General features: G+C 51.6%; 2 protein-coding genes and 1 long non-coding RNA gene across 6 annotated transcripts; 1 reads left to right on the plus strand and 2 right to left on the minus strand.

The window, feature by feature from the left end:
• Positions 1-12893: 12893 nt before the first annotated feature.
• Positions 12894-32539, plus strand: LOC141425629 (uncharacterized). 3 transcript variants are annotated; one of them, XR_012450635.1, is made up of 4 exons: positions 12894-13587; positions 15070-15288; positions 17225-17373; positions 18261-32539. It is a non-coding gene; the product is annotated as an uncharacterized lncRNA (long non-coding RNA). The 3 variants fall into 3 exon arrangements; XR_012450636.1 differs by having other exon boundaries at positions 28906-32539; XR_012450634.1 differs by having other exon boundaries at positions 17225-32539.
• LOC109682127 (vascular endothelial growth factor A) lies at positions 32526-40391 on the minus strand. 2 transcript variants are annotated; one of them, XM_020157195.2, is made up of 5 exons: positions 40032-40391; positions 39698-39727; positions 37902-37973; positions 36627-36758; positions 32526-34441 (listed from the first exon to the last, which is right to left on the minus strand). In XM_020157195.2, the coding sequence occupies exons 1-5, from the start codon at positions 40103-40105 to the stop codon at positions 34420-34422; spliced, it is 330 nt and encodes a 109-aa protein (XP_020012784.2). In that variant the 5' UTR covers positions 40106-40391; the 3' UTR covers positions 32526-34419. The 2 variants fall into 2 exon arrangements, with proteins under 2 accessions (XP_020012784.2, XP_020012787.2); XM_020157198.2 differs by lacking the exon at positions 37902-37973 and having other exon boundaries at positions 40032-40382.
• Positions 40392-40413: 22 nt separating this feature from the next.
• Positions 40414-48608, minus strand: LOC141410473 (vascular endothelial growth factor A, long form-like). The gene is made up of 5 exons (XM_074083072.1): positions 48564-48608; positions 48273-48345; positions 46991-48051; positions 44032-44080; positions 40414-41077 (listed from the first exon to the last, which is right to left on the minus strand). The coding sequence occupies exons 1-5, from the start codon at positions 48606-48608 to the stop codon at positions 40749-40751; spliced, it is 1557 nt and encodes a 518-aa protein (XP_073939173.1). The 3' UTR covers positions 40414-40748.
• Between the last annotated feature and the right edge of the window lie 21378 nt (positions 48609-69986).

Here is a 69986-nt window from a genome sequence, read left to right on the forward strand (position 1 = left end):
CCCCTGTCGCCATTCTTCTGGGACCTGGTTCCCTCAGTGGAGGTTTAGTTTCCTTCCCATGGGACATCCAGGCCCTTTCTCTCACAGGGGAGCCTGGCCCTCCTCCCACACTGGTCAGGGCACCAGCGCTATGGTCAATCCTCAGTCCCCATCCCACTTGGCCTGGTGACACCACTTGTCATCTTGGTCACCCCCTCACTTGGTTTCCAAGTCATCACCTTCTCCTAGGTTTTCTCCACCTCCTTGGCCACTGCTTCTCAGCCTCCCTGGCTGGTTCCTTCTCGGCTCCCCAACTCTTGAACACAGGAAGCTCCCGGGCTAGTCCAGGGACCCCTTCTCTTCCTTATCTTCCCTTCTTCTGTGGGAAAAACACCATTAGCAAAGAGTTAAGGGAACAGACCATCTCAGACATTCAAGATGAAGACAAAAGTGGACACAAAGCCTGTGGAACTTGACAACACGTATCAAAATTAAGCCTGCAGGTGTTCAACAGTTCTATTTATTCTATAGAAACACATACACCTCGCATACATCAAACACACAGGAAGTGACATATATATGCAGGGTTCATTGTGGAAATCTTGATGAGAGAGAGGCTGGAGACTGTTGGGGCTGGTTCGGTAAATGATGGGACAGCTGTCATGGAACCCCACAGGCATTTAAAGCACAGGGCAGTGTCACATGCACTGCTGTGTAAGAATCTCCAAGATGTGTGTTAAAGGAAAAGAGAGTGAGACATAAAAGATACTACAGTTTGTCTTTTGGAAAAAATAGGTAGAGCTGGGCATGGTAGTACATGACTGTAATCCTGGCACTTGGGAGGCAGAGGCAGGAAAATGGAGTTTGAGGCCAGCCTGGGTTACATAATGAGACCCTGTCTCAAAAAAAAATGGAAGGAAGGAAGGGAGGGAGGGAGGGAAAGAGAGGAGAGAGGGGAAGGAGAGGGGAAGGAGAGGGGAGAGAGAGAGGGAAGAAAGGAAAAAGGAAGGAAGGAAGGGAGGGAAGGAAGGAAGGAAGGGAAGGAGGTAGGGAAAAAGAAGAGGGGGGAAGGAGAGGGGAGAGAGAAGGAAGGAAAGAGGAAGAAGGGAAGAAAGGAAGGAGGGAGGAAGGAGAAGGAAAGGAGGGAAGGAGGGAGGGAGGAAAAGAAAGGAAAGGAAGGAAGGAAGGGGCAGAGAAAGGAAGGGAGGGAGGAAGGAAGGGAGGGAGGGAAAAAGGAGAGGGGGAAGAAGAGGGGAGAGAGAAGGAAAGAAAGAGGAAGGAAGGATGAAGGAAAAAAGTAGGGAGGGAGGGAGGAAAAGAAAGGAAAGGAAGGAAGGAAGGACACTCAGTTTCCTTTGAGGAGAGGGACTGGAGGGTGTGCGTTTTGGTACTTTCAGGTTGGATTCCATTGGCGTTTCTTTGTATTTCTCAATTCTTTTATTCTTTAACTGGCCTGACAATACTAGTCATGATGGCTGCACTGGCTCCTGGGTCCCCTCCTTCCTGTGCTCTCTAGCTACTCCTGCGCCAGTCTGAAAGGCCCCTGGCCCAGGACTGCCCTCTGTGGTGCACGTTCCAGGGGTCTCAGTTTGAAACTCCATCTTCCCTCCATCAGGCCCTGGTGCTCCAAGTCTCCTCCACGGGCATCAGAGGACCCAGTAGTCTTGTTCAAAATTTTCTTTGTGCCTGAAATGTCACTTTATAGGGCCAGGTTCCTTGATCACACCAGGCACTGCAGGTAGGGAGGGCTTCTCCCGGGCCACCTGGACTTCCCTGTGCTCTCCTGGTGTGGTCCTGCCCTCCATGTCTGAAGGTCACTCTCCCAGCAGGAGCCCATCTTTCTTTACCCCTCACTGTGTTTGCCCTCAGACCCAACTGCGGCCTCCCTCAGTCTGCAGCGGCCTTGATCACAGCTAAACAAACTTGGGTTGTCCCTAGCCTCCCCAAAACCTCTGCCTGGGTTTGTCACCCAAATACTATCTTTCCAGGCCTGTGACCCATCCATATCTGCCCTCTCCATCTCTGTTCCCACCGTCTTAACCCAGCAGTCTGGCAGAGAGTTCCCTGCCACATTTGGATTTCCTTGGCCACCTCCCCTCTTTCTTCATCACTGGGACACAGATACCCTGTGTGTGTCTGCACAGTATAATGGCCATTTTTTGAGAGCATCCCAGCCCCCTTGAGACATCTGTCCCTCCCAAAGATTCGTGCCATGGAATCTTGCCTATCTTGTCACTGAAATGTTGGCAGACTGACTTCGGAAAGTCTTACTGCAGCCACAGGGAGCCTCCTGTTCGTGCTTCTCACAGTCTCTCCCATCATGCTTTGCATGAGCATTGAGTGATCTGTCTCAAATCACAGGAGCCGCACCCTTCCACTTCTGGAACATTCTTAGGACCCCAAGGGGAAACCCAAGGGTTTCAGCATGACTTTCAAAGCCTGCCACGGGCTCCACCTCTCCTTCCAGATCTCTCTCTCTCTCTCTCTCTCTCTCTCAATTTGTGCATACTTCTCTGGACACATACATTATTTCTTTTTGCTTTGGTTCCTACTGTCCATCCACCTAGAAGGACTTTCTACAATTGGTCTTGTTAGGGCTGCTCAAGACATCACTTGTCATCATTTTTCCCAGGAAACTTTCCCTGACCTGTGAGTCAGGCTAACTCTGGTTTTTTGTTTCCCAGGCCTATCTTAGCTCTCACCACACGTGGCAAGCACCTCTTATGCTACCTAACAGCTATTCTGTCCCACTCTTCCTCCTTGCCACCAGAACCCCTACGTTTTCAGGTGACAGTGTATCCAGACCCAGAGGATGGACGGAATGTCCTCTAAGCTCTTAGTATCCTGTCCCCCGCCCTGTAGGCTCCTCATCTTCCCAGCCTCCCTGCAGCATTTCCTCCCAGTTCTGGTCAATGAGAAGCAATGAGCTTCCCAAGGGGGCTTCTGGGAAACATTTTTTCTTCCCTAATAAAAATAGAGCCCCAGCAGGGTGTGGTGGAGGTGCATGCTTGTAATTCCAGCACGTAGAAGGCCAAGGTAGGAGGATCATGAGTTCAAGGACAGCCTGGGCGACATAGTGAGGCCTTGTCTCAAAACAATGACAACAAAATTGTAGGAGACACTGTGGCAGCCATCTTGAGACCATGAGGCAACAAAAGTCTGTCAACACCAAGCCAACAGTGGAGGATGGCAGAGCAGAAAGAGAGAAAAAGCCCAAGTTTTAACAACAATGATGTTATTTTTTCACCAAATCAGGACCCAGTCATCTCCACACTTCCCACAGTGTAAACTTGCTAGATGTCTTCCTGCTCAAGCAATGAAGTCTGTTGGGTATTCTGTTAGTTGTGACCAAACGTATTCCCAACTGATATAGCAGGTCATATGACAATGATCTTGGAGCTTGTCTCCTTGGATAGACAATATAGCCTGTGGTGGACCATGGCACATACAAACCTGCAACCCCAGCCTCTCAGGAGGCGGAAGTAGGAAGATCAGGGTCTGAGGCTGGCCCAGGCAAAAGCATGAGACCCTATCTTGAAGCAAAACAAATGTTCCTCGAAATCAAAAACTTGGCCTTCAGGCCAGCCCCTGAGTCCAGTCAAGGGCAAACACTTAATGTACAGGGGGCATTTGGTGAACCACTCCACCTGCCCCACCCCTACCTTTCCAGGACTCTGCAGGGAAATGTTAAATTTCAGAATGAACAGTCATTCCTGTATCATTAAAAACCGATTTAAGGTATAAAATGTACTCTTAAACCTAATCAATGCTGAGAGTTTAAACCACTGACAGCATTTCATATTGACTACTGAGTGCTCCAAATATGTGTGCTAAACACTGAATAAAGAACTCCAGAGTACCAGTCAGGAACAGCTTGACCCCCGGGCCACCTTGTCATTGGTAATGACCTTGCCTAGAGACCCTTTAGCCTCCTGTGAAGCCTGCAGATGGAGGGCCACCCCACCTTGCGGGGACTAGAGCCTGCCCTTTTCCAATGCATCAGCCAAGCCAAGTGTGTCCCAAGATTCATTGCATCTGTCCCCCAACCTGCCTGGCAGTTGTGCTTGTTATTGTCATCGTGTAATCGAATATAATATGACACAGAACAATGAGAATAAAATATGTCTGCAAATAGAAAGCATTTCCTTTTTTCATACAAATCCAAGCTGAATGCTATGGAGGAGTTTGGTAACAGCAAACCGCTAAAAAAAATTGAGGGAGACAGAGAAGAGACAGACCGTAAGGAGTGGAGCTGACAGCGGGGTGGGAGGTCTTATCTGATTGGTTCTTTGAAGCCATGAAGTTCTTGCTTTACTTGAAATAAACCAAAAGAAGCCAGAGAGTCACGGGTTGGTTTATGCAAAAGACCATTCAGGGCTCAGGAGGGCCTGTGCCAGTGGGGAGGCCTCTGCTGTATATCAAAAGACTGCAATGGGGCTGGCAGAGTGGTTTAAGCTATAGAGTGCCTGCCTAGTAAGTGTGAGAGGCCCTGAGTTCAAACTCTAGTACCATCAAAAATAAAAAAGCTATAAATGTTCCCACACTCATAGTTCTTGCAAATGTGAAGTCCTGAGTTCAAATTCCATACTGCAAAAAAAGAAAGAAGGGAGGGAGGGAGGGAGGAAGGAAGGAAGAAATGCTTTCACTGTGTAGGCTTTCTTTTTTTTTTTAAGGTTCTCACTTCCCTTTTTTTGCAGTACTACTCGTTGATTAACTCCAAGATATCATGCATGCATAGGAAAGGACTCTACCACTGAGCTACACCCCAGCCCTTACGATCCATCCGTTTTCTAAGTAGCAACTCCAGTCTTGATGGCGTTGGCTGGAGGGCTTTGCTGGATTCACGGTAAAGGTTTGTTGCCACTCTGAGCCTCCATTTCCTGTGGACTGTCCTCTGACCTACCTCAGAGGGCTGTGACTAGGAAGCACTCAATTTCCATGTCCTCAAGCGGGTCCCCATCTAACCTATTAAGCCACCACCAGAAATCTCAGCACCAGGGCTGGTGCAGTGGCTCAAGTGGCCCTGAGTTCAAACCCCAGTACCGCCAAAAAAAAAAAAAAAAGGAATTTAGTTTAAGCCAGGCACCGGTGGCTCATGTCTATAATCCTCAGCAGGCAGATATCAGGAGGATCACGGTTCAAAGCCAGCCCCAGGGCAAATAGACCTTATCTAGAAAATACCCTATGCAAAAAAGGGAGTGGCTCAAGCAGTAGAGAGCATGCCTAGCAAGTGTGAGGCCCTGAGTTCAAACCCCAGTGCCGCCAAAAAAAAAAAAAAAAAATTTCAGCACCATCCCAGTGCCTTCCTCTCCCTCCTCCCAATTCCTTCTACCAGCCTATCACTGAAATTCTGGCTTGTCTACTACCAAAAAGTATCTCCTGTCCTCCTGTCCTCATGCAGCTTCCCTAGACCAGGCCACCAGCCTCTCCCACCTGAGGTCCTCACCTGGTCCTGCTGCCTTCATTCTCTTCCCTACCCCAGAATCCGGCATTCTCTACCAGCAAGAGGGGTGTTTGAAACCCAGGAAACCAATCATGTCACTCCTTTGCTTAAAACTCTTTAAAAACTCTCAAAACTCCTTCAAATATCTGAGAAAGTCCTAAACACACAAAACACACACACACACACACACACACACACACACACACACACACACACACACACACACAGTGCCCCAGCCACCTGTCAGAATGTACTCTGCTCCTTCCTGCATCAGGATCTTTGTACATACTGTCTTTATTGCTTAGAATGGTCCACCCATTCTTGACCGGGTTAATTCCTCTATTTCAGTGCTATTTCATATATATAAAGAACATGGTGGTGCACGACTGGAATCCCAGCTACTCAGGAGGCAGAGGGAAAAGAATCACTAGTTTGAAGCCAGCCCAGAGCAAAAAAAAAAAAAAAAAAGGTAACAAGACCCTGTCTCAAAAACAAAATTAAAAAAGGACCAGGGGTATAGCTCAAGTTGTAAAACAGCTGCCTGGCATGTTCGAGCCCCTTGGTATGAATTCCCGGTACTGCAAAAAAAAAAAAAAAATCAGGACTGTCTACCTGCGAAGAATTATTCTAGGCACTGGGGATATGACGGCAACAAGGCAGATGTGATCCTTGGCCTCGTAACTGCTATAGCCTATGACCTAGGGTGTGGTTCAGTGTAGAGCACTTGTCTACCATCCACAGGCCCTGGGTTCGATCCGCATCACACACACAAAAATAAAAATAATAAAAGATCATTTCCTAGTGAGGAATAAAGGTAATCAATTATTAAATAAATACTCTCTCAGATGCTGGTGTGTAAAGGCATCTGATCAAAATGATTCATCTTGTGAGAAGAAATAAATTATCACAAAAATAATTTATATTTTTAATTGTTTAAGAAAATTGGGTTTTAACTAAATAGCAAAGGCATGTATCTATACTAGTGACTGTTAAAACTTAATTCTAGAATTTTCTGAGTGAGTATGTGTACTTATGTGTGTATGTGTATGTATGTATGTGTTTAGATAGGTAGATACTTTTTGGTGGTGGCGGTGGTACTGGGATTTAGTCTCAATGACTCAAGCTTGCTACACAGGCACTCTGCCACTTGAGCCACCACTTGAGCCCCACCCCAACCCTTGTTTTGCCTTAGTTATTTTTTAGATAGGGTCTTGAGTTTTTACCCAGACTTCAAGTAGCTGGGGTAATAGGCCCACACCGTCATGCTTGGCTAATTGATTGAGATAGGGGCTCTCAAACTTTTGTCCAGGCTGGTCTCGAACCTCAATCCTCCACACCTCTGCCTCCTGAGTAGCTGGGATTGCTAGAATAGTCTCACTGTTCACACACATGCACTTTCTAACACACATATCTCAGCTTGACATGGACAGCCAGGCCTAGCTTCACACAGAAAGACATACCAGACTCAAACATCTCTCTCCTCTCTCTCTCCTCTCCTCTCTCTCTCTCTCTCTCTCTCTCTCTCTCTCTCTCTCTCTCTCTCTCTCACACACACACACACACACACACACACACACACACACACACTGTCAGTCATAAACAGAGACAAGAGGCAAGAGTGTAGCCCCCATCTCTTCTGCAAGCCCCCCACCTGCCAAATCCTGACCCTGCCTGCTAGAGGTAGGTTGCTGCGGAGAGTGACAAGACCCCCTCCTCCCAAGAGGTCATCATTCAGATGATAATCAGCAGCTGGGGTGGCAACCAGAGGCCCTAAATTCTGCCCCCACTCCTAACAGTTACCCAGCAACCTGAGCCCTGGCAAAGGCTGAGGTTAAATTAAAATAAAGAGAGATCAAGGTACATTGTAATTTTGTGGTCACTCTCTACTCTGACCTCTACTCGCCCCCCAAGTCCCAAGCCCAGTGTCGCACTCAAGCCCGCTTCCCTCACAGCCCAGATCAGCCACTCACCCCACTCTCTCGCAAGTGGTGTTCACACTGTGTTGCATCCGGTCCCTGTCCCACGCATAGGCCCCCTCGAGTCTAACACTGACACACTCACTGGACTCAAAGTCACAGGCATACACAAGCTCACACACTCCCCAGCCACACACAGGTCTCATCCTCACAGCCTTACACTCATACCACCAAACCACACACACCCACACAAGCACGTCCCACAGCCATGCAGATGGAGGCCAGCCACCAACTTCTCGGAAGATGGGAGCATCTGGGGTGTGAACCCCAGATCCCATGCCCTCCATGCCCACAAAGGACCGAATCCAGGCCCCACCCTCTCTCGCCACCACTACCCAAAGGCCTGACTCACTACACCTACACCCACAGCTGGCCCTGCAGGCAGAGTGGTTCCCACCCCTGGCATGGGCCAGCTTCCAACTCTCCCCATCATTCACTGCCATCTGCCACCACCTGCCACACTGACTGACAGCATCTAAGGAAAGGCCAAAGTCTTCAAGGACAATGGCCTGCCTGAGTGGGGTGGGGTGAGTCACAGGACCTGAGGTGATGTCAGAGAATTCAGGACATCAGGAACCCAGGGAGGGTTGAGCCCTGGGCAGAGGGCACAGTTGACTGCCTAGATCTGTGTGGGCCTGGCACCCCCAGGGCACAGCTGGCTCTGGCAGCAGTGACTGTGGCTGAAGGGCAGTGGGGCAGTCCGCAGAGTCCTGCCATTGCCATGGGATGCAGGGATGGAGCAGGGGTGTCCTTCTGCCCTCGCTCAGGAACCAATTAAAAGAGTCCTGTCAGAGAGTCTTGAGGAAGACAAGACTGGCGCTCTCCCTGAAGGGCCCAACACCTTCTCTTCTTTCTGACCCTCCCACCCCCAGCCTGGTACCAAAAGTGAACAGCCAGCCCTCTGCAGGGAGAATAGGTCAAGGTCTTCAGTAGGAGCAGGGACAGCCCTGAGATTCTGATCCCAGCAGGTGGGGAGGGGGAATACTGAGGAGAAAGAAAGAGATAGTATTTCACCCCCCATGGCCTGCCACCTCCACCTGAGTTCATCATTGGAGAGGTGACCATTCACATGGACAAGGTGTGGCCGGGTCTGTGTTACGGGCCTGCCACTGCAGCCCGCCCAGTCCCCGTCATAGTCCAGTGCCAGGATTTTTTATGAAGGGCTGAGAACAACAGTTTGCCTTCCTGAAAAGCCTTTGCAGGATGGAGGGAGACAGACCCAGCTGTGCAGCAGGACTTCAGAGAACAGAGCTGAAGTGGTTGGAGCTGCAACAGGAGAAACTCAGGGTAGAGCAAGGAGGAACTGCCTGCCAGACAGAAGACGACGGAATTCAAGCAGCAAGTCCTGACTGGGTGTCAACTCTGCATTGGTCCCTGTGCTAGGTGCTGAGGCCACAGAGATATTGGCAATGTGTCCTCTCCTTAAAAGAACTGTCGTTTATATAACGAAGCCATAACCACAGCCATCGCCAGTGTGGTGTTTATGATGCGCTGAGTCCTGTCCTCAGGGATTTACGAGTCATTTGATCCTTGAGCCAACTAGATCTTATTATCATTCCTATTTCAAAGATGGCAAAGATGTTGAGGCACAGGAGGGTTGAGTAACCGCCCAAGGCTGCACAGCCAGCGAGCAAAGCTTTGAACATAGCGCTCTGGACCTATTGCCCTCATCTCCTGACACAAGAGGCAGGCCGCCACACGCCCATTCTGCGCGGCACCCAGAGTCCCTAAATCATCTGTCTGCTAACTTAGGTTAAAATCGCCAGTTCACCAAATGCACTGAGTACCTTCTGGGCTATGACCCCTAAGTAGCGCTCTGCCTGGAGGGTGATGTCATCCAGGTACACAGATGTCACGCAGAGAGACAGATCTAGAATCAGAGCAGGCACAAGACACACTGGACTCCCAGGTGACTCCCACCCAGACAGCACAAAGGCTGGGGTTGGAAAAGCACTTTCCTAGCATGAACAAGACCTCAGATTCGATCCCAGTGTCGCAAGGCGTTAAAAAAACGAAATGACAAAGCTGTCATTTCTCATCTGGTGACATGACATATAAAAATTAATAAAAGAGCTGATGCTCAGTATGGCGGCCCAACAGTCCAAAACAGCCAGGTTTTGACAAATGAAGCCAGCGTGATAAAAAATGAGGGGACCCTCTGAGAGCAATCATGGAGGTCTCAGGTGCAGATGGTGGAGCTTCCATCAGCGTGGATTCCTGAGTTACCACTTGGAAGGGAGCAGTTTTGCGCAGCCACTAGACCTGCATTAGATTTTGCATAAGCAAGAAATAAATCTGGGGCCAGGCATGGTGGTGCACACCTGTAATCCAAGCTCTAGCGAAGCTGAGGCAGGAGGATTGCAAGCCTAGCCTGGGCTACATGGTGAGACTCTGTCGCAACAAAAGGAAAGCAAGAAAAGAAAAAAAAAAAGGAAACTTACATAAAATCATTGAAATTTTTTAATTATTAAAGAATAAACTAACCTCTCCTGATAAATAGATGTGAGGTAATTCATGGGATCCATAAGAGGAAGGCAGGGTCAGGAAACAGGGGTGGTATGACAAAAAACCTAAGGATGGTGTGACAGCTAAGATGTTAACTGCAGGAATGGTCTGATAAGATGAAAACTTAACACCTGCACTGCACACCTGTACCCTTCTGTCCCTGCCACAAGTGCTGTACTATCAGATTCTTGAGCAATAGTTGCCCTGAAAAATGAATCACTAAATGGTCCTGCAAAAGAAACTTAATAAGAACGAAGGCCATTCATAAAAACGACAAGGTTTGGTGCATCAAAAGACACCACCAACAAAGCAGAAAATGTTTGCAGATCATATTTCTGATTAGGCATTGGCTTCCAGAACACAGAATTCCTAAAACTCAACAAGAAAAAACAAAAACAAAAGAACCCAACCTGATTCAAAAATGGTTAAAATGACCAAGAAGCACGTAAAAATATCCTTGATATTACTAATCATTAAGGAAATGCAAATCAAAACCCACAGAGAGATAAGCATAGTGGGGCATGCCTGTAATCCCAGCACTCCGGAGGCAGAGGCAGGAGGATTACAAGTTCAAGGCCAGTATGGACTGCATACCAAGACCACCTTTCCGAAAAAAATAAGCAACAAAAAAGTAGCCACAATGAGATAAGATGGCTACTACCAAAACACAGAAAATAATAAGGGTCAATCAGAATGTGCGGATATTAGACCCCGTGTGCTGCCAGTGGGAACATGCAATTAATATGCACTGTGGAAAACAGTCTATTGATATGCCCATTTTTGACTATGTACATCCCCAGAAGAACTGAGAGCAGGGTCTCAGCCAGGTGGCGGTGGTTCACGCCTGTAATCCTAGCTACTCAAGAGGCAGAGATCAGGAGGATTGAGGTTCAAAGTCAGCTCCAGGAAAATGGTTCATAAGACTATTTAAAAAAAAAAAACAAAAACCACAAAAAAGGGCTTTTGGAGTAGCTCAAGCAGTAAGAGTGCCTGCCTAGCAAGTTTGAGGCCCTGAGTTCAAACCCTACTGCGGTCAAAAAAAAGAAGCAAGGGTCTCAAAGAGAGATTTGTACACGCAATAGGCAAGTTCCCACAAATGAAAATGTGGTGTACCCACATGATGGACTGTCCCTCAGCCTTAAAAAGCAAGGAACTTCTCACCCAGGCTACAGTGTGGATCACCCTTGAGGACACTGGCTAAGGGAAGTAAGTCCATCACAAAAAGGCAAATACAGGCTCCCGTGGATCCAAGATCGATTCGTCAAAATCACGGAGAGAAGGTCGACTGGAGGTTGCCAGGGGCTGGGAGTTAGTGTTTAATAGTACACTTTTGTACTATTTACACTTTGGTTTAGCAGGATTGAGGGTTCTGGAGATGGATGGCGGTGAGGGTTACACAATAGGAGAGTGTTCGTTAACACTGAACTGCTCACTAAAAAATGGTTAAGATAGCAAATGTTGTCAGGTGTATTTTACCACAATAAAAAGAATTTTTTTTTAAATGAGAAGCAAACTGTAACTCCAGAGGCAGTCAGCTCAGAGGAGACAGCTCCCCGAGACAGGGACAGATCAGAAGCAAGGGAATAGCCAGTCCTGGGAAAAATCTGTGTGTGCGAGGGTAGACCTGGCGTTAGCCACAAAGCCTGGCCCTGGACATGTCACTTCCACCCTTGAGGGCTCGGTTTCCTCATCTGTCTAGAGGGATCAATAAACCTGCTGTGCCAAACCAAAACTGGGAGGACAGGCCAGCCATATGTGCTATGTGGTCTTAGAAGACAGGCGATTACAATTTGGGATGAGATGGAATACCCAAGATTTGAACATCTGAAACGAGGCAGAAGGCTGTGAGCATTCAAGAAAGACTCTGGGGGTCAGAGACATAAAGGGACCCCTAGACTTCAGGGCAGCCACCACCACAGGTAAGACCCAGGATCCCAGTAGCTACCAGTCCAGCCTGGCGAACTTAGGGCCACCAGATTCTCACTAGGAGGAAGAGGAGGGTACATGGGCAGGACATGGAAAACCTCAAAAGCTTTCTGGAGGAGTGGCTGAGCCAGTCGGTGGGACTCATGGCAGGGACGTTGGTCTGTCCATCACTCATGGGCCGAAAGCACAGGATTTTAACAGAGCACGGAGCAGGGAGGAGTCCCCCTCATATCTGTGTGATATCTGTGTGATATCTGTGTGATATCCGAGCAGTTATGTAAGCTTTCAGAGCCTTCTTCCTGCTCTGACAAAAAGGGGGGATGAAATGTGTACCCTTCCCTCAGGATTGCGCTGCTCAATGTACTCTGCCAAGGCCCAGTGAAGGGGGACTCTTGCTGCCATTATTAGTACATGTCACCCTGCTCTCCAAGGCTGGGAGGGTGACAATGATGGAGAAAGGAAGAAAGACTGAGGCTGCTGTAGGATCGAGACAGAAGATGCTGGGGGCACCTTCAAGTCTGGGAAACGTGAACAGGTATAAGCCTATGAGGGGCCCAGGGGCCTGCCCTAGCCAAGGCCTGGCCTCCTGAGGTCCCAAAGTGTAACCCATCCCCTTTCTGCCTAGGAGACCCCCCCACAATGGTGGGGATCCTGAGCCTGGCATCATTTTCTTCTCCCTAACCACGCTCCTGTCAGAGATTGGGGCAGTACCCTAGACTTTACCCTCCCTCTATGCTCACAAGTTCCCTGGCTGTTTGCCATTAAAGATACAGTTTCCTCCTCATGTCTCGAAGCCAACCGGGACAGCTCCAGGAAGGAGAAAGCCCATTTGAGGATGTGCTCAAAGGAAACCTCCAGCCTCCTCTCAGGGCCCGGCCACCCCCTCTGTCACCATCTCGCATCCATCTACCCAATTATCTTCACACACACTAACATCTGGGTATCTTGGTGACCTAACAGGTAATCATTAACCTTGGGAGAAGTGCTGGCCCTTTAAGGCTGCCCTGGGAAGAGATGGCAAAATCACCCCACTGGACTTGGTGCCCTGAAGCCAGTGTGGGTAACCAGGCCTGGGAGCCAGGCTTAGCAGAGCTGCTAAGGCGGGCAGTAGTGGAGGCCCATCCTGAAGGCAAGGGCAGCTGTGTGGGCTCTTCCATCGTCCTGCCTCTGATGGGCTGGCTGCCCAGCCTCTGGGAGCCATGGGTCTCCGCCCCTTACTGTAGATGGTGAGACTGTGTTCACGCCCCACCTCCCTCCAATAAGGCTGTCAGCCTGGGCCGTCCTTTCAACACCCATCTGACAGTGTGTGAGAAGGGAGACCGTGGTAAGGACCATCCCAGCTGTGTCCAGCACCCAGCCCCCAGTCCAAGGTATCGGCACACCAAAGAAGGCTCTGGTCTGGTAAAGACAATGGAGGGGTGGGACGTATGGGCAGGACCGCCCTGAGGGTGAACCAAAGGCCTCAGCAGCATCTTAGCCATCTTGGAGCCCAGAGCATCTGCCTTCAGGCAACAGCCTTGTGACTGCCAGCCGGCGCCTGCGGCTCTGCTGCCCTTGGGTAGCAGTGATGATGCAGGGATGCTGACGTCCCCTCCTCCCTGCAAGCAGGACACAGGCAGGTCTTGCTTAACTGAGATGGGGCAAGCTCTTTAGAACAGTCTGCATCAATTGAAAGACGAAGTGAGGATTTTTCAAAGCCTCAGGTGCCACCACCACTGGTGCCTCAGCCCTTGGCTCCAGTGCTGAGGAGTTGCTCTGGTAAGTCCCCACCTCCCCCAAATGCTCAGTGATCTTCCTGAGGCCAGGAACTCTGTCACCTCCAGGCAAGCACAGTGCCTGCCTGATAAAGGCGCACGGCAAATGGCTTCTGAGAGAATAAATGAATGAACATCAGTGGTTTTACTATTGACCTATCATCTATCTAGCTATTTATTTTGAGACAGGGGCTCACTATGCAGCCCAGACTGGCCTTGAACTCGCCATCCTCATGCCTTAGCTTCCCGATTGCTCAGATTACAGAAATGTAACACCTTCATTGACAATTTTAAACAATCAGCTCTGCACACAGAAGGAAACCTCAGAGCTGAGGCATGAGGTATGGAGATGGCTTTTTCAGCAAAAAGTAGACGACTTTGAGAGACATTCGGCCCACTCTGGCTTCCTTTGGCCTAGGTTCATTGGCTAGTTAGTTAGCGAGCATCAATTAGGGGCCTGCTGTGTACAGGGAGGGTGTCAGAGGGCCACACAGGAGAATTAAAAGGCATGGTCTCTGCCTTTGGTTGTGATTAAATGTAGCTATCCCAGCAGAGCACCAGTGGCTTATGCATGCAATCCTAGTTACTTGGGAGGTTGAAATGGGGAGGATAGTGATTTAAGGCCAGCCCAGGCAAATGGATCTCAAGACTCCATCTCCAAAATAACCAGAGCAAAATGGACTGGAGGTGTGGCTCAAGTGGTAGAGCACCTGCTTTGCAAGCATGGAGCTCTGAGTTCACACCCCAGTCCCACCAAAAAAAAATGCAGCCATCTGAAGAAAGCTGAGAATAACAGTGAAGAAAAATCAGGTGAGGATGGACAGACCAAAGGTGGGAATGAAAAGATTAGAATATGGTGGAAGTAATCTGCAGAGGCTTTCCACAGGAGGTGAGCTCTGGACTACAGACCCAGAACATTACTCCCATCCCCCATTCATCCATCCACCCACCCATCCACCTTTCCATCCATCCATCCATCCATCCACTGTCTTATCCATCCATCCATTCATTCATCTATCCATCCATCCATCCTCCCATCCACCCACCCACCCATCCATCCTTCCATCCATCCATCCATCCATCCATCCACTGTCTTATCCATCCATCCATTCATTCATCTATCTATCCATCCATCCACCCACCCATCCACCCACCCATCCTTCCTCCTACCCACCCATTGCAATCCAGACATTAAAGGCCCAGCCCAGAGAACACAATGGTAAATGAGGTAAATCCTGCCCTTGAATCACTGGGTGCCAGCATCTGAACTTGGGTACGCACGCAGTCTGAGATGCGACCTCAGAGAGCTGGAGTAAAGAGCATCTCAAGGGGTCAATCTTGCAGGACCCCTTCCAGAATCTGCCCAGTGGGCCTGTGCTTCTAAGAAAGTGGGAGACGCAGATAATGAAAGAAGGGGCAGGAGCCTTCAGACAGCAGCAGACACCTTGCAGGTAAACAGGTTAATGGTGACCTGTTGTTTTTCCAGGCTCTTGATGACCTCACCTTTGACCAACAATTTTCTGGCACTGGCTCAGTCTGCCAAGAGGGCAAAGGGGCTAGAAGAGGAAGGTAAACAGGAGGCAAGGCCAAAGGTGGCCCTAGAAGGCAAGGGGCACATTCCAAAAAGTCTCCCCAGCTTGAGGCCTGCGACAGAGCCCAAAGTCCAATAGGAAAGCACACTTGCACTGCAGCCATGGAAAATGCTGTAAGTTCTCCATCATCCAGCAACTACCTGCAGAAAGGATGCTCTGGTTGCTGGGAACACTTCCCTTCCCAAGTCTGCAGTCCAGCGCCTCAAGTGCCCCCTCGTGGGTGCCTCTAGATGAAGGCCTGGGTTGACTGGAAGGCTCTGAGGGTCTCCACCTGGTTACAGCCTTTCTTCCCATCACTGCGTCTTCTCCAATATCATCAGCTGCTCCACGCCCCTCAGCCCTCACTGTCTGGGGGCCGAAGGGTCCTAAAGCCGTGCTGGGTTGCCATCGTGCAGAGCGCCACAAAGGAAGTCCTGAAATTCCTCACAGGCTGTGTGACCTCGAGTGAATCATTAATCCTCAGTTTTACCATCTGTAAAATGGAGGTGCACACAGTAACATTTTCAGAGGACTGATAAAGGAAGACAATATACGTGAAATAAACTTAGGTGTCATTATTCTACATTCTGGGTTTACTAGAGATTGCCATATTTCCAGTTTTATTGATAAGGAAGCTAAGGAAATACAGGAAAACAGTGAGGGGTTGGATGCTCTCTCCTTGCCTTCCTCCTCCTATTACTCATTTTCTCAGGTTAGCCTGGCCCTTTACATAGGAGTTGCTAAGCTTTGAGGGACACAGTTCTCTGAGGGAATCTGAAGTAAGTTAAGGATTTCTCTCCCCAAAATATATTCAGTGCCTACCCCCAAGTCTGTGAAGGACATTTCAGGGGGTTCTTGTGCTCCAGGTCAGGCACCCTGGCCCTATGACAGAGCAGAAAAAAGAGCAGCTGTTACCCTCTTAAGATCCCAGCTCCAAGGAAGCAGGAAATGACAGGACGAAAATCCCAGACTTCAAAGAGCAAACCTCAGTCAAAGACTCCCCCAAAAACCAATCCCCAAGACCGATGTGATCCCCCCATACTCTCCATGACTCAGTCCCCTCCCCCACCCTCCTCTCCCAATCCACGGAAACCCCTCCCACAGCTGTTTCCTGAGTTGGTGAATTCCATTCTGGTTTTTGAAAGTCAAACAGAATCTCGGAGACCATCTGTACAAACGTCTTTATCTTTATAGATGAGAACTATAAGCAACTCAAGGTATGCTGACTTGCTTGAAGTCTGCCAGATAATCAGATCAGGAGCCAGGCAGCAAGAACTGATTCTGCCCCACATCCCACACGAGCACACTGAGGACCTACTGTGGGTCCCGTGCCCTGTGGGAAAAGGAGGGGCGGCCAAGAAGTGGTGAGCTGCAACCGGATTGGCTAAACATGTCTAAAATCCTTGGAATGAAAGTGCAAACAGGGTCACCTAGCGCCTGGTTATGTAAGATAGGTTGTAACATCTCTAGAAGTTCGGCAAAGGCAGAGTTGAACGTTCATTCATTCATTCATTCATTCGCCCAACAAATATTTATTAAACCCCAAGCAAATAGTTAAGACCATCATCCACACAAGGGTTCTCCTCCACTGGAAACCCAGAGAGGAAGAAAGTCGGACTCTAAACAAATAAAGAGAGTTTAGCTAGAGATAAATACCATAAAGAAAATAAAAATGGTGACTTGTGAGCAACTTGGTGATATCACTCTTACATTGTGGGAAAGGGAAGTGCCCAAGGAAGGCCTCTTGGAGGAGCTGACATTTTCACTGAGTTCTGAAAGGTGAGGAGGAGGCATCCATGCAAAGGTGTGGAGGCACCAAGTTCCTGAAGGAACAGCGAGACCAAAGTCCAGACGGCAGACATGAAACGGATTAGTTCAGGGAAGGGAGAGAGAGGGTCACTTGCAGGGGGAGGCCACAGCTGGCCTTGCACATGGAGGGAGGCGAGGAGGGCTGGCTGGCTTTGTGTTGTATGAGGGGAGGGCGAAGTCTCTAGAAGTGCAGCAAAGGCAGCGTTGGAAAGTTCATTCATTCATTCATTCAACAAGTATTCATTGAACCTTAAACCCTAGGAAGTCAAAGCTGGCGGCCTCCTGAAATCCTACAGGGGACACAGACAAGAAGCACAGCAGTGCCGGTGTTTGTCTTGACTGTTGGGAAGAGCAAGAATCAGAGAGGACAGAGGTTAGCTGGGAAGTCACAGAGCCCAGGCCAGACTGTGGTGAGTGGGGAATGGGGATAGAATGGCTGATGGCTTTGCATGGGAGTGACCCAGTAGGAATGCCAGGCCTCAGCCTCAAGCTACTGTATGGATGGCAGGCCCGTGTGTAGGTATGAGAGCTGTGGATTTGCAAGGGAGATCAAGGCTGACCACGAGCATATCCAGGAAAGCTGCTGTAACCTGTTCTGTCTAGTGGATTGCAAAGCGGTGTGTCCACTGGGCAACAGGTAGAGCCTCTGAGAGAATTCAAAGGAGGCCATGATGGTGGGCAGGCTCTCAAGGTGGCCAAAATGACCAGAAGAGGATGGATGGATCGAAGGTGAAATGTCCCCAATGCTTTCATGTGGGTTTTTCACCCTGTGTGCACTCCTCTCCTTGGGGCTGAGGAGGGGTAGTATGGTTGGAGAGAGGACCACAGAGGCAGTGGTCCCCAGTGCGTCCTGGCACTCTGTCTTCATGTCATATGAGTACTAAATGGTCCATACCATTGGATCTGGGCATGATTCTTTTTTATAATCAAGAGCTCCTTTTTATTGGCAAAAGGTCCCAGCTGGAATCACATACAAAGCTGATTCTCGGCACCACTTCCACAGGAGTCACGGGCATTAGATCCTGCAGCTGGGGCTCCCACTGGGTGCCTCCAATTATAGGATGACACTAGCCATCTGTCCTGGCTCTGCCAGCAAGTCCCAGAGGGAGACATGGAAAATTCCTGCCTCTGGGGATTCTGCTTGAACAAAGCCAGCCTCTTGCTCCAGCTCTGCATCCTATGGGATCCCACTGGACCCCAAGCCTTAGCCTAGACCAGCCCCTGGCCTCCACCCCACTCCTCTCCTGTGCCTCCCCTGACCTTGGCCACATCCTCTTTCTGTCTGTCCCTATTCCAGGCCCTTCTTCTTGTTCCTTTACTTCTGACTGGGGATGACCTGAAATCCCAACCCTCATGCTGGTGCAGCAATAGACCACCTCCTCCAGGAAACCCAGTGAGGAAGCCTGATGCCCATGTCTACTGGCAGCACAGCTTCCAGCCCTGCCCTGACCTGGGGTGACAGAGAGAGAGAAAGAGAGAGAGAGAGAGAGAGACTGAGAAGAGCACATCTACTCACACTGGAGAATCCTGGGGACCTTTGGAATGATGGCTGGACACCTTTCCAGTTCCTGCTTTGGGAATTCCTCTTATATGGGCTATTCCTGGTCACCATCCTCTCTTCTCACTCTCCTGACCTCTACTCCGGTGCCTCTCATTCACCCAACAAAGGTCATGCGCCATAAACAACCCATACATAGCCCTGACTCGCAAGGCAGACACAGAAAGCTCACCGTTCAAGACTAGCCCAGGCAGTTAGCCCAAGACCCAATCTCAAAAACAAACTAAAACCAAAAGGGCTGGGTGGCGTGGCTCAAGTGGAGAGCACTGACTAGTAGTGGGGAGACACCTCTAATGTGAGAACATGAAAAAGCGACATGTTTAGGGGAAAAAAAGACAAAGTAGTGTCAGGAAGGGGTTGGAGATCATGGGAAGAATATTGCCAGTTTAAATAGGAGGTCAGGTAGGCTTCGTTGAGAAGTTGTGAGTGAAATCTTGAGAAGTCAAGGGGATGAGTCCTGCAGATATCTGGAGACGGAACATTCCAGGCCCGTGAGAAAGGTCCTGGGGCAGGAGCATGCCAGCTGTGTTTGAAGAACATCCTTGCTGCTCTTAGAAAAAGACTGTGTCCCACCTTGAAAACCACAGTAAGGATTTTGATTTTTCCCTCCAGGAAAGCCAGCAGCCCCTGTGACCCGATCTGACCCTCCCCCCACCGTGAAATATAGCGATTAATAGAAGGTGACTGGAGGGGCAGATTGCTACTTTAGAGAAAGTGGTCAGGGAGGTCTCCCTGGAGCTTCGGGGCAGGGCACAGACACAGTCACTATCCCTTCCCTTCTCACTCTGCCAACAGGGAAATGCCTTCTGTTGTCCAACACCCCCATTCTCCCTCTCTCATCTCCTAGTCCTCCCTCTATCCCTCCTTTCCCATCTCCGTTCCTTCACCTCCCCCTCTCCTTTTGTCTTCAGCCCCACAGAGAAGAGGGCCCTGTCTTTTGGGCACTCTCAGAAGAAGTGGTGACAGGCAGAGAGAAGCTGCAGCAGGCACTAGGCAGGAGGAGAACAGCAGATTACAGTGTCTGGTCCTGGCGAGTCACCCTGTAATCATCACCGATCACCGGGATATAGGTAGACAGGACCCTGGCCATGTCTCTGCTGGGCCAGCCCTTGCCATCTTCAGCCAGCCCCTCCTGACCTCTGTTCTCAGACAAGGGGGAAACAGAGAGCATTTTGGAGGCCTGGCTCTTGACCCAGGCCTGAAGCCCCAGTGAGGAAGAGCTCGAGAGGACCCTGTGGTGCTGAGAAGGACACAGAGGCCCTGAGAGGAAACAGTGTCCCTCCAGGTCACATAGTGAGATTTGAACGCAGGCTGTTGTCCACATCCCGAATACCTCATCTTCCAGGGCAGGCCTTGGGTCAAACAGCAGTTCAAGATTTTGGCAATCCCTGCCTCAGGCAATAAAGATAGGGCTGTCCCTGGACAGACACCATTACAGCAGGGCAGAGGTAGCCTGTTGCAGGGTGCTGGCTTCCAGAAGACTGTGGAAAATGCTTTCCTGTGGCGGTGACCCCAATTTTGCACCTCTGTGAGAGTAAGGATATGTCACGACAGTGCTACCTCACCTCCCCCCCCAGGAAGCCTCAGCCAGGCAGTACATCAAAGGCTCAAGGGGACAGATAAGCTCCTGCCCTCTGTCAGCCCCTATCCTCTAGGAAAGAAGGTTCCTTGTCAGCCTCCAGGTCACCTGTCTGTCCAGGAGCAGATCTGGCTCCTTTTGGCTGTCACATGTCACTTGTAGTTGTGGCCTCCAGCACCTGAGTCATCTGTGACTCACCGCCCTCTGCCCTTGGCACAAGAGGGATGGGCCAGGTGGACTCGGCTCTAAATAGGATAAAGCCAGTCTAATGTCCCTGGTACAAGCCTGTCCCTCCTCCCTGTCACCCACACTGAGGCACAAGACTAGCAGGTCCTTCCTGAAGGACACCCATGTAAACACAACTGCTCACAGAGGACACAGCTGTGCAGGAGACCCTAGCCCATCCGAAGCAAGGAGGCACACGGACCCGCCCTCATGGTGCCTCCACACACATGGGCACTGGGGATCCCACACACCCCAAAGACTCCGTCAGCCCAGAGTGCTAGTATGAGTGAGGTTTAGGCTGTGCAGTTCACTGTGTGACCTCACAGAGGATCCCTATAAGCCCTCTCTGGGCCTCAGTTTCCTCCTTTGATCTGGGACTCACAGGTCTCCAAGATCCCATCCAGCCCTGATTCTGGGCAGGGCCTTAATAAATTGTTACAAGTGACTTTTGAGCAGGAAGGCAGCATGGCAGCGGACAGAGGACGATGTGAGCCTGGCCTCTGAGGTGACGCCACATGCCAACTGCAGTTAGTACTGAGGGAAGAGAGACAGCAGTGCCCTGAAGATGCTCCCCAAACCAGGGCCCCACTGAAGCCACCACCCCAAGGGAAGGACCAAGAACTCTCACAGGGCTCCGTCTCAGACTGAGGCTCCCTGAGGAGGACAGGCCATGTCTCCCTCAGACTGGGGCTCCTGAGGACAGGCCGTGTCTCCCTGTCTCCTCAGGAGTAGAGCTTCCTGAGGACTAGGCAGTAGGTCCACTTCAGACTATCTCAGATCAACAGCTTTTATCCAACTCTTCCCTGCTTGAGTGAGCCTGACCCCACGCTGGGGCCCATTCACTCAGCCTATGGCACAATCTGTTTTGGACCCCAGAATGACAACAACCACAGAGAGAGCAGGTAGTGTCTAAAGCACCTCAACAGTGACCTTTACCAGGTCCTTCCCATTGGGGTCCCTTTCATTTTCAGGTCCATTGAAGTAATATGGGCCACACTCAATCTGATTCCCCAGAGGAAAGATCAGGCACAAAAGTCCTCAGAGCCAGAGATCCTCACAAAGCTGAGGGTCCTCAGCCCCTTACTCTCTCTCCATTGTGGTTCACTCACCCCAACCCCGGAGCCCTTGGTGAGCGCCCCCTCCCAGCCCCAAGGAGGGGTTAAGGCGCCTCCCAGGGCGGAGGGAAGTTGGGAAAGCCAAGAGGAAGCGCATTTCTCCACTTGGCCTCAGCATGGGTTTCCCAATCCTGTGTGATGACTGTGGGGCGAGCCGGGCTGAGGCAACCAGGCAGGCCGGACCTCACCAGGCCATGGATCCCAGAACATTTTCCTGTTGGAGCAGCCTAGGGAATCAGGCTAGCCTCCAAGGGTTGTCACCTGGGATGAGCATGGTCCCTGGAGAGCAGGGCACAGGTTCTGCAGCGGGGAGCAGGAAGGCAGGGAAAGGCCCCAGAGAGGAGGCTGCAAGTGGCCCTGTTACCCCTGATATGGAGAGTAACAGAGACCCACTCACGGTCTCCAACTGTGCCCATCACCCTTTTGTCACTCCCTCTAAGCTATTGTCTTCTGAACTTTATTATTATTATTTGGTGGTATTGAGGTTTGAACTTAGGGTCTCACGTTTGCTAGGCAGGCACACTGCCACTTGAGCCATACCCCAGCCTTTTTCTCTTTTTGCTTTGTTTTTCCAGTAGGGTCTCAAGTTTTTGCCTAGTGCTGGCCTGGAACATGGTCCTCCTGCCTACACTGCCTGTGTAGCTTGGATCACGGCCCAGCTTGTTGCTTGAGATGGGGGAGTCTTGCTAACTTTTTGCCAGGGCTGGCCTTAAATTCTGATCCTCCCAATTTCTGCCTCCAAAGTACGTAGGATTACAGGTGCAGGTCCACTCTTCTGGACTTTTTAATCTTACTACAACCCATGTGAAGAATGCATTCTACGTGTGGTCCAAAGCACCCACACACATGCCTGCCACAAGAGTTTCAAGGAACAACAGTTCTCACTGCATGGAAGGCTCTCTGTGGGCAGCACGGTCCCTTCACCAGCCCCAGCAAGTGGAGAGGAGTGCAAAGCTCTTTCTGAGATTTTTCTACCCTGCTCTTTCTCACGTTTAAGAAAGAGCAATTCTGGTTACAAACTGTTAACTTCCTGACCCCACTGCTAGACCACAACTTGCAATTTTAACATCACTGCTCAAGGTCAGCAGCAAGATATATTGCTGTTGTACAGATGGGGTTATGGTGGCCCAGAGACCAGGTAAGAACTGCCTGAGGTCACAGGGCTGGTGAATGACAGGCCCAACCAGAGCTCAGGGTCTTGGCTCCCAGGGAAGTGGTTCCACTAGGCTTCCAGAGCCTGGGGAGAGGGACTCTCAAGATGGATGTCTGCAGAAAGAGGCATGGGGGAGAGGATTGCCTCCGGTGGGCCATTGGAAAAGGTGGGATGACTGCCCCTGACCTGCAGCTCTCCCAGGGCTCCCAAGGTTCAGCACTAAAGGTCATGGTAAGCCCACAGCCAGGTCAGTGTGGGAGGCTGGCATCCAAGTCTCCATATGGGAGGGAAAGGGGAAGCTGCCAGTCTGAGAGGGAAACACAGACCCAGTGCTAAGGAGGTTCCCAGTCTGAAGGCTGAGGCTCCTAATTTGTCTCAGATCTCTGCTGCAGGCAGAATTGGGAATAAACCCAGAACAGGGAAGCTCCCCACAAAGCAGCCAGAAAGGGCAAAGTGGGGAGGAAGGGAGGAGCATCAAGTAAGTCTCCTCAGAGCAGGGTCCAGGCCCTCCTGCCAGGTAGCGTCACCAGCCAAGGACGAGATGCCATGTACGCTTGTATTGCTGATAACCTGTGAACATTTAACTGGGCACCGTGTGCTTTTATTCGCCATATCTGGCGACCTACATCCAGGATCATCCCTTCCCAGATGCAGAAGGGCCCACATGGCAGGAGGAACTCAAGTCAGACCCAAGGAAGAATTTCTTGATACTCAGTATCGATCCAGGGTGCAGACTGAAGGACTCTGGGCGCCACCCCCCCCCCGCCCCTGCCAATTTCCACTGAACAGTCCTCAAACTATAGACGCCCCCAGCTTGAGCAGCTGTCCCCTCTCTCCAGAGTGAGGAGGAAACATGACCTGGTGGGGGAGACTTTGCACATGTGATGTGGGTGAGAGAGTGAATGGCCATTCGAGATAAGCCAGTCTTCAGGGGGAACTTCCTGTGGGGCTAACACCAACGGCTGGCATGCCCCCAGCATTTGGGGCCTGTGCAGGGAGGGGCGGTTTCTCCACAGCCAAAGATCCTGCAGCATGAGCCAACCCCTCCCTTCACCCCATGCCTCTCCTGCTCGCTCTCCTCTCCCCAATTTGGATTTTTAGTGTGGCTGTTGTAACAGGTAGTACCCAGGATGTGAGTGGAGTGGTCACAGACAGAAGGAAAGGGGGTGAGCCCTGCTGCCTGGCCAAGAGGGCACCCCTGGTGCTCAGATCCTGTGTGGGCAGCACGGTCCCTTCACCAGCCCCAGCAAGTGGAGAGGAGTACAAAGCCAGGATGGGGGTGCAGCCAGGAGCTCAACCTGCTGCTGGGAGGGGACTGTTGTAGAACTGGGACTCTGTGTCCCAGGTCTCACCAGCACCATGCTACAGAGAGGAAAGAAAAAAGTCCTTCCGACTTTTCCTTGTGCGTTTCCTCGTGCGTCTGTGCACTGGCTGTTGCCACGCCAAGGGAATGAACCGAAACATCTAGAAGGCTGAGCCTTTTCTGGTTCTGTAGGTCGGTCTCAAGGGAGAGCTGCACCCTCAGCTCAGGCAGCACACAGTTGGCACATGAGAACTTGCCCTGCCCTGTGGACCTGAGCTCAAAGCAGCCAAGGTCCAGTTATTCACTCACTCCATTTGTTCATTCCTTCACTGATGCTGTGTTTATACTCCCCCACCCGCCACACACACTCTCTCTGCAGTGCTAAGGATGGAACCCAGGGCCTTCACACGTGCCAAGCAAGCACTCTACCACTGAGCTACGCCCCCAGCCCTACTGAACCCCTTTTTGTTTTCTTCTCTTTTCTTTTGAGAAGGTTCTCACTGTGTAGCCCAGATTGGCCTCTAATTCCCAATCCTCCTGCTTCAACCTCCAGAGTGCTGGTATTATAGATGTGCACCACCATGCCTGGCTCTGAGCCCCTCTGTTTTTTGGGGTTTTTTTTTTGGCAATACTGAGGCTTGAACTCAGGGCCTCATGCTTGCTAAGCAGGCAACTGCTCTACCACTTGAGCCAGTCCACCAGCCCTTTTTCATGTTTGGTATTTTCGAGATAGTGTCTCATGAACTATTTCCCTGGGCTGGCTTTGAACCATGATCCTCCTGATCTCTGCCTCCCACATAGCTAGGATTTATAGCATGAGCCACCTGTACCCAGCTTCTGAGCCCCTTCTTAAGTGGCGATCATATTATGTTCATTATCTAATCTAATCCACACCAACACCTGGGTGGTAGGTCGTAACATAGCAATATTACAGATAAAGACAATGAGGCCCAGAGAGGTCAAGTGGCTTTCCCAAGGTCATAAAGCCAGAAAATGTCAAAAGTAGAATTCAGCCCTGTCTGATTTCACTGGCATTTACTGTATGCCAGTCACCTTCCTGGGCCGTCCACATGTCTCTGAGGACTAACATTCCTCTCTAGAATAGGGACACCACTGCCTATGTGTGGTGTTGGGAGAACCATGTGCCCCTGTGTACACAAAACACATATCATGGGGCCTGCTTGACAGATTGCTAGAGATTCAGCAAGGTAATTTTGTCCTAAGGTAGAGTTTTTAGAAGCTGTCAGACTTGGACCTGTGTTTGGGAATTTGGGGCCTCTGGGCCCAGAAATAGCATCCAGGATTTGAACCCAGGCAGTCTGGTGGACAAGGCCAGAGTGGCCCAGTGTTATCAATTCTGTGACTGCCAGATAGAGGGTTATTAATAACCATGAAGTGTTTATTACTGAAGAGTCAGCAGCTCCCAGAGGGCAGTGTGGGGTCAGGGGACCTCAGCCAGGTCAGCCCCCTCCTCCAGCCCCATGGGGCTCATTCAAGAAACTAGCTCCCTGGCTGGGCCTCACCCTATCCCTGGGAACCCTTACCCAACCAGGCAGCCACCCCATGACTGAGAAGAGTGACCCCTGTCACACTTATGTTTGTGAGCCGAGCCCATGTGGATGGGTTTATGTGGAAGATCCATGACCAGGCGTCTTGCTCCAACAGGAGAGTGCATCCAGGGGCATCTTCGGGGGGCAGGCCTTCCCCAGAGGCCTGGCCTTGGGGGCCCAGTAACCTCTTTCTTTCTCAAGCTTACTAAATGAGGAGAGACAGTAAACTAATTGGGAAAGAAACCCTAGGGAGAGAAGAAGGGGACACCTGGGCTGGGGCTGGAGATCCCCTGGGAACCAAACCAAATACAAGCAATGCCATCCCTGAATATTTGCCTGAGAAGACATCCTCCTGCTGACACCCCAGGAGGTGGCAGCTCCCAGCTCTCAAAGCCAGGAAAGCCCTCTCCCTACATTGGTCCCAGAGGCCTTTCACCATCCCTGGTTCACAAACCCTAAAAATCCCCAAAAAGCCAGGTTTTTGTCTTGGGGGAGTTTCTGAAACAGGGACCTCTGAGGGCCTTCACTGTAGGTCCCTGGGTTAAATTGGCCCAGATGCAAAGGTTTCTGCCCAGAATCCAACCATGAGTTAAGGCTTCTGCCATCACACTGGATGCCCCCAATAGGTTTTGGGGACACAGGCAAAAAAGATTGGCCTTGGGTCCTGTCCTGTTCATTAGTTCCACAAATACTCAGGCCAGCCCACCTTGGGCCCAGCATCCATGCTGGGAGGGTCCTCTCAGCAGGAGAGTAAGGCCATATACCATATACTTATGAAGACGGCTGTCCAACCCAGCCAGAGTATTTCAGTTTAACAAACAAGTGAGAAAAACAGCCAAACAGTAATAAAAATGGACCTTAGAGGAGGAAAAATGCATTGTCGTGGGAGCCAGAAAATAGTAACATAATTGTAGTGACCACACACAAGCACACTTCCATGCCAGTCACTGCTCAAGATACTCTCACCTGTCCACATCTCTTCATCTCCTCCGGCACCAACCAGGCAGGTATTACTGTGTCTGTTATAGAAATGAGTAAGCGGAGGCCCAGGGAAGTAAGTTATCTAGAGGCAAACCCAAGATTCCAACCTGGGTCTTCAGAAGTCTCAATGGGACATAGAGTGGCCCAGATTGGGCTCTGCAGAGGCATCAGGCCAGGTAGGGCATCTGAGGATTGGTCCCCAGGGGCCAGGCCTCTCAGACCATTACCATGCCTCCCAGGGGACTTCTAGTGCCAGGATGGCTGTCCCAGCTGCAAAGGTGGGGAGTAGGGACATAGTCTTCCTGCAGGATACTGGGAAGGTGTTGAATGGAGGACCTCAGACCTCAGAGGGGACGGAGGAGTCCCAGGAAATGGGCACGTGTTGGCATCCGCCCCACTTGGAGCCAGACCAAGGGACCATCAGGGGAAGTATGGAGAAATACCAGGGCCAGGCTGGTGAACTGTGCGTGGCTCATGACAGAGGCAGAGCGAGCCCCTTTGGGACAGTAAATGTGAGAGAGAAGGATGGGGATGAAGGCCCCAGATGGTTCATCTCTCACCACATCCGGTGACTCCAGACACCGATGACAGTCAGGTGAAGGCCAGGTGGTGCCTTCCCAAGACTGGTGCCATCCTACTCAATAAAGAAAGTTCTGGTGGCATGGTTTCTCTTCCTTCAGACTAGCATCTGTGTGAGGGCAGGGAACATCCTGAGGGCAAGGGCCATGTCTGCCCTCAGTCTGGGAGCTCCCTGAGGACAGGGACAGGACTTATACTCCCCTCATGAAGAGAGCAACTCTCTAAAGCCTTTGAAAATCTTTCTCAGGTCGCCTCTGTCTGTCACCCTGGGGAGACCCAGGCACAGCCGTGCTCATTGTCTGACACACCTCAGTTCTAACTCTTCCCCTTCAGAGTCCCCTTTCTGTCTGTGACCCTGCGGATGCTCCCCGGAGCCCTGTCCTTGCCTTGCGTTTTCCATTTCCAGGCTGACTGTAAATATTTAGTTTCCTCCCCTGCACTCCCCTGGTCCCCACCTGACAGACAATGTCCTATGGGTGCAGCTGAATTCTCACCCTCCTGGCAGCTCTGAGATCAGACTGATGGGGCCTTCCAAGGGTCATCTCATCCATCCTCCATCTCTAGGCTGGCATAGGCTGAAGCCACCCATGCACGTGAGTGACTGTCCCATACCAAGGCACAGCTGTGTGACTGATGTTCAGTAATTGCTGGATGACAGGAGTGGAAGGGAGGAAAAGGATTCAACGGTATTTTCCTATAAATCCCTGTGCCTAGCTCTTCGGCAGTTTTGTCCTCTGTCCTCTCTCCCTCACTCTGTAGGTGAGGCTCAATTTCCCTTGGAGAGACTTCAGTAGAACTGAATGAGTCTCCTCCTTCTGGAAATTTGGATAATCCTCTGTCTTCCCTGGGTCAGCCCTTGCCCTGAGTCTACCTACCAAACCTACCACCAGTGCAGACCCCTGTCTGTAATTTTCTTCCTAAAAATAGCCTTTCTCTCTCCAAACTCTTGGACCTTCAGACATACCAAGACCTCATGGATGGGATGGCACAAAAGTCCTAATCCTGTGGAAGTGACTGTTTAGTGGGAAGCTCAGTTATTTATTACCACTGAGTAACAACCACTCCAGAATGTCACAGCTTTGAACAATAGCAGTCTGCACAATCTCACAACTCCGATATAGGCAGAGGATGGCCTCACAGTACTTTGCCAATTGTTGGCTACCGTGGCTCATCAGGACTGGAGAATCCCATTGATCTCACTTGCATGACCGGGGGCTCGGTGTGGGGTGGTGGGAACAGTGGAGGGTTGATGAGATCCCCCCTCTCCTGCCCACTCTCTCTCCTCTCCAGTAGTATAGTTGAGCTTCCTTACAGCAAGGCAGCTGCCTCCCAAGAGGGCAAAACGATGAAGCCTACTAAGCCTAAGCCTAGATGTCCCCACAGTCTCTCTTCTTCTGCCACAGTCTTCATCAAAGCAAGTCCTAAGGCCAGCCCAGATTCAAAAGGAGGGAAAACGCTGATGGGAGCAGCACGTGGGCACAGGGATGGGAAGAACTGTCGGCAGCCACATTTGCATACAAGCCACCACAATGGTCCTGAGAAACCAAACAAACCTAGAATCGCCAAGTTCTAGATGGATTCAACCAACCTCCTAGCATGGACTGTGGGAGGGAGGCAAGTGGCCATCAGTTTCCCTGAAGAAGCAGGGACTGTAAAGACTTTTGAGGGCTGTGACCAGGGTGCTCCTTTGAACAAAAGGAAAGAGTCTTAAGCTAGGCACAGTGGAGTTGACGGCAGGGTAGGCCTTGGCCTTGATCAAGTCTTCTCTGGGCCTTGAGGGATCCTTGGAGAGGCTCCAGGGGGTGTCTGTGCTGCTCCTGTACAATTGGGGTACACAGCATTTTCGTTTTCTCCTCCTTTTCTCTGTGGTCTATTTCAAGACTGTTTCTCTTGTCCTAGGCCTCGTGTTGAAATCTCTTCCTTGTATGCTTCGGTTTCCAATCTCCCGCTGACGAGCCCCAGTCCCTGGAGACATCTCTTGCCTTGCCTTGCCTTACCATGCATGGGGAACTTGGATTTCAGCCCTGGGTCTGGCCACCGCTCCATCCTCCCCCTGTCCTACTTTTCTTCTGCCTGTTTGTATTCAGTCTAGACAAATTGTTTTTATTTGTTGATGTCCTGCCCTAGCCTGGGGCGGCTGCGGTGTGCTGGGAAGAGCACTAGAACTGGAGTCGGGAAAGCTGGTTTAAATTCTCCTTGCCTGGCTGTGTAAATCCAAGCAAGTCATTTAACCTCTCTGGTGCTCCTGCTTCACGAGTTTGGAGCGATAATAATGACTCTCATCTCCAGGGCAGCTACAAGGAGACAGTATCTGAACTTTGCTCCCAAATCCTACTGGCTGACTCTGCATTCACTTCTCCTAGCCCCAGCCCTGTCCAAGTCCCCACCTGTCCAGCAAGCCTGCCACCAACCTCTCCAGGCATCTCCATAGAAATTCCATCCCGTCTCCATAGTCCTGGAATGAAATCCTCAGCCTCCAGGCCTCAGTCTCAACAATGTCAGTCGTTTAACAGATGTTCCCTGGGCATGTGCTATAATCCAGGCACTGTTCCAGGAGCTGGAGACATAATAAACAAAACAAACAAAAATCTCTGCCCTCATAGAGCTTGCATCCTAGTGGGGAGAAGAGGACAAAAACGGGAATAAATTTTAGAGCCACACAGTCCTAAACAGCAGCCACTAACAGTTGGGTGCAGGGGTAAGCCTATCATCCCAGCCATGGCCAGCTGGGCAAAAAGGAGATCTCCTCTCCAAATAACCAGAGCAAAAAGGGCCAGAGGTCCAGCTCAAGCGATTCACGCCTTCCTTGCAAACCTGAAGCCATCAGCTCAAACCTGCTGGGAGCCAGTAGCTCACACCTGTAATCCTAGCTACTCAGGAGGCAGAAATAAGAAGGATCATGGTTCAAAGCCAGCCCAGGCAAATAGTTCACAAGACTATTTTGAAAATACCCAACACAAAAAAGGGCTGGTGGAGTGGCTCAAGGTGTAGGCCCTGAGTTCAAGTCCCAGTACCACAAAAAAAAAAAGTTCAAACCCCAGTACCATCAAAGGAAAATTTAAAAAGCAGCTACTAAGCCATGCATGCACATTGAGCTCTTGAAATGTGGCCACCACCAAGTGACATATGCCTTAAGTATAAAATACATACCAGATTTGAAGATCTGGTAAAGTGTAAAATCTAAAAGTCTAAAATCTCTCATTAATAATTCTCATACTGATTAGATGTTGATATGATATTTTAGATAGGTTGGGGTTGAATAAAATATATTAGCAACATTCATTTCACCTGTTTCTCTCACCTTTTAAGATCTTGGCCCCTAGAACATTTTAAATTATGTCTGTATGGACTGGGGTTGTTGCTCAGCGGTGGAACAAAGGTCAAAGCCCTGGCTTTGATCCCTAGCACCAAAACAAGAAGTTACAAATGTGGCCACTACATTTTTACTGACCAGTGCTGTCATAGTGTGTGAGAGGGTGTCATTGCTATAGGACAATGGGTCATGAAAAGAAGGAGCCCTAAGGCTCAGTAGGGTCAGTGGTAAACGCAGTGGTCCAGGGAGGCCTCAGTGAGGAGGGGACAAGACTTGAAGACATGGGAGCCACACGTGCCTTATGTGGGGCTAAATGTGCCAGAAGGGAGACAGCAAGTGCGAAGGTCCTGTGGGGAAGCATGCCTACGAAGTGTGAGGACCAGAGAAGCCTGTGTGAAAGTAGCCAAGTGACCAAGGGGGATCAGAAGCCACTGAGTAATTGGAAAGTAGAGGCAGTTGGATGGTCAGAGCCTTTCAAGGCCGTTTCACGGAGTCTCCAGAGGGTTCTGAGACCAAAGGTAACACGCCTTGACTCCCATTTGGTCAGGTTCACTCTGGCTATGGTGTGAGAAGAGTTGAGGGGAGCTAGTGGAGACCCCAGAAGACTAATTTAGAGGTGCCAGCTAAAATCCAGGTGGGTGACAAAAACATCTACCTCACTGGGCTGTGTGTGAATTCAACATCAACTCCTGTGGCAGCCAGCACGGGCAAGAGAGTAGAAAGGAGGGTGTACCTGGACCAAAGCTCCATCAGGGCAGGACCTTACCTCCTGTCCTCCTCACCATGTGAACCGGAGTCTGCCACACTGCCAGTCAGGCATGTCACCCTACCAGTCTCAAAGCATCTCCCTGAAGGTCTCGACAGCCTCCCATTGCTCCCATGCTGTTGCCAGGCACTGTGGGAAGCATCTCTGACTAGGGACAACCTGCTTCTGCCTTCTCCCCACAGTCACTGCAGCCCCCCAGCTAATCCCTGCCTCTCTCCAGCTTCAACTCCTCACCCACTCCCTGCCTGAGGCCTCTCCAGGCCTTTGCTCACACCACCCCTTCTGCCTGGGGTTCAACCCTCTGTACCCCCACCATCCCTGTCTTCTATCCATTCTTTAGGGTGTGGCATGGAGGTCACGTCAGGAGAAGAAACTCCCCACCCCAATACCCCATCCCCAAGTTAGATCAGATGCCTCCCAAGACATTTCTTTTTTGGTGGGACTGGGATTTGAACTCAGGGCTTCATGCTCACAAAGCAGGTGCTCTATCGCTTGAGCCATACCTCAGTTCATTTTTCTCTGGCTATTTTGGAGATGGGATCTTCAGAACTATTTGCCTGGGCTGGCCTTGAACCATGATCCTTCCAATGTCGGCCTCCCAAGTAGCTAACATTACAGGCGTGTGCCACCGGCTCCTGACTCCCCCAGGACACTTGAAGCATTTTTCCATTAATGGACTTATACTTTGGATTTATACATTTTTCTATTAATGGATGTATCTCCCACCTACTCACCCTCCCCAGATCCTTGCGGGGTATAATTGCCTTATTCATAACAGCATCCTGGGTCACAGCACAATAGCTGGCCCAATATTTACCCAAGCTCTACAATGCATGAGCGACAAAAGGAAGTGGATTTGGACCCACTGCTCATTTGGATCCACTGCCAAAGACACAGGCAAGGTCCACCTTCCCCAAGCCCAGGACAGGAGAGAAGGGCTCATGCAGCACGGCAGGGCAGGGATCCCATCTGTGACAACCAGTGCTGTGGGGCTCTGTCTGAGCTCAAGGAACTGCAACACTCATTAATGACAGCAAATTACACCCTGGGGCCACAGTCCCCCAGCAGCACCCCCTTCCCACTCCTAGCCAACTGTAGCCAGTAAGATTTATAGCCGAGCCTAGCCCTTGCCTGCCTTTTGGGCAGCCAACTGGAACCATGGCTAGTTTCTTCCTTGACAAGGGCCAGGGGCCTGGATCAGCCTTACACATTGCCAGAGCCGTGGCTAAGATGCTCTGACCTTCTATATCAAGACAGGGGTGGACAGCCCAGCCAGACTGGAAGGATTCTGTCCCAGCACAAGGAGGTGGGTCACCCCCATATCCTACACACCAGGGACCCTTTTCTGGAACTGACAAATGTTGTGCTTCCAGAGGGAGGAGAGAAGGGGTGGGGAATCTGTAACAAGAATTCAATGGAGAAGGAGAGACCAAAAGGAACTTTGCGATCAGAATTAAAATCTTTAATACAAAATGCTTTTTTTTTAAGATATATCTGTATTTCTTTGTTGTTGTTTAAAAATAAATATGTACTACGGAATATCTCGAAAAACTGCACTAGAGACAAAGACGTGATGTTAATATCTTTTTCCCCCCACAATTATTACGGATAAACAGTAGCACCAATAAATAAATGATAACAAATATTAAAATTAAAAAAGGAGAGAGATTTAGTATGTAGGATTCTCTATTTTTCTTGTTTTGTTTTTACATATAAAAAACAGAATAGCAATGTCTATTTTATCAGAATCACATATATACATAAACATATATATATATATATATTTATATACAAACACAAGTTGCCAAATATATATATAGTATGTAAATGTATATTGAAACCTTATTTCAAAGGAATGTGTGGTGGGGAGCCAGGGAAAAGGAAGGGCAGAGTTGAGTGTTAGCAAAATTAAACATCTGCTCAGGACAAGCTAGTGACTGTCACCGATCAGGGAGAGAGACTGGAAACACAGATCTCATACACAAAAAACCAGTACAAATAAGAGAGAGTGAGAGAAAGCAAGAGATACATCTCATAAATAGTTGAAATTAAATATTAACCAAGAATACTGAAAAAAAACCCTACTCTTTAATTAAATTAACTGTTTTAATTTCTAATTAAAAAGGGATATTAAATAAGTACCGTATATAAAACACTTTGTCTCTTTTTCTCTGCCTCCATGATGGACAGGTAGGTTCTGCCCATCTCTCTGTGCTTCGGGAAGGACAGGTAGGGGGAAGGTTAACCACTCACACACACAGCCAGGTCTCCTGGGACAGAACTAGTGGTTTCAATGGTCTGAGGACATGAGTGCCACCTGGGCTGCACTCCGGGAAGCAGGGCAGGGAGAGGATGAGCAGGTCCCAGGAAGAGGAGCCATCGCCAGCCTCGGCCACTCTTCTCTTCACCAGGACACCTGCCAGTGGTCTCCCAGGTGACTCAGAAGCAGAGGGAAGCAGGTGAAGGCTGCCCAGACTCCAGACTTTTCCGGGCAGTGCCCCCGGGGGCAAGACGTCCTTGCAGCATGTGGCTGGAGTCCACAAAACACTCCATCTCTTGAGGCTCCCCAAACTCCTGGTGGAGCCAGCGTCCTCGTCCCTGTATCTGTCGTCTGTCTTTCTGTCAATTTGACTTGGGTTAGAGGCTCAGGGCCAGGGCTGGGATTGTCGCTGTTCCCAGAAGTGAGCCAAATTTGCCCCCGTGCCCTGGCCTTGCATTGTTCCCGGGCAGAGGAAAGGACCTTGGCCTCCCTAAGAGGGACAAAAGACCATGCCAGAGTCTCTCGTTCCATGCTCTCTCCTGTCAGGATCTAAGTAGAGATATTCTCCTCCCAACTCAAGTCCACAGCAGTCAGATACATCCAGTGAAGACACCAATAACATTACAAAGTTAATTTAAAAAAAAAGAATATATATATTTTATACATATAAAATATATATATTTATTTTTATATATATGTATATATATATATAAACGTATGTATGTAGGTGGGTGTGTCTACAGGAATCCCAGAAATAAAATTCTCTAATCTTCCGGGCTTGGTGATTTAGCAGCAGCAAGAAAAATCAAATGACCAATGCAATTCCAAGAGGGACCGTGCCTGGTCACCCGCCCGGGAATGCTTCTGCCGGAGTCTCATCCTCCGGACCCAAAGTGCTCTGCGCAGTGTCCTCTTCCTTCATGTCAGGTTTCTGGATTAAGGACTGTTCTGTCAACGGTGACTGGTGACGGTGTGTTGGTGGCGGTGTAGTTAGTCGGTCGTGCTGGATCAATCTTTCCTGGTGAGAGGTCTGGTTCCCGAAACCCTGAGGGAGGCTCCTTCCTGCAACCTGGCTCACCGCCTTGGCTTGTCACATCTGAGGGAAATGACAAACAAAAGCTGAGGGTTAGGATCAGGAGAAGAGACCTGGCAATGAGTCTGGCAGTCTCCCCAAGGGAGGCCCCTGGGTCCCTGCAGTCCCTTGTGCTGCAGGAGCAGAGGACAGGGAAAGTAAAGTCCTGGGATAGATGCCCCATGGGAGGGAGAGGCCCAGTCCGGTCCTCGGGGAGCCCCAGTCAGAGCAGCAGCCGTACTCAGGAGCCCCTAGTTTGCCCACTAGAGATTGTGGCCTACGTGAGACATGACAAAGACATAGCAACACCTCACAAAGCAACAAATGAACAAGTACCAAAGAACAGCCCCGACTTGACACTTCATCGCCAAAGAGGGGCAGAGCTGGATGGAATTAGCTGAAGAGGGTTCTGCAGGAGGTGACACAGCTCAGGCTCTATAGGCTGGTTTGGGGAAGAGTGAATAGGAGACTGGAACAATACCATAAGCCAGGGAAAGATGCGGCCAGTCAAGGAGGGGGGCTGTCCTAGTGACATGAGGTCCCCAAAGGAAAGGAGTTAGGGGGACCTGGGGCACCAGGAGGGAGAGAGAATAGCTCCACTCCCTGTGAGTCTTCGGCCTTGCTGCAGGCCTGGCCTCTCTTGAGCTGCCTGGCAGCTGCAAGCCCAAGCACCTGTGGCCTGTCCTTTTCCATGTGCTGTTTAACTTAGGCCAGGGACAGACAACATAGAGGCTTTGCTCCTCCTGTTGAAGCAGGGACCTTCTCTTCGTGCCCCTGCCCCTGGCTGATTGTCTTTTACCCTCCCTACCATGAGAAGGAGGAAGCAAAACAGGCCCTGCCCTGAAGGAGAGGCTGGGAATAGCAGTCCTAAGCATCAAATCTTAGGAACTGAAATTCCCCCAGTCAGCTCAGGGGTAAGGTAAAGTCTCTGAGGGCCAAGTAACTTCAGTTACCTCCCAGGTCACCCACAGCTCTGCAGAACAATCTAGACAGAAACTCTAAGGTGTGGAGTCCTTAATCTTTCCTGAGGCCCCCCCAGGGGAACTGAGCCCTGGAGTTAGGAAGAGCGCTCCCCCCCCAAGTACTACTATATGCTTTTTCACATTAGGGCCAAGAGAGTCAGAGAGCCAGAGCCTCACACCAATGATGAAGGTCTAGTTCCCAGGGAACCCTGGAGGAGAAGGGGAGCAGGCTCCAAGGAGCCCTTGCACTAGCAGGGATCCTGGCCCTACTTGGGTTTCACCCATAAAAGCCCTTCTTCTGGGTGATGCTTACCCTGAGGACAGGCCTCATGTTCATAAAGAATGCCAGTCCAGGTGTCAAAAGACTGTCAGCTGCCCGTCAGCAGCCCATCAGCAGCCCGTCACAACCCTGTGCTCCTGACTGTATGCTCAGTCACATATAGTGTTCACTCATGTACTTGACACTTCCTTGGACCCCAGCATGGACAAAGGACCGAGGTACAGACACCTGGGTATCCCTAAAGTAGTAAAGCAGGTCCAGGCTTAAGGAACTCACGGTCTGATGGTAGGGGGATGGCATGGCCACTCCCTCCAACCATCAGGGGGACATTTGGAAATGTGTAGACTGGTCAGGGTTGTCACCTCAACTGGTGCAGGATTAAAGCATGTGGTGTAGAAAGAGCCTAAACCAACAGCAGAGCCCTGTCATCAGGGAGCCCCAGTGTGAGGGGACACAGTCCTGCTCTGGGGCAGGGCGGGGCGGGGGACACAAAGGATCAGAGGCCCAGCCAGGCTGTCCTGAGAGGACAGTGTAGAGCCAGCAAGAAGGCGTACATTATATAGACGTCATTCCATCCATGGAAGGGCTCCTAGTCTCTCAGCATTAGCACCAGATGTAGCAATAGTAACATCAGCACCAACAGCCACCACGAGCAGCAGGACCACAGGACACAACACACAGCTTGAGTCCACACCACCACACTAAGACACACCAGCCTACCCACTCAGGCAGCCAGCACAACCTTGGAGCAGGCTCACCAGACCAGACCAGCGCCCGCAAGGCCTTGGGAACACAGAAGGCAGCAGTCACCAGGCAGGCAGCTAGAAGCCGAGCAAGCAGCTGGCCCCTCACAGGCGTGCTCTCTCTGTCTCTCTCTCTCTCGCTCTCTCTCTCTCTCTCTCCTCTCTCTCTCCCCATGTCTGTGATGCCCCTCTCTGACTCGCTCGCTCGCCCTCTGGGAACCAACCTGCAAGTACGTTCGTTTAACTCAAGCTGCCTCGCCTTGCAACGCGAGTCTGTGTTTTTGCAGGAACATTTACACGTCTGCGGATCTTGTACAAACAAATGCTTTCTCCGCTCTGAGCAAGGCCCACAGGGACTGCAAAAAGGCAAAAGGAAAGACATCTAAGCTAGAGCATCAGCAGAGAGAGAGAAAAAAACCATGCAACACCCCCTAACACGTCCACAGCGGCATCCCCACCCGGCTCGGCAGCCCCCACGCCCTTCCACACCCTGGAAGGATCCGAGCGCTACAGCAGAAGACAGAGAGAGTGGCAGAAAGAGGCAGCACTGGCTAGGATGCCTACCCACAGGAAGAGGAGGGCATAGGCGGGCAGAGAGTGCAGGACAGGGCTGCCAGGAGGGGCAGTGCTATGCCCCAGGAAGACATGGGTACACCTCAGGCCACAGGGCCCCCACTGCTGCTGTCCCCAAAAGAGCACACCTTGACTCTTCACCTGCTGGGGACAGCAATCAGCAGCCCCTAAGATCTCCCAGGAAAAGGGTTTGTGCCCAGACCCCTCCACCAAAGAGGGCTACCATAGGGCACAATGGAAGGCCAAGTTCAGAGGCTCAATCCACCAGCCAAGCCCATCATAGCCTCCAACACAGAGGAAGAGGCTGCCCTATAGGGAGACTTCAGTAGGCACCGTGGGATGGGCTGGAATGGGGGGGTTCTCCCCAAGAGGCCTGAAGTGCATGAGGAAACAAGGCCCTTCCACCAGGGAAGGGGCCACCACAAGATGCCTGACCTGCCCCAGCTACTCCTTCAGCCCACAAATACTTCTTCCTCCGCCATGTCTGCCCTCCCCACCACTCTCAGCTTCCAGACTAGTACAGAAGCCTAGAGCAGTGGAAACTAGCTGGGTGAGCGGCCCTGACACCCAGCACCCCTGCCAACATGGGCCCACCACCAGTGCCCAGTGGGTGAGAGGAAGTTGGTGCCCAGCCAAGCACCCTCCCTGAGTCCTCCAGGCCCACACACCCACCCTCCCTATCCCAGCCCTGGACCAGCAACGCCACCACCAAGTCTCCCCATTGGTGGGTTAGTGGAGTGAGTGAGTGAGAGAGAGAGAGAGAGAGAGAGACACTGAGGCCAGAAGGGAAGGGCAAGAGCCAGGGAAGGGCAAGAGCCAGGGAGGGGCCACGGGAGGGCGGCAGGGTTACGGGGTACTGCAGGCAGGAGGTTGACTGGAGGCCACAGCGGCTCCAGGGGATTAGCCAACAGCGGGCACCAACGTACACGCTCCGGGATTTATACCGGGATTTCTTGCGCTTTCGCTTTTGCCCTTTTCCCTTTCCTCGAACTGATGTTCTGGAAAATAAAATAACAGAGACAGACAGAGAGAGAACGAGGGGGACAGGAGAGCAAAGGAGGCAGTGGGGGCACAGGCCAAACAGGTCTGCTTCCTGGAGCTGGTGGCTTGGACACATGAATGTATTGGGGCAGCATGCACCCCATAGCTCCTTTTTCCTCACTTTGCCCACCCTGGGGTGCCAACCCCAGCCCTTGGCAAGGCCTTGAGTGGGGAGCAGAGATTGCGGAGGGCATAGGACCCAAGGGCCTCCATGCTCAAGTTGCTCCCAGTCTCAGTCAACACTTAAAGCCCCACAGGCAGGCTCTGTGCCCAGCAAGCCTGTACTCATTGGACCCTGAAGGTCAGGGGGCTGTAAAAAATAAGGCAGACTTTGGGAAGGTCAGATTCCTAACTTGAAAGAAGGGTGGGGAGGGGGAGGGCTATGCTTTGAGCACCTTCTGCCTTCATTTCCAGATGCAATAGCAAGGGGTCCCTCCAGGGGCCCTGCCTCAGGGAATCCTGGTGGTGGGAGCAGCTTCCTTAAGAAGTGGCAAAAAACCCAGGCAAGACATGAAAGCACCAGCTTGCCCAGCCATGGGAGATGGGGTTGGATCTCCTCAGAGCCCCATCAGAGGTGGTCTGCTCAGGGGGAGCTAGGGATGGCTTGGGGGAGGTTCCTGAGGATACTTGCAGGGAGTTCTCTCCCCAGACTCTCAAAGCCTGCCACCCTTCTCTCGGATAGGTTCTCCTCCAAGCCCCGGAGAGCCCCTGCTCTCCCCAGGAACAAAGCAGGCATTTAGGCTGCAGCCTGTTCCCCTTGAGGGAACCAGCACTCTCCATGACTGCCAGGCCAGAGAGAGCACTCCTCAGTATGTCTGTCACAGGGGAAGAAGGAAGGGGACAAGGGGAGAGGCATGTCTGTTCCCCTCAGGAGAAAGGACTGCAAGGAAGAAAGGAGAGTCTCCCCACGCTCTCTCTCTCACTGTATTCTCCCAGACCGTGGCTCACCCAGCCACGACAGTCCTGAAGCTGGGGCCTTAGGGAAGGGCAGAGTTGAGGCTTAGGGGCTTCAAGTCTCAAGAGCAGTGGGGCAGACAGGAAGGGGAAGAGGGTAGCATGGGTGCTCTCTCTCAGTCTCTCCCTCCCTGCTCACTTCCCATCGGTGCCACCCGCCCACCCACATCCCAGACCTTGTCCTCAGCCCCATCCTGACCTGACTTTCCACACTGAGCAACTGGAAGTCTCAGAAAATAGCCAACATGCCACTTCTCTTCAGCAGCAGAGAGAGCTATGTGTCTCCTTCCCACCCACTCCACCAGGAAGGCAGACACCAAGAAACGCCCTGCAGCTCCAGACCCCAATGCACTGCCACAGTGACCACCAAAAGAGGCCGCTTCCTCTAACACACAAAAGCTGGCCTCTGTGCCACCCACTCCCTCTCCTCTTCAGGGATCCAGGGAGCCAGTGTCCACACTGCCCCCTGACACACCGAACAGCAAGTATCTAGAGACCTGGAAGGCAGCATCTCTGTCAAACAAAACATCAGACTCCAGGCTGAATTTCTTCACTGCTTCTGGAGCCATAATCCTAAAGCTGACTCCATCCCACAGCTGCCACCACAGTGCCCAACCACTTGACCCACTGAGGCCATCAGAGCCCCCGACAAAGGAAGCTAAAAGCCTTTGCAAACCAGGACAACTGGCCAAAGAGAGGGAGAAGTGTGAGTGTTGTGGCCACTTACTTTTCCGGCCTTGCTCTATCTTTCTTTGGTCTGTAAATGGGTAGAGAAGGAGGAAAAAAAATAAGAGAGGAATTAAGATGGTGGTAATAATGACAAGGATAATAATAATAGCAGTAAAAGCATAGTGTTTATGATGGAGCGACACTGTTTTAATCCCTTTACAAACAATAACTGTTTTCATCTTCATAATATTGTGCCCATTTTCCAGATGTGGAAACTGTGGCAAGCCAAAGTAAAATGCCCAAGGTCACACAGTTGGAAGGTGGACACAGGCTAACAAGCCCAATGTGCTTTACCCTGGTGCAGATCAAATGAATGTGTGACTCGTCCTCACCTGCATTCACATTTGCTGTGCTGTAGGAAGCTCATCTCTCCTATGTGCTGGCCTTGGTGAGGTTTGATCCGCATTATCTGAGGAAAAGGAAGCAGATCAGAGGTTAGTGACCCAGCCAGCCATACCCAGATGGTACACCCCGGGGCTCCTGCCACTCAGCACCCAGGGGTTCTACAGAGCAGGGATGGGTGGTAGAGGCAGGAGGACCAGGGCTCTAGCAGGAAAGAGCCTCAGGCCACCCCAACTCCCCCAGCCCTGCTGGCCTCAAGGAGCCCCTGCTCCTCTTGAGGGAAGGTATGGCTACAAGGGTTGGCCAGGCTGGGAATTCAGGTCCTGGGTTCTTACCGTTCCCATCCCCTCCCCTCCTTTTATCCCTTCTAGGTCTCACCCTGACCCCTAGCAGCTACCCCAGAGACACCACCCCCTATGTCTCAGAGCTCCCTCCCACTCTCTACTCTTGTCTAGGCTGGTTTGTACCCCATCACCAGGAAGCACCCAAAAACCTCTTCTCAGACCAGGCCTATCCAGCTTCCCAAATCGAGCCTCCAAGAAGGGAGGGCCTGCAGGCTCTCTCCAAGGGAAGAAGAGAAGGGCTCTTGTGCAGGCATGGGCCCCTTCCTGAGCTCAGGGGGCAAAGGTCAGGAGAACCTGGGCTGGGAAATGCAGGCATCTTCTTCCCCAAGACTCCCACTACACCTCCCCACCCCAAACCCCAATTCAAGGAGAGGAGTTAGGCCAGGCAAGTCCAGTTCCACCTACCAAGCGCTTCCCAGTAAGGGACCCAGGCCACCTGTTCCAAAGTATAACAGCCCTCCCTGTGTCCCTGCCCCCGGCCCCACAGGTGCCCACCTGCATGGTGATGTTAGCCTCCTGGGTGGGTATACACTCCAAGGCCTCATCATTGCAGCAGCCCCCACACCGCATCAGGGGCACACAGGACGGCTTGAAGATGTACTCGATCTCATCAGGGTACTCCTGGAAGATGTCCACCAGGGTTTCAATCGGACGGCAGTAGCTACGCTGGTAGACATCCATGAACCTCACCACTGCATGGGAAGGGGGAAACATGAGCTCAGGGTGATGCAAAAGACAGCCATCCCCTATCTCCACCCAGCTCTGGATGGCCACTCCTCAGGGCCTCACTATCAGGTAAGTCCTTCCAAAGATCTAACTGAAGTCCCTTCTGCTGAGTGGAAGCTCTCTTTTAGCTTTTCACCACCACGGCTGGTGAAGGTTTGTGTTCATTCCACAGACCACAGGAGAGGAGGCATGTCACCTCTGATTTCTCTGCCTCACTGTGATGCCAGAGGACAGTCTAAGTATGGCTACACTAAGCTTTGTCTGCAAGGAGCAACGAGCTCTGCCCAGTTGCTCTCCACTTTCCTGCAACCTCCCCACAGTCACTGTGATAACATCAAGCAGGCCTGCACCTGCTTATTGAGCACTTGGTACATGCTGGGCACTGGGTACAGTGCCCACGTTATCGACCTCCCTACATGGATGGCACTACTAAATACTACTGGGATCCCCTCTTGTAAATGGGGAACTGGAGGCTCAGAGAGACTCAGAGAGGCTCTGTAACCTGCCCAAGGTCACATTCTAATAAGCAGTGAAGTCATGGGCTCTGACATCAAAGGCTTTCCTGGCCTATGCCACACACTGGCATAAAAGCTTGAGGAGGCACCTTGCCACCTGCCAATCCCCCTCCCCACACCCAGGCTAAGGAGGTGTCAGCAGGTGAAGTGGGCGGGGCCACTGTGCAGGCCCTGCCAGCGCCAATAACCCCGCCCAAGAGGGCAAACTGCTTGCATCATGGAAAAAACAATGCTGCCATTGCTTCAACGGCCGGGTACTTGTAGAAGCAGATCTGGAGGGAGACCAGGATAAAGACAGTTTCCCAGGCTGACCACAGCTCCCAAGGTGCACTGGAGCATGAAGGGGTAATTCTGGGCCATAGGGGTGGGGCGCTGAGAATAAATAAACGCAGGACTCTGGCATGACTACTCCAAATTGTGACCCAAACTGCCATACCCCATCATGCCCCCCACTAACACCCCATAACAAGCCTATCCCTCAACTGAGTTCTCTACATAGAAGGGAAGAATAACCCTGGCCAGCAAGGAGGCCCAGGCACTGGCTATGACTTAGCGTGACCTTGGGTCCGTCCCTCCCCTCGATGGGCCTCTGACTCTGCTCATCTGTGTAAGTGGGTTGGCCTGATCTCTAAAGACGCTGAAAAAAAAGCTGAAATGTGGGGTTTTGTCTCCCATTGGCAGCACTGAGAACAACTGTTCTTTTCTCATTCCGGATAACACAAGGTTGGAACTTCATCAAGACATCTTAAGTGCACACCCCATAGACTACAGCCCTGCCCAGGGGCTACAGCACAGTACCCTCTCCTTCCAAAAGGGTAAAGAAAGATGCCATCCAGGGATATGTCACAACAGGTTAGCTGGGAGCTGAGGAGAAGGTAGGGAGAAGGTCACAGGTATGAAAACCAAAAGAACTGTGGGGACGCCTAAGCCAACCCCCACCAACCTGGTCTCTGCTTTTCCTCTCCAGCCAACAGGCAGGAATTCTTTTCTTACCCCCAAAGGGTTAAGAAATGCATGGCCCACAGAGTCAATGAGACCAGAGGTTTGAAAAATTTTAAGGCAAGTCTATACTGATGAAGTTAACTAATCCAGAATTTTTAAACTGATCCTGCATCATGTCTGGGACAGAGGTGGTCCAGGCTGTGACCCCACCCAGGAGGGGATAGTAGAAAGTTCTGGCCTGGACAATAGGGTTAGGAGCTGAAAAAGACCTGGGGTGAGAATTCCCTTGCAAAATTTCTCCTTAGAATTCCCCAGGCCCACAGGAGGTAGAGGAAGCAGCACGTTCGGTGGGCCAAGCCAGACCTCTAAAGAAAGCCGTCCTCCTGCACGGGGCGTATGCACTCATGCACTCCAACATCAGGCTTTCGTGGTTTTCCTTATTTATGGCAGACAACCTTTTCTCCAGCAAACAAAGACCATTTGTCTTGTTTTTCCCAGACCACAGAGACCACTGGAAAGCCGAAGGGGTTGGGTGGCATACTGGGAGCAGGGGCCTGTCAGTGGCACAGGCCAGGAAGTGGCAGAAAGCCAGGCCCTGGGCCAAGGAAAGGGCTCCTGGAGTGGGGGGGAGGAGGAGGCAGAATCGGCTGGGCATCACTACCCTTGGCGGCTACTGTGGCCACACTGGATTTGGGTCAGAAAAACTGGCATAGAGAAAGACCCCAGGGCCTTCCTTCCTCAGAGGAGGGGAGCTGGAGCAGAGGCCACACTCAGTGCTGGGGAGAGCCAGGGCGTCCCCAGAGAAATGGGAGGATCCCCATACTCCAAACCACACTGGAACAAAAGGCAGGCAGAGTCAGGGTTGGGCAGGGGGGCGGGGCGCCTGGGAGCTACAGCCAGCCCTCTGCTGGCCCAAGAGGGAAGTTCACAGCACCCGAACACAGTCCACCAGGGCTTTCCCCAAGCCCCAGAGGAATGAAAACTGTGGTGGGGGGGGGGAAGGAGGAGTCCCCATTAGGCTGTCCCATTCAGGGCACCTCTAGCTCACACAGAAAGGGTCACAGCCCCCACAGTTGGACCGTGGCTGGGTAGGAGGTGGTATTGCACATTCATCTCCCCTGGGAGCAGGGGTGCAGGAGCTATCTCCCTGGACATCTGGAATCCCTGGATACTACCTTCCTGGTCTGTGCTCACAGCTCCCTCTCCAAAGAAAATGTTACTGGAGAGAACAGAAGAAAAAAGCAACAAGTCCGACTTTTAGGAGAGACCTGAACAGGGAAGAGACCTTAAGAAGCTGAAGGGTTAACCCCAAGGTGCTCACCACTTTCTGTCTTGATCCTATCTCTGCATGCACACACACACTCACACATGCACATCCACGTTATTTGAAAAGAAAGAATCAGACCTATCCACACACCTCCTGGGGTGACAGAGAATACCATCCAAGAGCCAGGGGAACTTACCTTCACGGGTTTTCTGCTCTCCTTCTGCCATAGGCGCAGCCTGGGACCACTGAGGACAAAATAAAAGAGCATGGGATTGGCAGGAGCAGGGACAGAGGTGCAAAGGCCCAGTCACTTGGCCCCTCCTTCCTTCTTGCTTCCCTCCCAGCCCATGGCCTATGGCTTCTCCAAGGCTTGAGTGGGACAGGGAACAGTCGGGGGTCGCTGTGGGCTTGGAGTTTGCCCACCAGCCCTGGTCTGCTCTACTTCTGAACCCACGAAAGTTAAAGACTAACCAGATGTTGGGGGGTGGGGAGTTTGCAATACAGGAGAAAAACACCAGAATGTTGCACTGTCCAGGTCCTGATGCCTTCCCCACACTGTCCTCTCCTTGCTCTTACTACCCCCTGATTCCCTGGTCCAAAGCCATGGGTAAGTATTAAGGTCAAATAGGAGGACGAATTTGGACTGGGGCAGGAAGGAAGAACTGGGGGCGAGAAAAACAACATGGTGACCTTCTCCTGCTGACATGACAAATACCAGGGTGAGCTGGTGTCGGAGAGGGAGGGGGTGCAGAGGACCGAAGGGCACCAACCACCCTCCCCCATCCAAACTCTTCCAGTCTGCAGGAATATTCAACATACCTACAGGTTGCTTAGAGGGTAAAAGTCTGGAGGAAGCCCTTGGGGAAGGGCGAGCCCCCATTTTCCTCCCAGCCCTCATCAACCCAGAGCCTAAAAGCATTTTGAAAGCCTTCCACTGCCACCTTGTCCCAGGTCCCTCTCACCTAAGCACCTTCCTCAACCGCAGTCAGGGAAGTCTTTTCTTCCTTAGGCAGCCCAGCCCCAGGGGGTCCCCCGCTCTACCCCAAGCTGAGAAGTCCTCCAGCCTCCCCACTCCCACTAGATCCCAGAGGCTGTGAAGGTCAACCTGCAGACAACGTGGACCTGACAGCAGCATGCTGGGGGCCTCCAGTTCCCCACCTCCCCACCCACCTGCTCCTTTTGTGCAGAGCTGCACCCAAGTCAGTTTGGGCCTCCAGACTCCCTGGGAGGGAATCTGTGTGTCTCCTTCCCACACAGCCCACCCAGGTCCCCCATTCTTGCCCCAAGGCCAAGGTCAGAGGAAGCCCCTCTCAAGGAAAGATAAAACTTCCCAGGCTCCCAGTTGGATAGCCTCCCACTACAACCCCTCAAGGACCTCCCCTGTATTCTGCACTTCAGCCCCTCACCCATCCCCACAATACCGGGGTGACATTCTCCCTCTCCTCCTCCTGAGCCCTAAGGAGGAAAGGGAACAGAAACTTCATACTCCCTCCAGGGCCAGGGGGCACAGGAGGGGCGGTTCTAGGCAGGGAGGGGCCAGGTGCCCTTCTCTGGGGGCCTCTGAAGGTCACACTGTGGCCCAGCAGCCACTTCTGCCCCTCCTCCCCACTTGGAGGCCTGGAGCCAAGGCCTTTGTGCCAGGGTCTGAGCAACTCTGGGTGGTGGCGGGGACCCCTGCCTATTTCCTTCCTTCTGCCTCCTCTCCAAGGGGACTCTGAGGAAAGGCAGGAAGGGAGGGATAGAAAAGGACCCCTTAGTGGCTTTGAGAAACAAGTTGGGTAGGCAAGTTTGGAGTTCCAAAAAACCACCTGCTCCAATACCAGGTTCTGTCAGGACAAAGTATGTGTACAAGACTGGCAGCGGCTCCTGCCGATGGGGCAGGAAGGGCTATTCCCAGGCTCCATGTCCCAGCAAATTTCCAGTCACTTCTCCAAAAAGGGCAAAGTGGGGTGATGTGGGTCTTTACCCTTCTCTGACCCCCCCAAAAGCTGAAGCACAGCTATTTGGAACTATTGAGGAGGGGAGGGAAACACAAGGCCACCAAGTCAGAACTTCAGGTAGAGTTTTGACAAAGCATGGTGGGGGGGGGGTCTCTGGCAACCTCCACTTCTGACAGTTACCGTTCTTTTCTCTCCCGGGCCTGTGGGGCCGGAGAGGGTCGGATGGGTCTTCTCAGCAAAGAGAAGTCAAAAATAAAAGGTGGAAAGGGCAAATTTACCCACTAGTGAGGAAATAGGGGAAAAAAGGGCGGGGGGAAGGGGCGTCAGAAAATTCTTCCTGGCACAAGGCAGGAATAGAGACTGGGGACAGCGGAACGGGGTATGGGTGGTTCTCCAGGTCCTGGGGCTGGGGCTACCTCGAGAGGTCACCTTCCCGCGGAGGGCAGGCGGGGGGAGGGGCGCCGCTCGCTGCCCCGAGCTCCCGGCTCCCGCAGCCGCGGCTCCGGGAACACGAGGCCGGCCAGGCCCGGGCTGATGTAATCGGCTCCGCGCCGCGCGCGCCCGGCCGGGCGGGGGAGGGCGGGCAACGAGCGGGACGCGAGCGGGGACGGGCGGGGGTGGCGCGGCGCAGGTGGCCCCGCAGGCGGGGGACGGGGGGGGTCCCCGCAACAATCCATCCCCAAAACTTTTCCCAAACTCGCGGCGAGAGCGGAAAAGACCGAGTAGCAGTGACAGCAAGCCTCCTCTCTCGCCTGCGCCCTGCCCCCTCCACGCTCTCTGCCCTCCCCTGGTCCAAGGTCCGAGCACCCCCCTGCCTTCTGGGCTCAGGTTCCCGCCCCCGCTGCTCGGACTTCCAGTCCGTCGGGGACCCGCGGCCGGGAGCAAACTTCAGCCGCCAGCAGCAGCAGCGCAAGCCCAGCCCCCTCGGCCTCCTCCTCTGGCTCCCGCCCTCCGCTGGTCGGCCCAGATCGTACGTGCGGTGACTCTGGTGGGTGGGCAGGGCCCGCGTGGGCGGTGAGACTAGCCTGGCGCCCTCCCACCTAGCGCGCAACCCCCTCCCCCTACACGTACGACTACAGAGGGGGGACGCCGCGCGCCGAGTGCCCAAGGACCCGCGTGGGGCACGAAGCCCCCACGCGCGCGCTCGCAGGCACGTCCCCAGCCGGGAGAGGCGCTCGCAGCGGCCCGCGGCAGCAGGCGGGCACAGCCGCTTACCTTGGCATGGTGGAGGTAGAGCAACAAGGCAAGGGTCCAATGCACCCAAGAAAGCAAAAAGTTCATGGTTTCGGAGGCCCGGCCGGGGCCGGCGCGGCTCGCGCTCCCTCTCCGGATCGGGCTGCGGGGCAGCCCGCTCTCCTCCGCGCCTTGGCGGGCTCCTCTTCCTCCTGAAGCCGAGGCCCGGGCCAGGGCCTGGGGCGCGCGCGCGGCTGGAGCACTGTCTGCGCACACGGCCGCCTCACCCGTCCATGAGCCCGGCTTCCGAGAGCCGAGCGCCCACTGCGGCCCCCTCTCCTCTTCCTTCTGTTCTTCCTCCTGCCCCTCCTCCGGCTGCGGCTTCTCCCGGCCCGAGCTAGCACTTCTCCCGGCTTCACTCGGATTGGCTTCCCCGGCGCGGACCACGGCTTCTCCGGAGCGAAAACAGCCCAGAAGTTGGACGAAAAGTTTCGGTGCAATACCGCGAGCCCCGACCCCCTCCACCCCGCCTCCGGGAGCGGGCTCCGGCTCCTGCCCGCGGCTCGCCGCCGCGTCCACCGTCGGCCGCCTGCCGGGGAGGAGGTGGGCGCTGGGGCTGGGGGCGGTGTCTGTCTGTCTGTCCGTCAGCGCCACTGGTCCGATGCTGGATCCCGAGGGGGAGGGCTCACGCCGCGTTCTGGCGGTCACCCCCAAAAGCAGGTCAGTCACTTTGCCCCTGTGCCTCTCGCGTCTCGCTCGCTGGCGCGCTCTCTGACCCGATCTCTCTCTCTTCCTCGACTTCTCTCTGGAGCTCTCGCTACCTCTTATCTCTCTGCTCGTTTCCAAAATCCGAAGTGATCTGGGAGAGTCAACAGCAATCCCCAAACCGTCGGTCGGCACGATTGAAGTAGGGAATAGGAAGCAAAAATAAATTAAGCGGAAAACAATACAGTTCTTTAAAAAAATGTTTAAGAAAAAAAAGAAGGGGGATAAACCCCTGACAAATGAATATCGAATCCTAGAGCAGAGACCCCCAGATCGGTGAGTCCGCGGGACAATCCGCCTCGCTGCTGCGTCTCGCGACAGAGCTCCGCTGCCGCCGGCTCAGCTCGGCCCCTGCGCCAACGGCCTTGTCGCAGCCCGGCTACCCCAAGCCTCTGCGATCCTCACAGCTACCAGCGGAGAAAAAAAGGGGGACTGGCCCCGCCCCACAAAAACCCCGCCCCCCCAGGCCCGCCCCAGGGGCGGGGACAGACCGACTGGGCCTGGCACGCCTTTCTTAAGCCCCTGGCTCACTACAGTGAAGCGAAAGCTAGACCCTCACCAGGGTTCACAGCCTGAAGATTTTCAGTGCACCCCCTGGAACTTTGCCCAGAGACACCTTCGTCCGCGGGGTGCTTGGGGGAGGGAGGAAACAGGAAAGTGAGGTTATGTGCGGACAGGGCCTGAGAGCAATTCCCTCTTTGCTGGGAATATTGGAGGGCGTGGGGGAGGGCGGGGAACCGGACAGGGACGGGTGGGCAGAGGGACACAGATCTGTTGGAATCCTGGAGTGACCCCTGGCCTTCTCCCCCTAGACAGACAGACAGACACACACACACACACACGCTCTCACATTGACACACGCGTCCTCACGCAGACGCGGCTCGCCCAAGTTCATGAGCTCCCTGTGGTGGCCGAGCGCCCCCTAGTGACTGCCATATGCACACCCTAACTGACTTTAGCCTATCCGCCTTAGCAAGAGGGAGTAACCCCCCATTTCTGACCTCCCAAACAGTTGCGTGTTTGAGGCTGGAATGGCCTCATGAGCAGAAAGCCCAGTGCTGTGCGCAGGGGGACAGTGTACTTATCTGGAACCCCTATCTGACCTGCAAACATCAGGGGGAGCTGGGGTCCTGGGGTGAATGGGGTTCTTCAGAAGTGTCTGGAGAGTCTTCCCTGGGGAGAAGAATTTGACACCAAATTGATGGTGCTGAGAAGGGGAAGCTGTGTGGTTCTGGGGTTAGTGACCTGGAGGGAGAGGACCTGTTGGATCCCACGTATGCACTGTGGAGTCTGGCAGAGCCCAAAGGGAGAGGCAGCTGGACAGACAGAGGCCCTTGTTCCTCCTGACACCCCCCCCCCCAGATGTTGCCAGGGAACTGAGGCCAAGGGGCTGGTGGGGGCGGATGGAGGCCCGGCTTGAGTGATGATTCAAACCTACCCCCTAGCATTCAGAAATGTTAGTAGGCCAGTTGCCCAGAGCTTCCACCAAGCGGGAGGGCCAAGGCTCTGGGAGCCCCAGCCCCAGTCACTTCTCATCTTCTGAACAGAATCGGGGGGTCTACCCAGTTCCCCATCCCCTCTAGAACCCTTGGCTACTTCTCTAGGCTCACAGCCTCTCCACTCTCTTTCCTCTGTTCTCTCCCTTCCCTCAAAGCCCCCTTCTCCAACTCCCCACATCTTCCCTTAGTAAGTGTTCCCCAAGGCCCCCCACCCCACCCTTGGATATAGGAACCAGCCTGGAAAAATTCCTGGTTGGGCTTTGGCCCAGCTGTTCCCAGGCTCCCCCAGGGAATAAGAGGGGGCTCTGATACCTGTGGGAAGAGAGGGACCAACTAGTCTTGTTCCCCACCCAGATCTGGCTGGGCCTGGCCTGGGGCTGAAGTAGCCTCTGCAAAGACCTTGGGCTGAGAATGGGAACTCAAGGATTGCCCCCAGTTTTTCCAAAACAATCCAAGGAGGTTACTCAGCCAGCCCCTTCCATCCACCACAGTGCTGTGGTCTGGTGAGGGCATTACATTAACTCCCGGGTACCCCAACTCCACTGGAGTGGTGTCCCCAGGGCCCTTTGAGGGACTGGCTCCTGCTCACTCCATCCCATCCTTTCCACGTTCAGGCTCCAGTCCTGTCTCAACTCCGGTAGCAGAGACGAGGTCTTTTCCAGTCAGTGTTTAGTGCTGGCTCACAAGCCATCACCTGGCTCCATGCTCCAAGATGCTGAGTGGGATGGGGAAGGGAAGCCAATAAACCTCCCTCTTGTCTGCCTTAGCACTCCAGGACCACAAGACGTAGCCCCTCCCTCATCCCCACCCTGGGGCAGGACAGAGGCTGCAGGTCCTGTGAGCTCACATCCTCTCCTTTCAGTCCCTAGGGAGGCAATGGGCCTGCAGAGGAGGACTCAGTAGAGGACCCCAAAGTTAGGAGGGGCTTCACAACCCTAGCCCCCAGTGTGAGCCCAACATGCCATGTTGTCCACCACAACCTGTTTGCTGTCCCCTCTGTGGATCTGCCTGGGCAATGACAATGCAGAATTCCCTTCAAGGTGCAGCTAAGATTGTAGCCTAGCCTGAGGGCTTTTGAGCAAGCTGCATCGGAGAGAGGACAGGCCACCTACCTCCACCCTGCGGCTTAGATACAACCTGCTGGTGAGTCAGAGAAGGGGTCACCTCCAGATCTCCTGTCCCATGCGGAGTCACCAGCTTTCACAGCCATGCACTCTATATTCTTGTGTGGACCTAGCTCCTGCCCAAACTTTCGCCAGATGAAAAGCTTAAGTCACCTGGGTCTTAAAAAAAAAAAGAGAGAGTCCTAAGACCAGCCCCATGTCTCCTCTAGCACCCTCCCTCCCCAGGTGGCTGCAGGGAGAGGGCGTCAGGGCAGACTGTCTCCCCAAAGGCTTCCCACAGGCCCAACTGGAGGCGTGGAGTCAAGGGCAGCCTAGACAGAAGACATGGCTGGGTCCCAGTCTAAGGGTGACAACAGCCCCAGTTGAAGGTCCCATCGCCAGGCCTGGGTAGCCACAGCCTGGGGCTCTGGAGGCAGCTCAGAGGGTGCCAAGGAGGAAAGGAAGGTGTTCCAGGGGAGGGGGAAGAGGAGAGGGACAGGTTGGGGTGGAGAAGAGCATGAAAGGCAGCCAGGAGCCAAGCAGTGGCCCCAGACAAAGGAAGTAGTGATCAGGCCCAAGGCACAGAAGTTGTACTTTGTCCTGACGTCCTGCCACCTCCCCTGTTACCTCCACTGTTCAGGGAAGCTCTCACCTGCATTACTGTGGGCAGTTCATAGGAGGCCTAAGGGTGGGTGGGTGGGCAGGGCCCCTGGCAAGGGAAAGGGTGCTCTGGGTCTTGCTGCAATTCTCATGTGTTTCCCAGTGCTTTGCTGTGATAGAGGGAAATCTTCTCTTCCACCCCGTCCTCAGGCCCCCAGGTGCCCAGCAGGGCACTGGGCTGCAGGAGGGGCAGCAATACAGTCTTGCTGGTTGAAGGAAAGAATGGGGTTGGTTCCCCCATTCCCTGTCTATGGCTGTGAGTCCGTCTGTCTCTGTCTGTCTCCATCTCCTCCTCCTCCCTTCCCTTCCCCTCTCCCCTCCCTATCACTAGTTCTCCTCTATCACTAAGTCTTCGCATCAAAGTAATAGAAGGACAAACAGAAAGCAAAGAAAGGCCTCTCTCCAGGGCCAATATCACAGCCCCGTGTAGGTCTGAGGTTTGACTGGGGGGTCATGAGAGGGACAGACAGCCAGTTAGCCAGGGAGGTGACCCACTCCCCAGGGTCAAGAAAGGAGACAGAAAAGGAAAAAGATGCGAGCGAGAGAGGGGTCGGGTGCTCACCTACCCACACCACCCCCACCCCTTAGCCAAGTCTCTGCCTCTCCTTCTTGGGTCCCCACCTAGCACCAAGCTGTCACAGATGGATTGCTTCTCCCCATGCCCCAGAAATGCCCACTTCCTGGCACCCCAATCTCTTCCAAAGTCTGCCCCCATCATACTCATTACACCCCGATTCATCCTGTCTTGGAGGGAGTCCCTCAGGAAGGTGACAGCAAGTGATGACTGCTAAGGTCTCAAAGCTGTGTCCCCAGTTCTCCCGCCCTGCCCGGGAGCTGAGCTTCGTTCTAATTTGTGACTGTTTCCCAGGGTCTACCAAGCACTGGGTTCTGTGCCAATGTTACAGGATATGGGGACTCCAAGTCAGACAGTGAGAAGCACGGGAACCTTGGCACCAAATGCACTGAGGTGGCACTGCTGGTTATCCGCTCTTAACTGCGTGGCCTAAGACAGGTTACTTAACCTCTCTGAGCCAAGTTCCCCTCCTCTGCAAAAGAGGTGTGACAAAACCTGCCTCACAGAGTTGCTGCAGACAGACAAAGGTATACATAGCTACCTCTATAGGCAAGGTAGGAAAGGGGCCCACGAGAGACACAATGACACGAAAGTGTGGAAGCAATGTCCCCAGACTGGATGGAATGAGCCTCACTATGATCAATGCACAAGCAATTATTAAACTCAGCCATGGGGCCTGCTTTGGGCTAAGCCTTGGGGCTCCCACAATGTGGAAGGGGCTGCGTGTCTGGAGGAAACTAAAGACTAAGCTGAAAACAGTTCTGGGATGGGGGCACATAATCGCTGGGGTTAGGCAAAGGCTTCCTGGAGGAGGTGACCCCAGTTGGGTTTTGATGGAGGAGTAGGAGTTTGGCCAGCTAAGTGGAGGGGGGAGAGGGGATTCTGGAGGGTTCTGGCACTGAGGCCTCGGGATGCTCCTCTGGGTGGCAGAGACTGTGAGACTAGGCAGCACAGGGGATTAGGACTTCTTTGAAAACATTCCCTAGTGGAGCCCACAGGGACAATGCCGTTCCCTCAGGGGGTGAGCGCCATGCTGCCTTCCCCGCCCTCTGGGACAACATGTCTCTGCCAGAGAATTTAAACAAACAAGCAGGCACCAGGGGTAGGTCCAGTTCATACATTGAGCTCCTCCGTTTGTGCCCCAGGGGTGAGGGGAGGGCAGAGGACACCAGCCTGTGATATCACTGGGGCAGGGCAGAAAGATATTGTCTCCAGCTCTATTCTCTCCCAGGTACCTGGTACTGGTCGCAGACATGTAGAGATATGAAAACAGCCCTGAGCAAAAACGTGTGTAGTCTACTGCATGCTGTGTGACCTTGACCAAGTCAGTCAGCCCTTCTGGGCCTCAGCGTCTTCCAGGTGAAACACACGATTCCCTCAGGCTCGAGGCTCTGAGAGGCTGTAACAGCTCCAGCTGAGACTACTGAGACCAAATGTCACATCCTCTCGTGGGCTGTGTTCTTTAAGACAGAGGGCAAGGCTTAACTCAAAGAAATCCAGCACTAGTGGTGAATCTGGGGCCTGCCACCAAGTGGCAGAGGGCGCTCCCATCCCACCCTCTGTCCCCAAAGCAATAATAGAAACAGCCAGACAGGCAGGGTTCAAATCTTGGTTCACTACTTCCAAGCTGTGAGACGCTGGGCAAGTGCCCATGTCTGTCTGAACCTTGGTTTTCTCATCTGTGAAATGGACGCGATGGTGCTTATTTGAGGGTTTGGGGAAATGTATGGAGGCAGTGAATAGAAGCTGTGCAAAGTCCTAGAGAATGCAAACCCACTGTCACCCAGCTGAAGTTGAACAGAGAGGACTAGGAAATGGGCTTACCCACAGCCCAGTAAAGGAAGGAAGGGAGGGAGGGAGGGGTCCTCACAGTGCATGCCAAAGATGACTGAGGTGGGGAGGGAGGGGCATGTTGGCTTGGTTCCTGCTTTAGCCATTCTATGAAGCAATTATGTCACCAGGTCACCACTGAGATCTGTACCCACTGAGGTGACAACAGTGTGGTTTCCTTCAGGGAAGTCAGGGGAAAAAAAAGGCAAGTATCAAAGACCTCTCCCAGCAAGAAGACTCTTCTAGTGTCTTCCTGGGCCTAGACTGGAAGCCTAGGTTCCCCAGGACGGATCACAAAGATAAAGCCAGTTAATGATTGGCTCCCCGAGGAGCCTGTCACCCTGCCTGCCCTCCCAGACCCAGAAATACAGAGCAGGATGCAAGGAATGGGAAGACTTCCCCTCAGCTTCCAGAATTTTCCTGGCCTAATTTCCACAAGATAATATGAAGCAATTAGTTCCAGGATATCTGTGTCAGGAGAACATTGGACGTTGTCCTAGGAGTTTCAAGTCCTAAATGCAAGTAGGCAGACACAGCACCCCCAGTTTCATCTGCTTCATTTGTTGGAGTTTCACTTGGAATTTCATGTAAAGGAAAAACTCCTCTTCTAAAGAAGATTGCAAATCCTGGCCAGACAAGCAGGAGGAGGCCCAGATTGACTGAAGCCACATAGCTAGAGAGGCAAGATGTAAACTTAGATCTTCTTCCCACCTCTCCAAGAGCCGCCAGATCACTTCATGGGGCTGTCACCAAGCCATGCACCTTTGAGATACATAGGATTTCTGCCCCCAAGACTGACTGACTGACTGTCTGGAGAGTCCTGCAGTGCCCGGGAGGAGGTGTCAGGTGCATTGGAGCAAGTCAGCAGCGAGCCTGGGAACCCGTTGTTTGCGCCTCTTTCCTCCTAGAGGGACTTAGCCTCACCCTGGGCAGTGCCTAAACAAGACCCACTCCACTTGGTCCCCTGAAAAGCCAGTCCTACCTGCATCTCCCTGCACACCAGCCCACGCACTCAGTCCCCTTCCAAAACGCAACTGGAAGCATCAGGAGAGGTAAGACAGGGCACACACACACACACACACACACACACACACTCCAGCTGATGGAGGCCAAAACATTTAGCACCTGTTATGGTTTGGGCACAGTACACATAGAACCAGGGGCATATGCCAGGCCAGACATAAACCCCTCAGTTTCTGGATCATACGAAGGCCAGGGGACCCGGGAAGGGTGGACAGAAAAGCATAGGGGTAGAGGGAGGTGTCTCAGGGACCATAACAGCTATTTGCCAATCAGTGGCTGTGCCAGGGCGTACCAATTGAATAAGCACCCCGCCATGGTCAACCCTCCACTCCAGGCTGGAATGTGCAGTTCCTGTCTGGGCCCCAGGTCTGCATGTCCCATATCTCTTCTGTTCTTGGAAAGACCAGGCCAGGCCTCCCCCTCCCCCCACCCATGTAAGTGTAGTCCACACTCCCCATAGCTGGTACCTACCAGGCTTCAATCCTTGAAGCGATGGGCTCATGAGTTCCTGCTACGGTTAAAAAACAGGCCCAGGGTAGGAATTCCAACTGAAGTGCCCAGACACAGACAATTTTGAGTAATGAGGACACTTTCTTTTCCTTCTTCCTCTCTTTACTTGGATGTCTCCCTCCCTCCTCGTCTTCTACCTCCCTCCTTTATATCTGGCCCCATTGTCCCAGGGGACTTCCTGGAACAGTGCTATTAGCTAAGGGCTCCTCTGCCCCTCACAAGCCTCAGCTTCTCAAAGCCCCTTTAGATGTGACTGCTCTCCACTTCCCATCTGCCACTGGGGTACAACCTGAGCAGTGGGGGACAGGCTAAGGGAGATGTGCTTCCCAGTCCTGCTGGTCCTCAGGGAGCTAAAATAGAGCTTGCGGAAGGAAACCCTAAGGGCATGGAATGCACTCCTGCTTATCTGGATGCCAGGGGAACCCACCTGGCAATCTAGAGAGAGCAAGGTGCACAACAAGTGGCACCAAGCCCCCTCCGCTAAGGCCGTGGCATGACCTGAGGCTCTAAAGAGGACAGAAGTAGGCACAGTGAGCCTGCCTTTCTCCCATTTCTGCCTGAGAACAGGGAGGTGCCCTGCCTCCTGCCCAATCCTCCCTTCACCCATCCATGAATGGCCTGAACTCTACATCCCCTCAACTCTGCAGGATGAAGACTGGCTATGGGGACTAATGACCACACGTACACACACACACACACACACACACAAACACCACCACCACCACTGCCACCCACAACAGGGCCCCACTGAGAAGAAAAGAGTGTTCCCAGAAACCCAGCTGTTCAGGCAAGCCGACCTGGGTCATGGCACCCTCCCCACTGAGGCTGCAGAGAGGCTGGGTATCCCCTGAGCACCCCAAATACCACCTCAGGCTTTACCTTGAAATCCCCTGGGGCAAATGGTCTCTCTCTCTCTCTTTCTCTCTCTCTCTCTCTCTCTTTTTTCTCTCTCTCTCAAGCCCTGTCATTATACATTGCCACTTCCCGAGCCATGGGTAGCCCTGCCCAAATGTCAGGACACCTGGGTCAAACCAGGCCCTGTTGTTGCCTTGCAATGGCACCTGGAACAAGGCCCCACTCCTCTGGCCTCAGTGTCCTGCCCAGGCAGAAGGGGCTGCACTGATTGCTAACCTGGTTATGGTCCCAGTACAGCTTAAGGGAAAGTGGTGAGGGTGGGGGGAGGAGCTGTAAAGACGGGCACTGTGGACATGGTGGCCTGTGGCCTGACCAGCTGCAGGAAGTAGAGGGAGGACCAGGAGCAGCATCCTAGGACCACCTTTTAAAGATGCTATAAAGATTACTCAGACATGGATGAGCAGGGAGGTCCACTGTGTGACCAACACCTGAGTTTGCCTATTTGCCACCAAGCAGAACAGCAAGGATTTCAGCAAGAAGGATTTAAATTAGATAAGCAAAGACCTACCAAACTCGAACTCATTTTCTCTGGGGTATTTGTGGGATGATAGCAGCAGGATGTTTATCTAGAGATTTCTAGGCCCATTCTTGGCCTGGATGAAATGTGGGACTGGTGAAGGGAAGGGAAGACAAAGGAGGAGACGGTGAGATAGGGAGGCAGCTCCCCGGCTCCCCCTGTGGGAGGGGTGGCAGGGAGCCCCTGCCTCCAAGCTGGAGCTGAAGTGGGGGACGGAATGTATGGGGTGTGGCAGCTGAGAACGGGCAGGAGGGGAATGGAATGAGAAGGCCGTCAAGTGGTACAGCAAGTGTTTATGGGCAATGCAGAGAAAGACCCTTTCTAGGTGGCAGAGGAATGAGAAAGAGCCTCAGCCTGAGGACCCCCACCCTGGGCACCCACAACCCCACTCTAGGGATCACAGAGCATCCTTGAAGCAGGGTTTAGGGGCCTTGACTGACATCAGGTTGGACAGGGAACTCGGAGGCAAAAACTTAGAGAAGCAGAGATGATGCCCACACAACCTGGGCCCTGGGCACTGGGGTAGATGAGGCTGGAGAGGTAAACAGTGAGGAGCGTCCCTCCTCCAGGACTGCTGGGCTGCCCAGGTCACTCCTGCGTTCCTCCCCCCACCACCAGCATGTGTAACCACCATCCCTCTGCTGGAGACAGCTGATGGAGGCTCCAGGGAGACTACACCTCACCCTCCTCCTGCCTGGCCCACAGTCAGGTGGAATAATTTTGTGACTCATTCCATAGTCCCTCTTCCTTCTCTGTCCCAAACTTAGCAAACTGAGGCTGAAAAGCCATCTATGCAGTTTCCTTTTTGCTGTAAGAAGGATGAGCGAGAAAATGGTGTCAAGCCCCCTGCTCCATTCTTGAGCCAAAATCACAGACAATTTTGAGGTGGGGGCCAGGTGAGCCAGTGTGCTGTGATGCAAGTGAGCTTATGCATATGTAATATAAACAAGCTGGGTCTGCCCTGTCCATTCTTCTCCCAGGACCTAATCTTCAGGATTTGCTAAATGATTCCACAGCTTCTGTCCACTCCGCTATCCACCAGTATTTCTCCGCATCTTCACGCTCCCCACTTTCCACCTGCCCTCCAGCCAGGAGGTGACAGTTTCTTCTCCCACCCTCCCAGGTTCCGTCCATGCCAACCCCCAGTCTCACACCTCCTCCTGTCCTGCCCGAAGCTCCTCTTAGGACAGGGCCACAGTCCTCCTCACTCTCCCAGGGCTGGCAGGGACACCACGACCTCCTTGAAGCTGCCCAGGGAAAGAAGAGAATTGAAGAGGAGCTGCCCTGCTGAGCTGGCCCTCTTTACCCTGACTGAGGCCTGAGCTGATAGGACAGTTTTGCTGGGTGCCTTCCAGCAGCAGGCTTCAGATGTGCCTGTTGCCTAAACGTGGACACCTGGATATTCTCTGGAAGCCCATGTTACCTACCCCCTCAGTAGGGCCCCCTCCTAGGTTCCTCATACAGTGCCACCCCAAACCTCTAGAGGGCGTGGGAGAGCAGCGCTGGATCTCTGCCCCTGGGGCAGGTGGCTCTGTGCACAGACCCTTGTCCTCTGGGGAGGCATCAAGCTGAAGGCTGTCCAGCCAGACTCACCCTGGAGGGGCAGAAAAGTCAGGGAATGGGCCAGAGCTGGGGCGGGGATTCCCTGGAGGATGCAGGGACAAGACAGGTACACCAGGCTTCTGGGGACCCTTAAAGAGGATTGGGTTTGAGTCTGAACCCTGTCCCAGTGTACATTTAAGGACAGAGAGGAGAGCAGTGGCTTGGGCCCCTGGAACTTCTGCCTGACTTTGAAAGAGGGAAAGACTTCGGGCTCCACTCAGCAAAACTGCAAAGCACTCCGCCCCATGCAGGGGTAGACTAGGGAAGCAGTTTGGTTGTAGGATCACTTCTGATGCTTTATTTAGAATACACGAGAATGATGGTTAACAAGATTTAATTCCATACTTCAAAATGTCTACAAGAGAGGATTTCGAATGTTCCCAACACAAAGAAATGATCAGTGTTTGAGATGATGAATATGCTAATTAACAAGACCTGGTCATTACGTGTTGTACACATGTATTAAAATATCGCACTGTGCCCTGTATATAAAAACAATTATAGGCTGGGCATGGTGGTTCATGCCTGTAATTCCAGCTACTCAGGAGGCAGAGATTAGAAGGACCTCAGTTTGAGGTCAGCCTGAGAGGAAAAGTTAGCAAGACCCCCATCTCAAAGTTAGTAAGACCCATCTCAACAAACAAACCAGGTGTGGTAGTCATACTTACAATTCCAGCTATGTAGAGGGTGGAGGTAGGAGGATTAGCATCTGAGGCTGGCCTAGACAAAAATAAGAGACCCTGCCTAAAAAAATAACCTAAAGCAAAAAGAACTAGAGGTGTGGCACAAGTGGTAGAGCTCTTGCCTAGTAAACTGAGGCCCTGAGTTCAAGCCCCACTAACCACCCCGCCAAAGAACAATTATTATGTGTCGATTTAAATTTCGTAAATATTTAAATAACAGAAGGAAGTGGGGTGAGACCAGGGAGGCAGTTAGGGGAGCACAGAATGTGAGGAGGTGCTCACCGTCTTAGAGGTCATGCCTGTGCAGGCCTAAGAGTGAGTACCCGGCAAAGGAGAGAACCAGCACCAGCTCGACTAGGGGAGGGGAGCTGGGGAAGAGAGAGACAACCGTGTCCTGTCACCTGGGCCTTCTCCCGCTCGCCCCACCCCGCACCTGTTTGTGCATCTGCCTGTGGCAGCTCACATGTGTGTTTGTTCATTCAGACTGGATCTGCCCAGTTACGTGTCCTGGGGCAAAACGCCCACCCTCTCCAAGCGTTTGCTGGAGAAACTGTGAAAATCACACTGTGCCCCAGTGCTGCGAGGCCGTGATGGGACGACGTGTGGAAACGGTGCAGCATAAGCACCTGGACTGCCCACAGTAGGGGCCAAATTCGTGGAGATGCGCTTCCTGTTCTTAGGGAAAATGTTCTTGTTCTGTGTGTGGCCCCAGCTGACCTTGTAGCCTTATTTCTTGCTGCCTTCTTATATGTCCATCCCATTCCAGCCAGACAGATCTGCAGACAGAGAGACAGACAGACAGACAGAGAGAGCAGAAGGGCAGTACTGGGGTTTGAACTCAGGGTCTCACACTAGCTAGGCAGGTTCTCTACCACTTGAGCAGCTCCACAGGCCTTACCTTTATTACAGCATATGTTAAAATTGCTCTGCTTTGTTAGTTATTGTTGTCAGTCACTCTACCTAATGTATAAACTAAGCTTTATCATAGACGTGTATGGATGGGAAAGAACCCAGTAGCCTCAGGGTGACGCATTGTCCACGGTTTAGGCATCCCCTGGGGGTCTTGGAGGGCATCCGCTATGGATAAGGGGGGACTACTCCAATATTGCTCACCGACTAGTGATGTTCATTGATTTCTCATTTCTTTATCTTGGTCGGTGCACCACCAGAAGCCAGAGTCTGCTCCACTGTCCCCAGAGGTCCCCCAGCGGGAGCTGTTTGTGCCTCACACTGCTGTTCAGCGTATTTAACTCTGTGAAGGGGTGTGTGTGTGTGAGTGGTGTGTGTGTGTGTGTGAGTGGTGTGTGTGTGTGTGTGTGTGTGTGTGTGTGTGTGTAGTCTGTGTGAGTGGTGTGGAGGGGGTGTGGTGTGTGTGTGGTGGGGGGTGAGGGGGTGCGTGTATGGGGGGTGTGTGTATATGTGTGTGAGTGTGTGCGTGTGTGTGTGGTATGTGTGGTGGGTGTGTGTGAGTGGTGTGGAGGGGGTGTGCATGTGTGTGGTGGGGTGGGGGTGTGTGTATATGTGGGGGGGTGAGTGTGTGTGTGTGTGTGTGTGTGTACGTGTGATCCCTCTCCAAGCACACTCACACAAGAGGGACTGTATTTTTCTGTATCCCTCCTTCCCAACCTATGAACTGCTACAAGCCTTCAGTACAGACATCCACATGCAGTCTATGTTTTTGTGGGGTTTGTTTTGTTTTTGAGACAGGGTCTTACCATGTAGCCCAGGCTGGCCTCAAACTCGCTATGCTGCCTCAGCCTCCTGAGTGCTGGGATTGCAAGCCTGCGCACCATGACCAGCTCGTGGGGTTTTGTTGTCATTGTTTTTGTAGTGCTGGGATTAAACACACAGTCCTATGAGCTAGGCAAGCGCTCTGCTTCTTAGCTACATCCCCAGTGCTGTGGGGTCTTTAGGAATGGTCAAGGCAATGACCGTGACTGCTGTTTTTTATCTTACCCCTAATGCATGCAGCATTATCTTGTGAGCCTCATGAAGTAGATTACAGTTGTAAAGCTAAGGCTAGGACAGCATAGGTCACTTGCTCAAGGTCAACAGACAAACAGAGGTGGGACTTACGTGCAAACCTATCTGGCTCCATAGGTGGCACTCAGAACCACTACGGTTTGAATAAAAGAACTAGCCATCAGCAAACCAGAATGTCCTTTCCGTGCTCTAAGAAGGAAATAGAAATGAAGCAAGCAGATAGCAGAACTTCAGTTGGATGTTTTCAAGGTTTCAGATGAGACTCTTCTGGGGTTCAAATCCCAACACACACTGTTCAAAGTGAGGCCAGAGCCTAAGCCTTCCCAGAGTGAGTCAGAAAACTCACTTAGCTTGATATTTCAATTCCCAGAAGCCTGTTGATCCTAGCTCTGTTTTAACTGTCTATAGGCGAAACTTTAACTTCTCTCCTGTTGCCAACAATTTAGCAACTTTTTGACAACTAAATGGACAACACTGATCAGTCAGCAGTGGTGGAGTGGTCCCCCTTTATCCACAGGGGATTCGTTCCAAGACCACCAGTGGAGGCCTGAAACCACGGGCCATATGTAACCCAATCTATACAAGGTTCTTTGCTACTCATCTAGATCAATGATAAAATTTAAGTTATAAATTAGGCAAAGTAAACTTGAAATTAACAACAATAAGTAATGATCAAATAAAACACCTCTAACAATGTGCTGTAGTAAAAGCCATGGGGATGTGTCCTGTCTCTGAAAATATCTCACATTGTACTGTACTCCCCTCAAATGATGACGTAGATGACACAGTGCCTACGCGATGAAGTGAGGTGAGATGAGTGACACAGGCATCGTGACATAGTATTAGGCTACTATTGACCTGACAATACATCAGCAGGCTGTTGAGCCACAGTGAGGCTGAGAATGTCGAAACTGAAATCGTGGATAAGGGTGGACTGTGGCGCGTGGAGTAACAGCCAGAGAACTACTCCCCGCTGATTCTCACGTGCACCCCATCCGTCCCTAGCTGTGTAAAATTTCCCCATGGGGAATGGATCCCCTCAGGCCTTCTCTCTAGGTCTAAGCTGATTTGGAATTCCAACCCAGCATTCCTGCCTCTGTGACTCAGTGTCCATTATGTGGGGCCGGAGGATATTAGCACGATTGGTTCCATGGGGCATGGTGCAGACTCCACGGTGCGATGTGAGCACAGTGCAGGACTGGCATGGAGTGGGATATGGTGAACAGCTGGGCTGTGAATGCCACCTTGTCTACTGGTAGAGGTGCTGGACTCCTGAGCCCACTCTAGCTGCAGGAAGCTGCTTCTCCCAACACACTTATCTCCTGGGTCACCTGTCCCTGAGAATTGGCCCTCTGCATTCTGCACCCTCACCCCAGCTGGTCACACCAGCCTCGTGGAAGGTTGGCATCCATGGCCAAGAAGGCAATCAAAGCTCATCCAGTTCAGCTTTGCTTTTCCTGGCGGGGGGAGGGGGGAGGGAGAGGGAGGTTGGCACACTTTGCAACTTGAATGCCTTGCCCAAATCACAGACCATTCATCTCCAAATCATCAGAAAAATCCTACACACACACCCCCAACAGCAGGCCCTACACACCTAGGCCAATGAAACCAAGTTGGCCAAAAACCTTTGTGAGCTTTCCTTCTTTCTGTGACTTGACCTCAGACTTCACTGAACACCAAACAAGGAAGTCAGTCTCACAATTTGGTGCCACACCTTGTTTAAGACTAAAAAAAAAAAAAAAAAAAGTGCTACTATTACCTATTCAGTTTGCTCACTCCCTGGTCACACGGCTTGGCACTAAACAACTTTTGGTTATTTTCCATTCACTGGGCAGTTCCCATGGATGGAGCTCTGACAGCCCTGAGGATGACTTTTTTATGTGATGAAGGTTCCAAAGACAGCTCATTTATTCAGCTGTTGATTCATGATGTAGTAAATATATATAGCTACTTACCTACCAGGCCCTGTGCTGGCCATGGAAATATCACAGTAAACCAGACTGACACAAGCCTACTGCATGCATGGCTGAATTTTTTGGTGTGATTACATCAAATTGGTAATAGCAAAAGCTTCTAGTAATACAGCAAAGGACTTCCAGGAAAGATGGAAGGCTGAACACCTGCACCTACTTTTACTTCTTTCTGAAACTCCACTGAAGCAAAGTCGAAATTTCTTCCATTTTCATTTTGTTTTTGACAGTATAATCACAAGGACAGGAAGAACAGGAGAGAAGGTGACAGCAACAGAAGTTTGGAGGCTAGAAAGCAGGTGGAAGGGTGGCAGGAACACAGAACCAGCAGTGAGGAAAGCCACAACTACCCAACTTACAGCCCAGTGTCCCCTGAAGTCTCAGGAATTGATGAACCTGGTCACCTGTGGAAGTGGGGGTGAGTAGGATGGGGAGCTAATGAGTATTGGTCTAAAGTTTGTGTGTTTAAAAAAAAACAAACCAGCCAGAGTCAAGGTTATCCTCCTCTACCCTACACAGTCAGGAAAAGCCCGGGGCCCATTTCCTGATGAGGAAAACCAGAGAGTCTCTGGATAACTGGACATCTGTACCTTCAGGCACTGGAGACAGGGAGACCTTACTGAAAATGTTCACACAGTGGATGTGAGACCTGGCCTGTCTCTGACAGGAAGCCCAGAACACTGGCCTTTGTTCTCCAGGTGGGAAACTGGAGGGTGGGTCTCTGAAATCTCATTGAACCGAAATGAAAAAGATCCAAAATGGTGCACATCTATAATTCCAGCACTCAGGGGGCTGAGACAGGAGGATTGAGATTTGAGGTCAGCCTGTGCTATGGTGTGAGACCCTGCCTTTAACCCCTCCCCCCAGAAAAGAAAAAAAGACCCAAAGACACTAATAGTAGAGGCTCCAGAATGAATTATCCCAGTCAGGTCACCCTAGCATGAAGCTTACAGATCACAAGGGACACACACACACACACACACACAGCTTTGAGCTGCTTTGCAGAACTCCACACCTAAAAATAAGCCAACAACTGAGGGTTACAACTCACGTTAAGAAAGCTTCTAACACAAAAGACAGAGAGCAGACCAAACCAAAAAAGTAACATGGAGGGGATCGAGTCTACATGGCAAGAAGAAAGCTTAAAAACAGAACACATGCTTGTATCCTGAGACTGAAAGGAAAAATACTGCAAAAATGAAACAAATACAGGTCTGTCTCCCATCCAAGTACTAACCAGGCCCAGCCCTACTTAGCTTCCGAGATCAGATGAGCTCATCACATTCAGGGTGGTATGGCCATAGACCATATAGGTATTTCTTTAAAAAAAAAAAATCTGGAAGTTATTTTTTTTTTTCCAGTACTGGGGTTTGAACTTGGAGAACTCTACCACACGGGTCATGCTGTAGTCCATGGTCTACAGTTTCTGTTCATGTGATAGTTGTCTAATTTTGGTAACAGAGCAATGCTGGCCGTATCTAATGAGTTGGAAAGTATTCCCTCTTCTATAATTTTCTTGAGAAATTTGTATAGAATTGGTATTATTAATTCCTTAAATGTTTGCCAGGATTCATCAGTAAAGCCATCTGGGCCTAGAATTTCTTTTAGGGAAGGTTTTTAACTACAAATTCAATTTTTCAGAGATAGATATAGGTCCTTTTAGGTTATCTAGTTCTTCTTGAGTAAACTCCCATAGTTTGTGTCTTTCAAGGAGTTAGTTAAGTTAACCTAAGTTATAGAATTTATTGGAGTAGGCCTGCCCATTGGCATACACCTGTAATCCTAGCTACTTGGGAGGTTGAAGCAGGAGGATTTTGAGTTTTAGACAACATAGAAAGACACTATCTCAAAAAAAAAAAAAAAGGAATTTATGGAGCAAAGTTACTCATAATACTCTCTTACAATCTTTGTATATTTGGGTAGTTTTTCTTTTTGTTTGTTTGTTTGTTTGTTTGCAGTACTGGGGCTTGAACTCAGAGTCTCCACCTTGAGCCACTCCACCAGCCTTATTTTTGGGAAGGTTTTTTTGACATAGGGTCTTGTGAACTGTTTCCCCAGGCTGGCTTCCAACCACGATCCTCCTGATCTCTGCCTCCTGGGTAGCTAGGATTACAGGCGTGAGCCACCGGCACCTGGCTCACCTGTTTATTTTTTGAGACCGGATCTCATTATGCAGCCCAGGCTGGCCTCAAACTTTCCTGCCTCAGCCTTACAAATGCTGGGATTTCTGGCAAGCACCACGACACCCAGCTCCTTGTAATCTTTTTAATATCGGTTCAATGTGTACCCATATGAAACTTTCATTCTTGATAGGATCATTTGTGTCTTCTCTCTCTTTTTTCCTTGTTGACCTGGCTACAGGGTTATCAATTTTAGTGATTTTCTTGAGAAAACAGCTTTTGGTTCACTAATTTTCTTGAATGTTTTTACTGTTTTCTGCTTCATAATTTTCCTCTGATTTCATTCTGGCCTTTACTTTGTGAGTCACTTGCTCTAATCAAAGGCTTTTAGATTCACTCAAACAATAAAACAAAGCTAGTTCAGAGATATTTCACCTAGTTTCCCCTCTAAAATAGACTTTCCATTTGAAAATTTCTCAGCAAGTCTAAAAACACATCCAGATCATTCTATATGCAACCCACTGTGTGCTAGACACCTGACTTCAAATTGCGAGAACAGCAAAATTGATGCTCTCATGGATTTATATTCTAAGTGGAGGACAGGGACAACCAACAGGTAGACAGATAGACATAATATGAGGACAATGAATGTCGCGAGGAGAATAAAGCCAGGGGAGGAGATGGAGACAGAGCTATTTGGGGAGGGATTGTTTCTGTTTTCCATGGGGTCAACACAGGGAGAGAACACTGTGGAAATAGCTTGGTGAAAAACATTCCACACTAAGACAGCAGCCAGGACAAAGTGTCTGATGCTAGAACATGCTTGCGTTTCGCTTTTTGTTTGGTTGGTCTTGGCTTTCTTTTTTTTTTTTTAAGATGGGGTCTCACTATGGAGTCTTGAATTCGTGATCTTCCTGCCTCAGCCTCCTTCCCAAGTGCTGGGATTACAGGCACACACCATCATGCCTGCCTTCATGTTTGTGTTTTGTTTGGTTTTTTTCCTGAGGAAAAGTAAGAATGTCTAAATGATTAGGGAGAGAGGTAACTAGGGGACAGAACAGAGAAAGTCTTATAGACCACTTTGAAACTTTGTATCTAACTCTAAACTTGGTAGGTAGAATTTTAAGACCCTGATCCCCCTCCTGGGTATGTCCTCTTGTATAATCCCAGGACTGTGAACGTGATAGGTTTTACTCCCGTGATTAGGTCACATTATATGGCACAGTTGAACAAAAAAGAGAGAGCTGTCCCAACGGACCTGACCTGATCATGTGAGCCCTTTAAAAGTAATTTTCTTTGCTGGGTTGGAAGAAGTAAGAATGTGAAGCATGGCAGGATGCGATGTGCCTTCTGGCTTGTATATGAAGGAGACCATGTGGCAAGGACACTGACAGCCTTTAGGAGCAACAAGCAGCCTCTGCCTATAGCCAGCATGAAATAGGATTTCAGCCCTCAGCCATCCAGTCACAAAGAATTGAACTCTACCAACCAGGAGAATGAGATGGACATGGTGTCTCCCCCAGAGCCTCCAGACAAAGACTCAGAGCAGCTGACACACTGACTTCAGCCTTGTGACACCCTGAGCGAAAACCCAGTCACACCATGCCAGACTCCTGACCCACAGTACTGCGCTCAGGTCGTGGACATTATTAGGAGGTGCTAAATTCATCAGCATTTGTCACTCAGCAATGACACTAATAGACTCGACATGGTGGAAAACCAGAGCTACCTATAACCTTTCTAAAGTAAGTTTGGTTTTTGCTTTTGATAGTACTGAAGTTTGAACTCATGCTCGCTAGACAGGCACAGTACCACTGAGCCACTGCACCAGCCTTGTTTTGTGTTGGTTTTTTTTCCAGATAGAGTCTCACAAACTATCCGCCCAGACTGGCTTCAAATTCAGTCCTCCTGAGTAGCTAGGTTTACAGACGTGAGGCACTGGCACCTGACTTTAAAATGAGTTTTGCTTTAATGTCACTCCAATTCGAAAGTAGGGTCCCTGAAAGGATAAAGTCAACAGTCTACATGTCTTCTACACTGGACAATGCCAAGCACTTAGGAGACACCCAGGGACGATTACAAAAAGGGGCAAAAAGTTTTGACCAAAGACAAACTACTTGGAAAAGTTATCTAGCCTCTTGTACTGCACTTAGAAAGACTGCTGCTGATATTTTTAAGTTCTTTAAGAAAAAAATTGCAGCTTGCCTTCCACCTTGTCCTTCATATTGGTAAAGGAGGTGGGAGGTTTGCTGGGTGGGGGGTAGGTGACTTCTTCAACCAATATGCAATCAATATATTCTTGTTTGGTTTGGGTTTTGTTGTTGTTGTTGTTGTTGTTTTGAGACAGGGTCTCGAACTTGTGATCTTCCTGCCTCAGCCATCCTGAGTACACTTGACTTATGAATGCAAAATCAACAGAACTTACTTTCATTCAAAGATGGAAGGTTCTGGGGGGAGAGGGGAAGGAGAATGATAAAGGGGGTGAATTTAACTATGATATATTGAAATAACTTTTGTAAATGTCACAACGTACCCTCAGGACAACAACAATCTGATAAAAAAAAAAATCACACCTGAAAAAAAAAAAAAAAAAGATGAAGCTTCATCGGACTTCTCTTTGTGCTGCCATCTCCTCAGGTCCCTGAGCTCTGACCTGCATGCTGGTACTCAGTTCCTCCCTCTCCACCTTGCACATAGAAATCCTGAAAATTGGTATTCCAGAATGCCTAGCTTCTGTGTTCCCACCACTATCAGCCTCACAGAGGCGTCTTAATTCTCAGCTGGCAAAGGTAAAACGGCAAAGTCTCCTGGAGCACTTGCCTCCCGTGCATCTACCTCAAATCCGCTGTGGGTAATCACCACCCGTCTAATCTCTGAACGTCCCACGGCTCCTCGTAGCTCACTGGAGAGCAAGAACGCCCAGTTGAGCATGTTTGTGATATCATTGCTGTTCCATAGCTGTATGAGACTGTTGATGGTAATGGTTGTGACCAAGAAAATGAGCCCCTCCCCGCGCCCTTTTTCTCCTTCTTCTTCTTCTTTCAGGCCAGAGCAGACCAGCCTTGGTTGTCAATCCCCCAGACTCTGAAAACTTAATCAGAAGCAGGGGAAGGCTGTGAAGTGCATCCACTCTTCTCTGTAAACCTACTGTCCCCAACTCCTCCCCACCCCTGGGAATCCTGGCCGGCAAGCCTCCCACCCCTCCCACCTGCTTTATCAATGTCCGCTGGCAGATCTTTTGTTCAGGCTGAAGGGGTTCCCTTCCCAGGGGTGTTTGCAATTTAACAAGGAGACAGGCTTAAGGGAAGCAAATATTAATGGCAGTGTTTCAAGTGTCAGCCGCTAGGTAGACTGTGATGTCTGGACGGGGGGTAGGGCTTTGCTCCTGCATTCAAAAACACACCCAATCCATGTGGCAGGACTGATGATAATAAAAGAGTGTTGATGGTAAACACGTGTGTCCTCCCCCCCACAGCTGGGGATGGAACCAGAGTCCACAGAGTGGGCAGGGTCCAGAGGAGGCTTCTGGAAGAAACCCCCATGAGATGCTGGAGGAGAAATCCAAGAGATATTGAATGTCTAGCGATCTTAACAGAGTACAAGCAGAGTTCTGCCTGGTCCTCCCCAACTGAGACCCTTCTCCCATACCCTCAAGGGTCAGGCTGGGTGGGGAAGTCACCCAACCTAGAAGAACAGGGAAAGTTGCTGTCATGTCCTTGCTCATTTCATGCTATGATCCTCAATACCAACCCCAAAGAGAATGGACCCCCTTTCAACAAGTCCAACGTACCCCCAGAGGTAGATGGATGGTAGGGAAGGGGAGGTCACTTCCAGATCCAGCAGCCTCACCCTACTCCATTTGTCCTAGGCTCCCTACCAAGCCCAGGGAGGGGACCCTTCACATCCCTTCCCTTCCCATAAGTGCAGCCCACAGTTCTCTGGGCCCAGGGAGGGAAAGCCTGTGATAGGGCGTGGGGGGTATGGAAAAGAAGGAAGGGAGGAAGTGTGTACAGCTAGGGGGGCAGCCCTCTGGCATCCTGGGGGAGTCTTCCTCCTTAATTGCTTGAGTTCTACAGCTGTTATCACTAACAAGAAATTAAAAAGCACCCTGCCCCCTGCCCCTGCCCCCGCAGCTCCCAAGTGCTCTCTCAGCAGGGAGCCCTGTCGGAGGGTGCTGCGGAGACTCAGGGACGCCTTGGGCTGACTGCTCCCAGCCCCCAAGGGAGGAGGCTCTGGGGATGGGGGAGTGGAAGTGGGCTCCAGGCCCCCGCATCTCCACTCCTTGTGCTACCGTCAGGGCCTGGGTTTCTGGACAGCCCTGCTTTTATATATCCTGCCTCGTGATCCCCACAGCTCTTCTGGGACTCATCAGACCTCAGGCCCAGGTTTGGGATTTGAGAAATAAGATTGCTGGGTCTGCAGATTGAAGATCTACACTCAGCTGCTGGAGACCCAATGAGCTATTCTATAAAATGGTGAGAAATGAAGATGAGGAAATGGGCCAGAAGCCACAGCTGGAAGGATCTCAGTTATCCTAGTGAAGAGCTGCCTGGCTTCCTTGTGGTCCTCAGCTCTAGTGAGCCTCTGCCTAGCAGCTCCAGGGCAGTCTGTGTGATCAGGCCCTGCCTGCCTCTTCAGCCCCTTCTCCTCTCCCTCCTGTGAGAATTCAAGGGTAGACACTAACTCTGCTCTCAAAATGGACTTCAAGCACCTGCAGATTTCAGACCAGCAGCCTAGCTCTTCCCCATCACCCTCCTTCCCCAAGGACCACTAAATTTTCACAAGCAAAACACAGTAAGCTCACATCGTTCATGGACATATCACACACAGTTTTGACCAAGCATGGTCAAATCAGTCAGTCAAATGAAATTTCAAAAACAAACATTTTCGATTCCCGCGCATGCGTTCCACAGTTCAGTTGACACGGAGAAGCTCTCAGTCAGTCCTACGTGATTGTCAGTTGTGTTGAAATCCTCCTATGATCTGAGCGTTTCCCTGCCCTTAATTTGTGAAAGTCGGCCTCCCTGAAAGCAAACGATGCTCCTAAAGCAAGGTCAAAGTGTATGTGCTTAATTGAAGTGAGAGAGTGAAACTTTGAGATTGGTTGGAAGGTGGCATTTCCTTAGCAGAAGTTAGACCCAAGCATCTGAAGTATGGCACTGAACTCTGCATTCTGAGCATGCGTGGTTTTTCCTCAACCGTGGTCTCGTTGGAACCAGATACCCTCGGATACCAAAGGTCTGCTGTACTGTGTTCTAACATTTTCCTGTCCCATTTTTCACCA

This window comes from Castor canadensis, chromosome 8 (assembly GCF_047511655.1).
Source record: "Castor canadensis chromosome 8, mCasCan1.hap1v2, whole genome shotgun sequence".
NCBI classification, from domain to species: domain Eukaryota; kingdom Metazoa; phylum Chordata; class Mammalia; order Rodentia; family Castoridae; genus Castor; species Castor canadensis.

Excerpts from the sequence above, each read along its gene's own strand:
- LOC141410473 (XM_074083072.1), bottom strand. The coding sequence starts at position 48,608 with ATGAACTTGGGCGAGCCGCGTCTGCGTGAGGACGCGTGTGTCAAT. Across the intron at positions 44,081-46,990 it reads TCTACCTCCACCATGCCAAG|TGGTCCCAGGCTGCGCCTAT; the intron begins GTAAGCGGCTGT and ends TTTTGTCCTCAG. Across the intron at positions 41,078-44,031 it reads AGAGCAGAAAACCCGTGAAG|TGGTGAGGTTCATGGATGTC; the intron begins GTAAGTTCCCCT and ends CTTCCCATGCAG.
- LOC109682127 (XM_020157195.2), bottom strand. The coding sequence starts at position 40,105 with ATGCGGATCAAACCTCACCAAGGCCAGCACATAGGAGAGATGAGCTTC. Across the intron at positions 37,974-39,697 it reads GATAGAGCAAGGCCGGAAAA|AACATCAGTTCGAGGAAAGG; the intron begins GTAAGTGGCCAC and ends TTTATTTTCCAG. Across the intron at positions 34,442-36,626 it reads TTAAACGAACGTACTTGCAG|ATGTGACAAGCCAAGGCGGT; the intron begins GTTGGTTCCCAG and ends CATTTCCCTCAG.